We start from the raw sequence: 72,089 nt of genomic DNA, 5'->3' as shown, positions 1-72,089 counted from the left end.
GAATTGATGTTGAACATTTTTAAATGCTTTTCCCTCATCTACTGAGATGATCATATGGTTTTCTTCATGATATTAATGTCTATTATTTAGTAGATAGATTCAGTAACTGTAAAAGAATCTCAAGTAAGGATGGCTTAAAGCAGACTAAAGTTTATTTCTTTCTAATTTAATAGACCAGGCATGAAAAGTACAAGTCTGGTATAGAATCTGTTCCAGACTTCTGCCTTTTTGTGCCTACATCCTTCCATTGTTCATAAGGGTGTTGTACTGATATCACCATTTCTGTCAACAGAAGAGGAAAAGGGGGTGAAATCAGGTATGCTCCTTTTTATTTAAGAGAACTGACTGGAAGTTATACACATCACACCATCTCACATCCCCTGGCCAGAATTTAGTCCTACGGCAGCATGCATTTGCAGAGAAGTCTGGGAAATTAGTGTGCTGTTCTGGGAAAACAATTGCCCTCATTAAAAAAAATGTACTTCTGGGAAAGCATATTTCTAGGCAGAAATTGTATTTATATGGAAGAAGGAGAAAATAAATATTGGGACAATAAATAGTCCTGACACATGTGGTGAATTATAAGAATCAATTTTCTAACATGAATCCAAGCTTGCATTTCTGAGATAAATGCAGTTAGCGCATACTGAATCATTACTTCTTTAAGCATTGCTAATTTGCTTTGCTACTATTTGTTTTTAATTTTTTTTTTCATAAGAGAGATTGGCCTATAAGATTCCTTTCTTATTCTATCCTGATCCATTTTAGTATCAAAGTTATGCCAATATCAAAAAAAAAAAAAATTTGGGAGTGAAACCTTTTTTTAAAATTCCTCTTTTGTGTATATATATATATGTGTGTGTGTGTGTGTGTGTGTGTGTGTGTGTGTGTGTGTGTGTTAGCATTATTTCCTTGAACTCCATTCTCTTTATTGCATTAGGCTGTACTACCAACCTAAAATCACTTTAGTTACTTTTTTCTGTACATACAGATACCCTGTATGAACACAGACTGAAGTGAGGGGTGATTGTTTTTCCTCCGCTCCAGATGCCAAGTTTAAGACAGGTTTTATTTGTTTTTTGTTGGTTTTGTCTGGTTTTGCTGTCACTTTCTGCTTAGCAGTTTTATTTTCCTTTTATCCTTATGATGCCAATGAAATCCTTTTCCCAGCTTTATAGAAGTTTCTTATTTTGGGCCCCTTACCCTAGGTTAGACTTTATTTCCTTATTCTCATCCCCATGCAACTATCAGAACAGAAATTCAAGGTATCCAGGTTTTTTCAGTAGTGATTAAGGTGAAAGCACCTTCTGTTGTGTTTACCTTTGCAGAATTTAAAAACCACAGCTAAAATTGGAGTTAGGACAGGCCTGTAGGGTGAGCTCTCACACCCTGCCTCCATCACCAATTGCTCCAAACAGGAAGAGACATAAGGCTGTAACCTCCAACAGGAAGGTGTTGCCTCCTCTGTTATCCAACAGGAAGAAGAAAACTTCTCTCCCACTGAGGACAGCCCAGCTAATCGGAGACTGTAACATACCAACCAATAAAAAGCCTTCATACTTTGGACTCTTAGCTTCCTCCAGTGAACTCTTTGGCTATCACAGCCCCTCCCAACTCCCCTGCTTTTCTCTATAAAAGCAACTTCCCCTTCCTTGTTATCTGGATTTGCCTTTGGTTTTCCGTAGTTTGCATGTCACAAATTGCAATTCCTGTGGCTGTTCCTGGAAAAACTCACTTTTGCTGGTAAAATAACTATTTTACTATTAAAGTTGACACCTTGTTGATCTTCTTCATCTCATTTTTGTTCTCGGTGACACACACACACACACACACACACACACACACACACACACACACACACACACACACACACACACACACACACACACACACACACACACACACACACACACACACACACACACACACACACACACACACACACACACACACACACACACACACACACACACACACACACACACACACACACACCAGCTTTTCAGCTGTTCCAAGTAGCAAAGTCAGTCAACAACTCAGATCTACTTTCCTGCCTGGAAGAGAAGTGGCAGAGGACATCTAGGTCACCTCTCCTCCGTCTTCTTCATTCAAAGTTTCTGTCATTAAATAGAATCAGTTCTTTAACTCTCTTATCACTTATCACATGTCAATATAATTAAAATTTGCACATTATTTTACCAAAACATACAGGTAAACAATGAAATGGTAATTAAGTGTAATTTTCCAGGTAATTGCTTCATTCATTTTTTAAGTGAATGTGTTGCCTAAAGAATATACCAATTCCATGACTCAGTTGTTCATAATCCTTCACTGCTCACCTTTGACTACAGAATGCTGCTCCTACTCCTTAACCAAACCTTAAAAGAATCTCCAGAATGGCCTCGGTTGACCAGTTCTATGGTTTTCTGCAAAAATTTTCTTCAATTCATATTTCTCTGCGTATATCTTGGACTACCGCTAAGAGAGCAGTCCCTATTACTTCATGAAAATTCCCTTCACTTTCTCGGCTTGCTGCCAGTGATACTGAGATACTACCTAGCTGAATTGGTTTTTATTCATAAATTCACCTCTCAAAATCTTACATACCCTTAATAATGAATTCAATGTTACCTCAATCACTTTTCAGATCCACTAGCCGTGAATAATATTGCCATCTATATTGCCAAAATACTTTTTCAAAAACTTTTCAAAATAAAGTAACTTCATGATTCACATTATAATGTTTGCTCTAGGTGTCTATTCGTCTCCCTAAATAATATCATTTCTGAGAACAAAGATCATGCTTCAATCACCTTGGAATCTCTACAGAGACCCAACACTTTACTCATTAATTTGTCAATATACATTTATTGCATTCAATTACATTTACCCCTTTCTATTTCTTTTAAATCACAGCATGATAAACTTTAGATTCCTAAAGTTATCCATGTCAAGTATCAGAGATATTTTCTACTAACACTTAAACTTCAAAATAAAATGAAAAATAAAAATAAAAAATAATAAAATGAAATTTAAAAATAAAGTGAAATAAAAAGCATAGAGGACACTAACAAAACAAGGGGATTTTTATGAGTGGAAGGATTTAACCTAAAAGGCAGAGTCTCTGTGGGCCTCTTGGAAATATGCAGCTGTACTGCTGGCTGCGGTCTGTAGTTCAAGAGATATTTTCTAAGCCTGTTGTTGTTATTAATTTGTGGAGAAGAGGTCTCTGTAGAGGAAAAAAATCCAAGATTTTTTGTTTCCTTTTCCATCACTCACAGTCACTGTAATGTCAACACCATTTAGGTCAAATTTCAGGCATTCAAACTGTGCAGCTTCATCCAGCTGCAACGACTAAAACCCTTCTCGAGCACTGCAGCCTGACCCATAAAATATGTCTAAGGGTGTTAGTAACAATTAACAGGTGTGCACCTTCCCCAGAAAGCTTTCATAAGACATGAAATGCATAAAGTAGTATGCATGAATTTCATAAGAATTACATATAGGCAAATATATATGTTTTTACTAATGGATCTCAAAGAATTGAAATTATTCAACCATGCAAATTAAACCATGTATTTAAATTTATGTTACAAAAGGGCACATCAGCCCTCGTTGGAGTCAGTGTGCTCATTGGATAATGAGCTGTGTTGCCCAAGAGCCTATCCCTGAATCGCCTCTCTTCCATTCCCAGGAGGATTGAAATCCTCTTCAAGTTACTTAATGTATCTAACTTTTGGTTTCCTCATCTATAAAGTAGAGATAATATTTCAACTGATGGATGGTGTTATTGTGAGAATTCAACATAGTAACACAGGTATCAGTGTTAGCCCAAGATGAGCAATCACTAAATGTTAGCAATCATTTTTTTTTACAAATTATTTTATTACTTTTAAACCACAGACAGACTCTTATCCTTCCACCTTGTATCTCCTTGTCTTCTGTCTCCTTCTTCATCATGCTCTTTAGCATGTTTCTAGTCACTCCTCTTCTTGGCTATGAACCACACCCTTTCTCTCCACTCTGCCAAAACCCACAAAATTCATCAGGTCAATAATGCACTTTCAAACTGCCGAAGTCTCCCTACTCTTTGTTCTTCTGCTATTTCCATTTACCAATCCCCACATTTCAATAACCCCCCTTGCCCAGTTTCTCTTCCCATGTTCATAAACTGAAGCAAGTCACTAAACAATAGTGACCAAGTCAACTGACCTCAGCTGGGCTCTCATTGTATCTCAGCAATTCTTTTATTTATCACTTGTTGACTCCCCACTGCATTCCTTACTGCAGCTGTTCCAAATATTTCCGCTCTGCTCAAGTCCCTAATCCCAGCCCTCCTCCCTCCCCTCTTAGCACTTAACCTCACCTCCTACTGAGAAAATTGAAACCATCCCAATGTAAGTTTACACCATTGCCCTCCTTTTCTACTTAAAAAAAAATCTGTGAATCTCTCCCTCGTTGCTTTTGGATTTACTTGAGGAAGTGGTTTCCTTTGCAGGGAAACAGCATTATGTTCTGGTGGACAGATTTGGGTTTGGAGTCAGACAGACCAAGTTAGATACTCTGTGTTGACACAGTAAGATGTTGACAAATGTTTCAATTTCACAGCCTCAGTATCATCATCTCTAAAATGGAGGTAATAATTTCCACCTCATAGGGTAGTAAAGAATAATGAACAGACTTTTTGCAGATAGTAAACATTTAACAAACTACAGCTATTATTGTTGTTTGAAAAGTCGAAACTCTTAACCTGCATTCTTTGAGCCTATAGATAGGGTTGACCCTAATAATTATGGTGGTAATAATAATGATGATGATGATGATGATGATGATAAAGTTAAATAATAATCTCCATGCCTTTTCTATTAAGTTAGTTACTCAATTATCTATTTTTTCTTAATTCTTTAACTCAATCCACTTCATTGGTCAAGTCTTCCTTTTTCTTTAAAAGAAAAATAAACGACTGCCTTCTTTTTAAGCTAAAATCCCATTGTCCCAACTTTTGACCAGTATCTTTGAGAAGATTGTTACCCTACCTGCTTTTTCCAAATAGTTCTTAAAACCCTTTAAATATAACTTTTTCACCCTATTTAACCTGTTCCTTAAAAAGCACCATTGGATATATGCTCATCCAGCATCATTTTCTCAGTCTCCAGCCTCAAGCTTTTGTAGCTCTTGTTCTGACTCATCCACTCCCTTCTCTGATTTCTATAACTTTATACAAACCACATCCTCCTCTTCTTTCTCCATATTCTTTACTTGCTATTGATATTTCTTCTATCACCAAAATTTAGCCATTCTTTCACATTTAGTCCTTGGCTTTCTTCCTGTATTTTCCCTGAGCAAACTCACTAATTCTCACAGTTTTAATGATTAGATCCTCACAGTGGCTGCTCATACTCAGGAAATTTTATATTCTCTGCAACAAGTTTTTTGTTTCTTACCAATATAAGAGTACCTATAAGTATTTTCAGTTTGGTATTCACCTTAATGTCTTTTTTCTTTCTACTTTTTAAGCTGCATAATTCTAATTGCCTCTAAATATCTACACCTAAAAGACCTACCTAAATTAAAATTGAGCATAAAAACATAAATTTAGTCTTATGAGAAATAGCTCTTCCTTTGAGTTCCTTATTTCTATTCAATAATTATTTCATATTCCAAGTCACCCAAACTTGAAATAGTAGATATCAAATCGGCAACAAGTATTCATTGATCCCTACTCCGTAACAGATCTGGGTACAAGCAGTGAGCAGAAAAGAAGTGGTTCCTGAATTCTTAGAGATTAAAATCTAATATGAAGCACACATAGAGCAACTAATACAAGTGTTATCAATATCAAAAAGGGAGAGTACAAGATGCAATAAAAATTTTATACACCAATGAGACTTAGTCTGTAGAGCTAGTGAAAAGGTGTCACTGAAATTTACCTGAAGGAAGAGTTATGCATGGTAGGGAAGCAGAGGAAGATGAAGAATACAGGCAGAAAGAAGAGTATGTGTGAATGTCCTGTTATAAGAACAAGAGTAGGGAACTGAATAACTAGTGGAGAGTGGGTTTAGAAGGAAGTAGCAGAAATTTGACCTTACAGAGTTTCTAAAAGGCAAGGGAAGTCATTTGAGACTTTTAAGTGAAGGACTAAAAAGACCCCATTTGTATTTTTTATTTTTTTTTCTTTTCAGCTTTATTAAAATACAATTAACATATAACATTAAGTTTAAGGTGTACAATGTGCTGATACTATACACATATATTTGCAATATGATTACAACCATAATATTAGCTAACACCTCAATCACATCACATGATTACCATTTCTTTTTTTGTGATGAGAATATTTAAGATCTACTCTCTTAGAAATTTTCAGGTATACAATATAGTACTGTTAACTATAATCACTATGCTGTATGTACATTAAATCCCCCCAGAATGTACTTGTTTTATAACCAGAAGTTTGTATCCTTTGACCAACATCTCTCCTTTTCCCCCAACGTCCAGCCCCTAGTAACCACTATTCTACTCTCTATTGCTATGAATTTGTCATTTTTGAACTCCACATATAAGTGATTTCATATAGTATTTGTCTTTCTCTGACTTATTTCACTTAGTATAATGCCCTTAAGGTCTATTCATGTTGTCAAAAAAGGCAGAATTTCCTTCTTTCTTATGGATGAATAATAATTCATTATATATACACACCACATCATCTTTATCCATTTATCCATTGATGGACTTTTAGGTTGTTTTCATGTCTTGGCTATTGTGAATAATGCTTCAATAAATATGGGAGTACAGATATCTCTTCAATATCTTGTTTTCATTTCCTTTGAATATATACTCAGAAGTGAGGTTGATGGATCATATGGTAGTTTTATTTTTAATTTTTGTGAGGAAACTCCATACTGTTTTCCATAGTGACTGCACCAGTTTACATTGCCACCAACACAGCCCAAGGGTACCCTTTTCCCCACATGCTCACCAGCACTTGTCATCTCTTGTCTTTTTGATGATAGCCAATCTAAGAGTTGTGAGATGATATCTCATTGTGGTTTTGATTGGCATTTCCTTGACAATTAGTGAGCACCTTTTCAAGTACCTATTGGCCATTTGTATATCTTCTTTGGAAAAATATCTATTCAGTTTCTCTGCTCATTTTTCAATTGGGATTGGCTGTTGTTATTAGTGAGTTGTATGAGTTCTTTATATATTTTAACTATTAACCCCTTATTAGATATATGATTTGTAAATATTTTCTCCCATTCCATAGGTTGCCTTTTCATTTTTGTTGATTGCTTCCCTCACTGTGCAGAAGATTTTAGTTTGATGAAGTTGCACTTATTTATTTTTGCCTTTATTGCTTGTACTTTTGATGTCAAGTCCAAAGGAAAAAAAAATTGCCAAGACCAATGTCAAGGAGATTTCCCCCCATGTCTTCTTCTCTGAGTTTTATGGCCTTAGGTCTTATGTTTAAGTCTTTAATCCATTTCGAGTTAATTTTTGTGAGTGGTATAAGATAGGGGTCCAATTTTATTTTTAATGCATGTGGTATCCAGTTTTCTTAACATTATTTATTGAAGAAACTATCCTTTCCCTGTTGAGTATTCATAACTCCCTTATTAAAAATATTAGTAGACTGTGTACACATGGGTTTATTTTTGGACTCTCTATTCTGTTCTATTTGTCTATATGTCTATTTTTATGCCAGTACTACCATACTCTTTTAATTAATATAGCTTTATAGTATAATTTGAAATCAGAAAGTGTGACTTCCTTAGGTTTGTTCTTTCTCAGTATTGCTTTGGCTATTCAGGGTCCTTTATGGTTCCATACAAATTTTAGAACTTTGTTTTTTCTATTTCCGTGAAAAGTGTCATTGGAATTTTGATTGATATTGCATTGAATTTATAAATTGCTTTGGGTAATGTGGACGTTTTAACATATACTTCCAATCCATGAGCATTGAATATCTTTCCATTTTTTTGTGTCTTCTTCACTTTCCCAGCTATAATGCTTCATCTTTTTGAAAGACTAGTATATTTATATATTAATTATATGATTTTAAATTTATTTATATATGTATATTTTTAAGATTTTAAAAATATATTTTTAAAAGATTATGAAAATTTGCCTTAAATTTTGAAAAATTACCTTAAAATTAAGAGATCTAGACTCCTGTCTTAAATAATATCTTGCCACCATAGCAAATATTCCAGATTACTATTGTCTTTTTATACGTACCAAGAGATACAGATTTATGTTTCAATTAAACTATGCCTTTTCTATAGGTAATAATAAACTGGCATATGGGACCCTATTATCATTTAAGATTTTCATCATTAGAGCATAGATAACAAATTGATGTTTATTAAAGGAGTTGAATCCTGAGATATCATGGAATAATAAAAACATCAAGATATCAGTACATCTTTTAAAATGGCAAAATCCATGAATAGGCAGGAAAATATTAGGTAGAGAATAGAGAGAGAATAATTAGTCTTAGCTAGGCAGAGCCACAACATAGTGTTTTTCCTGGTTGAAACAACCTTGGTGCAATACTCGTTTAAAACCGAGTGACATCATCAATTGCTTAAGCTTCCTGTACTCAGTTCCCTCACAAATAAAATTAAAGAATGATAATAAAGCATAGGTTTTATGTGAGAAGCTAATGAGAAAAAATCTTAGAACTCTGACAATCACATTGAGTAAGAGTTTGATGAAGTTGGCTGATTGTTTTTTTTATAATGTGATCCTATAGGAACTGTTGGGAATATATAAAAATAAGTTATAGGTGGAAGGAAGTTGAGGGAGAGCCCAAATAATGACTTCCAAAGCCTTTGTGACCTCAGCAAAGGTTATGTGTTATCTGGGAAGAAGAGGGAGGGGTATAGGTTGTGGAGTAGAATTTTGAGGATAGAGAAGATACAAAATATCACCCTGGAGAACAGGAGAGAAAGCTGATGAGAAAAGGAATACTTTTTATTGGGAAAACCATAAATTGTAGAATTACGAGTGTGTGTTTGTTTCTGTGTGTGTGTGTGTGTGTGTGTGTGTGTGTGATTATTGATTATTTTTCCTACCAGCACTCAATAGCCATGGCGTAGATTCAGAGAAGGCAGGGAAAGATTTCTCCAGATCTGTTTTGCTGTTGTTAACTGGATTCAATAGAAAAGGGAGATGGGACAGTATGAAGACAAGTGCAGTGATGAACACATAAGTTGAGAGAAAAAAGGAAAGAAGCATTTAGAAATATAACTGGATTAAAAAATGTGCAGATGAGAATAGAATTTTACTGGAAAGAAGGAGAGTAATGGGCTGGAAGAGATTTGGAGATTATGAAGGATACTTACTACAATTCCCAATTCTGACGTATATGAAAGATGACATAGTAAGCAGTCTCCAGTGTAGAAAAATAGTAATATCAGGAAAGATCCAAATTAATTTAAGGCAAATGGATGGATGAACTATTCAGAGAAGAATATAATAAAACTTCTTTATCCTCTGATGTCTGAATTGGTATAGAGCAGAACTGAGAAAATTAAGAAGTTATCAAATTCAAATCAAGCACAAGTAATTGACATAATAATTTTTAGAAATTGGTCTGTGATTATTTTTAATTGTGATTATTTTTAATTGGAGTAGAATAAGAACTTATTGTAATATTATGCCTTTAAACACTAGTAAGAAAATGAGACAAAAATCAGGAAACTTCTGATCTCGATGCTTCTATTCTTAAAGGGTTTTGAATAAGATTTTGATAAACCTACAAACAAGCACATGTTTACCTTGATAGGGTTGAAAATTATGAATTCTCTTCAAGATGATTTCACGTTCAAAAATTTCAAAAAAATTCAATCACAGGAAACTGATGAAGATGTATAATAGAACACAATTACTGAGTTACATATTTACAGGTAGAAAAATGCCAAAATGCTAAAAAAAAAAAAAGTCAAGAAGAATAAAATTATTACTCACTATGTCATTAAACTCTGAAGAACAATAAAATACAATTTTAGAATAATATTTAATAATATTATTCTTATAAATCCTGCCTTGCATATGTCAAATGCTCTTTAGATATACATTGAAAAAATAAATTAATAGTTATCATTTACAAAAACACATTATACAGTGATATGAAATATATGATGTTTGAAAATGTTTAAAGTGGCTAGCTCTAATTTGTACTTTATTGGAACACAATGGCTCCAGGTCTATTGTTGCAATTTGTATTAACATAAATTAGGTGTTTTCATTATACCTGGACTCACCCCAGAGTTCAAATCATTATCGGCTCTTTGTCAGGTTACTTTGGCAAAAACTAGTAGGAGCTAATTAGGGGGACTGTATTTCATAATATATCCATATTAACACTGACAGAGAGGACATATAGGGGCTCAATTAAGTTTGCCTATAGTGTTGTTGTTGTTGTTTTCTATAAAATGACATCAGTTCTTATTTCTAATGGAGTCAAAACATAGAATTGGAAATCAGATGACTTGAAATTACTCTCCTTTGTGATGAGCGTTAGTCAACTATAAAGTATCCTCTGTTAGGAAGCAGCTTTAGTGAGTGACTGTAGTGAAAAGCACATTACCTGTGTCATCAAAACCTAGATTTTAGTCCACTTCTGCCATTTCTTATCTGACCTTGGACAAGTCATTACCATTTCTAGATTTCAGCTTCTTTAATCTATAAAATGAAGACTCCATTAGACAGTATAAAAATGGAGAAGAAATTTTATAATTTATCTAATGATACCATGATACTAATTTTTTCTATCATAAATATAAGAAAGAGTAAATAAACAAGCAAACATCTCTGACTATTCACATACTTCTGGGGAGAGAGGGAATAAAATACGTTTATCTTAATTGAGACCACACTTTGGCAGTACTCAAGTACACTGAATTCCAGAAATCCTAAGAACAAGATGCAAACCAGTAGATGGCATATACTATGCAAACAGCATTCCCCACAATGGACTTCCTGAAGCATTGCATAGGACTGTCTCCAATTAGGGCAGGAGCTCGATGTGGTGAAATGAATTGGACAGATCAGCTACATCTGGATAGCCAGCCTTCCACTTACTACCTTTGGCTTTGTGCTTAGGCAGCACCACACACCGGCTCTCCTTTTCTTCCCAAGGAGAGTGAAGTCATCTATGGGTTGCACTAGTTCTGTGTTCCTTTTTGCAAGTCTACTCCCAAAACTCATAAAAAGTCCAAAGTGATAGATCATGTGGTGACCTTTGCAAGAGTAAATGAATTACACTGACTGGAGGTTATACTTTGATTCACTTGATTTATGTAAACATGCTATTGAATAAAATATTTATTTCACACCCAAGCGAATGCAAACTAAACTATAAAGGCATGAACACTATTATAGGAAGAAGTGATTTTAATTCTGAATTCCTGGGCTAGTAAAATACTCTTGTCTGATTTTAGTAAAGCCTGAAATGGCCTTTCACTTATTAATAATAAATGCTTACCTAGGTGGGATAGGGAGGGTGGGAGGGAGATGCAAGAAGGAGGAGAAATGGGGATATATGTATATGTATAGCTGATTCACTTTGTTATAAAGCAGAAACTAACATACCATTGTAAAGCAATTATACTCCAATAAAGATGTTAAAAAAAATGCTTACCTAGGATCTGCTCTCTGAATTATTCAAAGCAGTTTGTATACACCAACTTATTAAATCTTCATAAAAACCCTATGATGACATGGCCTGCTGTGATCAACAGAATCTCAATTCCATCTCTGCCACTGTGAATAAACTCTAAATCTTCCTATGCCTTTGCACCACTCTCAAATTTCCAAGTCCCATTTGGAACATATGATTGACTGAGCCTAAATTATGTGTCTAAAAGCTTAGTTGCAGGGTCTGAGAGAGCAATGATTATCTGCTCCCCATTCACCAAAACCTGTATAATAAAGGGTTTTCCCTAAATAGAAAGGTAGTTTAGAACTAAGCTGGCCAAAATAATTACAGATATCCAACATAGCTCACCCTTTTGATTACTCAACAGTTATATGACCCTTGCTTTTATAATTACTTTACCATAAGGAAAGACTGTCACATAATATAATACTTTCAAATTTCAGACAACTGAAAATATGCTCTCACCCTCTCAAAAGCAAAGCAACACAAAGTCCAATCACGTATCATCCCCGGCTCAAAATACAGATTCTCTAGGTGATAACCAATCCTTCTCTATTTCTGTCATGATCCCATATTCTATAATTTATGGACTAAGTTAAGAATATAAGCATGATAAATAAACCCTATTTACATATGGAGGGACAGGCAAAGCACACTGACTGTAGGGGCAATATTGAATATTCCTGAGTACCAATCATCTTTGAATAATTTGCTTGTGTTAAAAAAAATCATCACATTATTAGTCATCTTCCACTCTGTAGAACTAACATTTTGAACTCCAGACTTGAGGAATGGTAGCAGTAGCGAGATTATATTTCTCATGCAGAGGTGGCATCAGTACTGGTAGTAACAATAAAGACACTGCAGTTAAGTTGATTTGGGGTTTTTTTTTGGCATTTAGTTTTGAGAGAAAGCTCCAGAATGGGTTTCTAGGAGGTAACTTTTGCAGCATGGGTTTAGATATACATCTACAAGTTGGTTTTATTTTTACTCTGATCATCCCACTGATCCTGTTAAATATCTAATATTTAAGAAAATTTCCTTTTTCTTAAATTTGCCAGCACATTTCCAGGTTTTGCAACTACAAAAATAACCAAAAGGATAATGGCATTGGAAATGATTGCAGGCGGTAGACATTCAATAATCATTATCTAGGATTGGTCATTCAATATGCATAGATCTGGATACAGTAAGAATACAGCTACAGTTTAAAAAAACAAAAACAGGATTCCAACAGTCCCTGACGGGCAGCAGCAAAAAGGTGCATTGTTAGTATCTGTGCTCTCCTGTGCCCGTTATGTACAAGTCTTGATTAAGTAGCTGCTACTATTGAATAAAATGTTGATCATGACCTAGGGGTGTAGTGATGGCTTCCTTTTTTTGTAATTGACTTGTAAGCCTAAAGAATGAGACAAACAATCAAAGTCCTAATTCTTCTTTTTTATTGAAGTATAGTTGATTTACAATGCTGTGTTAATTTCTGGTGAACAACAAAGTGATTTAGTTATAGATAGATAGACAGATAGATACACAGAGAGATAGATACATTCTTTTTAAAATTCTTTTCCATTCCGGTTTATCACAGGATATTGAATATAGTTCCCTGTGCTATACAATAGGACCTTGTTTTAATTCTTTAAGATACCATTCAATAATAGTCTTTACCAATTGCAGCAGAAGGACTAAAGAAGCAAAATGATTGGCAAAATAAAATATTAATAATATTTACAAATATAATGGCTGACCTTAGGAAACGGGGTTGGGGGTAGTGGGGAGAATAGGTAAACTGAGAATTAGAATAAAGTCATAGGATTAGGTTACTATAAAACTGATCACTTTGAACCACTAAATCCTACTGAGCTTCTCAAGCCAACAGAAGTAGGTAGTTTGTCCTTGCCTTGTTTGAAGTCCCTGTAATGACCATGCCTAAAGCATTTACCTTGTAAGGACAAGGCAATTCTGCTTGTGTCCCACTTTTACCACCCTCATTATTTCTAGACATAAAAACTAGAATCCAACTCCAACCTTTTCCTGGAGCGAAGTACAATTAAAACCCTAGAAGAGATGGTTTATATGCCAAAAGTCTGCAGAAATGAGGTTAATTCCCTGCTATTCCTATTTTGATGAGACTTTGTTTTTCTTTAAACCAGGAATATGTGTTTGATATTGTCAAATGCTTTTTCTCTACCAATTGAGATAATCATATGGTGTTACATTTTTTAGTATGTTAATATGGTGAATAATAGTTCTTGGTTATTGAATGGTAAATGGTCCATGCATTCCTGGGATGAACTTCACTTTGTATATTTATGGATTTGATCAGTGAAATTTTGTTAGGAAGTTTTGTATCCATGTTTATAAGGGATATTAGTTTCAGTTTCTATTTCTTGCTTTGTCTTTGGTTTTGTTAGCAAAATAATGTTGGTCCCATAAAATGAGTTAGGAAATATTCTTTCCCCTACAATTTACTGGAGAAGTTTTTGTAGAATTGGTATTACATCATCCTTAATTTTTTGTCTTAAATCACCAGGAAACCCATTCAGTTCTGGAGTTTTCTTTTTTCATAATGTTTTAACTACAGATTGAATTTCCTCAAGAGGTATCAGGCTACTCAAGATATATACTTCTTCTTCGTCTCCAAAATTTTTTTCATTTCATCTTTTTGTCAAATTTCTTTGCATAAAGTTGTTTATAATATTCCTCATTGTGCTTTTAATATTCATGGAATCTGTAGTGATGTCATTTATCTCATTTTTGATATTGGTACTTTTTTTCCCTCTTTTTTTCTGGCTGCTCTAGCTAGAATTTATTTTTATTTTTAAAATTTTTAAAAAGAACTATCTTTCTTTTTTTTATTTTTTCTGTATTTTAAGTTTGTTTTCTATTATATTGATTTACACTCCAATCTTTATTATTTCCTTTCTTCTGTTTACATTAGCTGTCATTTGCACTTTGTTTTCTAGACTCTTAATGTGGAAGGTGTGGTCATTAATTTGAGACTTTTTTTAAAAAATAATACATGCATTTAGTGCTTCCAATTTTAAGTACTGAATAAACAACATCCCACAATTTTTGAGTTTTTAAAAATTCTATTCAGTTTCAAATAGATTTGAAACATGGCTTATTTAGAAGTGTGTTATATAATTTCCAAACATCTGAGATTTTCCAGAGATCTTTCTGTTAATGATTTCTAATTTCATTTTAATCAGAAACTATACTGTATTTAACTTGAATTTTTTGAAATTTATTGAGACTTGTTTTATAGTCCAGGATATAGATTATCTTATAAACTTTCCATGAGGACTTAAAAAGAATGAGTATTTTTTGTTCTTGGATAGAGTATTTTATCTTGTCAGTTAAGCTAATCTGTTTAATATTGTTGCTCAAGTTCAATATATGATCACTGATTTTCTATCTCCTTGTTAATTTTGAGATAAGCATGTTAAAATCTCTGACTGTAATTACAGATTTTTCTATTTCTCCTTGACATTCTATCAATTTTACTTTCATGTATTTTAAATCTCTATTATTAGGTACATAAACATTTAGGTTTGGTACATCATCCCTTTATCACTATGAAATGAATGTCTTTAATCCCTGATAATATTCTTTTCTCTGAAATATACTGTATCTGTTATTAATACAGCCACTCCAACTTTTCCTTTGATTAACGTTAGCATGGCATATAATTTTTTGTCCTTTTACTATTAACATATGTGTGTCTTATTATTTAACACAGATTTCTTTTAGGCACGTATAATTGGGTCTTGCTTTTTTATCCAATCTGGCAATATCTGTTATTTTTATCCCATTTGCAATTTTTTTCTTTTTTTTCAGTTTTCTTTATTTTTTAATTTTTTTTTAAAATTAATTAATTTATTTATTTTTGGCTGTGTTGGGTCTTCGTTTCTGTGCGAGGGCTTTCTCTAGCTGCGGCGAGCGGGGGCCACTCTTCATCGCAGTGTGCGGGCCTCTCACTATCGCGGCCTCTCTTGTTGCGGAGCACAGGCTCCAGACGCGCAGGCTCAGTAGTCGTGGCTCACGGGCCCAGTTGCTCCGCGGCATGTGGGATCCTCCCAGACCAGGGCTCGAACCCATGTCCCCTGCATTGGCAGGCAGATTCTCAACCACTGCGCCACCAGGGAAGCCCTTTTTTTCAGTTTTATTGAGAAATAATTGACATACATCACTGTATAAGTTTAAGGCATACGGCACGATGGTTTGACTTAAATATATTGTGAAATAATTACAATAGGTTCAACTAACATCTGTCTTCTCATACAGATACAATAAAAAGAAAAAAAGAAAAAGAGAAAAAAAGTCTCCTTATGATGAGAACTCTGAATTTACTCTCTTAACAATTTCCTGTATATCATACAGGAGTGTTACCCATAGTCATCAGGTACATTACTTCCCTAGTACTTATTTATCTTATAACTGGAAGTTTGTACCTTTTGACCACCTTCCTCCAATTCCCCCTCCCCTGACCCACTGCCTCGGGTAACCACAAGTCTGATCTCTTTTTCTAGGAGTCTGGTCTTGGTTTTTGTTTTGCTTTTGCTCTTCTTCACATGTAAGTGAAGTCATACAGTGTTTGTCTTTCTCTGTCTGACTTATTTCACTGAGCATAATGCCTTCAAGTTCCATCCATCTTGTCACAAATGGTAGGATTTTCACATTTTTGATGGCTGAATACCCATTTACATTAACTTAGTGTTTATATGGTTAGATTTAAATCTAAAATTTTCCCGTTCATTTTCTGTTTGTCCCATCTGTTCCTTGTTCCATTTTTCCTCCTCTTTTAGCCTCTCTTACCATTTTTTTTACTTCCTTCTTTTAGTTTAATTTCATATTTTTCATGGGTTCGTTTTATTTTATTTCTTTTATTTACTATAAATGTTGTGTTACTGTAGTCATCCTTTTAGAGTTTACAAGTCTTTTAACTTCACCATCTGACTTCATGCAACCCTATGCCATTTCACATATGGTATAAGAAACTTACAGCAATTTACTTCCATTTCTTCCCTCCTGGTCCTTGCGCTATTGTTGTTATACATTTACTTCTACAATTTTCATAACCTCCACAATACATTGTTATTGTGTTTGTTTTAATCATTCAGTATTTTTAAAATGAACTTAAATAAGAAGAAAATTTCTCATCTTCCTGAGGTACTTCTTTAACATTTCTTGTAATTCAGGCCTGCTGATGACAAATTCTTTAAACTTTTTTTTGCCTTTATTGTCTATTTGGCTTTATTCTTAAAGATATTTTTGCTAGGTATGTAATTCTAGACTGATAAGTTGAGGTTTTTCCAGTCCTTTAAAGATGTTACTCAACTATTTTATTGCTAACATTGATTCCAGCAAGAAATTATCTTTGTTCTCCTAAATGAAATGTATGTTTCCTGCTGGCTATCTATATGATTTTCTCTTTCTCACTGGTTTGGGCCAATTTAATTATGATCTACCTTGATAAAATAATATATATATGCATATATATATATATATATATATATACACACACACGTGTGTGTGTGTGTGTGTGCATTTTTTCATTTTGCTTGTGCTTGGAGTTCGTTGAGATTTTTGGAACTGTGGGTTTACAGTTTAATCAATTTGGTAATTTTCATATCATTATTTCTTCAAATATCTTTTCTACTACTCCTTTTCCCCCATCTCAGCCAAACTTCATGCCTCCAACTGCAATTATGATTAGAATTTTGAAATTATCCCAAAATTTACTAATGTCTTGTTCATTTTTTAAATTATACATTTTTTTCCTTGTGTGTTTCATTTTGCATAATTTCTGTTGCTATATCTTCAAGTTCACTAATTATTTCTTCTGCAATGCATAGTCTGCTGTTAATAATATCCAATGCATTTTTCATCTCAGCCATTGTAGTTTTCACCTCTAGAAGTTGGACTATATTTTGATATCTTTTCTCTCACTACTTAACATACTCAACTTTTCCTCTAGCTTTTAGAACATATGGAATACAGTTGTAATAACTGTTTTAGTGTCCTTGTCTGCCAATTCCAACATCGGGATCGGTTTCAGTCGACTTATTCTTCTCATTATGAGTTGCATTTTCCTGCATGTTTTCATGCCTGATAATTTTTTACTGGACACTAGACATTGTTAATTTTACATTGTTGGGTGCTAGACATTTTTGTAATACTATATTCCCAACCTCTGTTCTGGGACACATTTATGCTACTGAGAAATAGTTTGAGATTTTTTGAGCCTTACATTTAAGATTTGATAGGTGGGTCTGGAGTAGTGCTCAGTCCACGGCTAATTATTTCCCACCACTGGGGTAAGAGTCTCCTGAATACACTACCAAATGTTCAGTGAATTACGAGGGTTTCCAGTCTGACTGGTGGAAATAGGGTTTTATTCCCAAAGTTTGGCAAGCTGAAGTTACTCTGTTGTAATCCTTTTAGGTGGTTCATTTCCAAGCCTCAGGTAGTTTTTCACATCCTTTCATTGATCAGTACTCTGATGAACACTTGTGGGATCCCTCTACAGATCTCTAGAGTTCATTCTCTGTGCAGCTCTATTATCTCAACACTCTGTCTTATGAACTCAAGCTACCTTGTTCTCCCTGGACTATTAGGTCTGTCTCCTCTACTCAGGAAACCTGCCAAGCTCTACCCGGGTTTCTCCTTCTTGCTCTGTGACCTGGAAACTCCCTCAAGACAGTAAACTTAGGCAATTTTAGAGCTCACCTCATTTGGGTTTTTTTTGTTTTTTCTTTCTCAAGAGTCACTATCCTCCGTTGCCTAAAGTCCAATGTTTTGAAAAACATTGTTCCATTTATTTTGTCCAGTTATTTGTTTCTCTTAGGAGGCTAAATCCAGCCTTTGTTACATATTGGCCATACTTTCTGGCCAGAAACAAAACTTCTCTGAAACAGATATTTTTAAAACTGGCACAGTCCCCATGTTGCCTTTCCAATTCATGGAGTGAGAGCAATTTTGACCACTGAAAGTGCTTGGAATTCACCGTACCTTTCAAAATTATAAGCTAAAAGCATTATTATACTCTTGGGGGAACCAATAATTAATGCGATCACCAAAACTTTAAAAGATGCAAGCGTTGGGATTCCTATTGCATACTCATTTAAATTGCCTACTGGCTGATACAGGTGATGATCATTCTTAGTATATGCAAGTGAGTTATTAGAAGCTTGCTCAGCTGTTTACTCCAATTACAAATTAACACAGATCTCAGGACGTATTATTCATTTATGGATCTTTCAAACACTAAAGAAATAAAATTATTCTAATATAACCTGGCAACTCAGAATAATCAGCTATCATGGATGACTTTGCACATCATATTTTTGAATAAAAAGATAAATCCTGGAACCTGATACTTCTGTAAAATTATTAGTTTTCCAGTAGTTCAGACATGTAGGTTAGTTACTTTAAGGTGAAAAAAAAATCACGGCATTTGAAGACTCTACCCTAGGCATACCACTTTGGATATACTGTTCAGAACAGACCCATTTACCACGTTGAGTCTAAAATCTGCCAATTTTGAGTGAAACCCAAAGGAAGATAAGGCTCTCCAGCTGGTCCAGGCTTCAGTGTTCTGTCACTTGGACCTTTTAAAGTCCAATAGCATCTTTTTTTTTTTTTCTTTGCATGTAGGAAAAGCTTTACTAAGTCATGGAACTGTTATAATCTTTTTAAACTGCGATGTGGAATACTCAAACACTTTTAAATGATTTAGGAAACATTTGGCATATATTTCGTAAGCAAGTTCCACTTTCAGAATTTTCTCTGCTCCCGCCCTCAGTGCTCAGCTATAGAACATTCATTTATTGATCATGTTTAGTATCTCTGTCTCACAATCATCTGTCAAAGCTTTTGTTGCAAAAACATGTTTCTTAACAATTAAATACACAATGGGAAGATATGATTAAACATTTACCAGACTTGAAATGTTTAAGAATAATACACAATAATAGGATTACAAGAAGGGCAGTGGCATCTTTCAATTCATTTTGCTGTTTCATTCTTTTTCAGACGTTAAGTGCATCATCATGAGAAGCTGCCAATAGCATCTTCTATATGTATAAAAAGGAGGCACTTCAGGTTGTATTTGTATTTTGAAAAAGAAGTCATGTAATCGAGCAATTAAAGCATAAGTTTAAAAAAACATGGCTCAAAGAAAAGGAAAGGAGAGAAACGCGGGGTGGGGGTGGGGGGCGGAAAGCACACAAAAAACAAGGTTAGGGAGTGAATCAGGAAAATGAAAACTAGAGGAACAGTGTATTTTTCGGATGCACATTTCAACCTAAGTCATGCTCCAAACCCAAACTCCATCTGTCCACCTTAGTTTTCTGGAACAAACTCCCACTTATTCAGACCCACCCATCCCCCACAAACAATTCCTTTCCCCGGATATTCTTATTCCCACACTTAGAACAGCATCACATATCACTTGGAATTTGTAATGCTTTTTATTTTGCACATCACTAAAACATTTGCCTCTTAAGCAACAGGATAATCACTTCTCTCTCTGCCAAATTATGTACTTCTATTTCTCATCCTGAAGGAAATAAAATCCAGAATAGGAAACTTGACAGCACTTGCATCATCTCCAGGCAGCACATCCAAAATATGTATGTGTGGACTCTTAAGGGAAGGACAATATAATTGGGAGTTTTTATTGGAAATTGAGAAATAAAAAGTTCGAACGTAAGATCCATTTACTTTTTAATGATACCATACTAGAACTATTTGGGGGGTTGGGGAGGCTTATCTGCATCACAGGGGTGATTTTTGGAAAAATTGAATCTTAAAGGAATCTCAGATCTCTTTTTTTAATATGTGTTAAATGCATACGTAGTAAATATACCTAACCCTTCGGGTATAAACAAACACAAAACTTTGTAATTACTTCCTCTATAGCGTGTTTAAAATTTAAATTATTTACTGTTTTTTTAACTTAAAATCATCACTCAATAGGCTGTAATATTGATACTATTCTCATTTTTAACTTTAAATCGTAATGCCTTTCCATACAACATAATGAAATTTTGGTCTCACAGTCTTGTTATTTAGTGTTAACACTTTTAATATTACATGAATAAAAACATAAAATATAATCTCTTTTTATTCATGGGATTAAAAATTTCAATAAAGTCGACATACACCCACTCTTCTGAAAAAGCAGTTAAATGAGTATTTATCAAGTAAGCTATCCATTCCCTTTGTCATTAAATGTCATAGAAGGAGAACATATTTGCAGATATCTAGAATTCTTTTGTGCGGCCTGAGACCTGAAATTATTGCTATATGATTTTTTTCGGACTAAGATTTTTTTTCAGACTTCTATTCATCAATTTTTTCAAAAGTATATAATTCTCATAAACTTACACTAGAGAATTGGGCAGATCTGGGTTTGAGTCCTAGCGTCTCTCTTTTTATCTTTTGATTAGAGCAAATCACATAAACGGTTTTGCATATGGCAAAGGGAGTAATTTAGTGCCTACTTCAGAGATTATATAACATGCTTGGCTTTGAACCTGGCTCACAATAACCAATCAATAAACAAAAATTCTTACATTGTGCTCCTCTTTTCTTTTTTTTCACCATCATTATCCTTTTCTTCTTCCTCCCTCTCTTTCTACCCCTTTTGCAATCATCATCATCATCATCATCATCATCATCATCGTTATCCTCAACATATTCATCATGCTCTGTGTCATTCCTTATTTCTTTGGAATATTGTGAAAATAAACAACATAATGACAAATGCATCAACCTATACTTTTTATACATAAGGTGTATAAATTGAGGTCTTTAGTAATCCTGTTGGAACTATGCATGAGAAGAAGCAAGAACCATTTCAAAATGCCTGATATTTCTGAGGGATGGAAGGGGACAGGTGGAAATGCAGTGGCCCCTTGGGGAGCACTGAGGGCTCTTTATCCATATTAAACACTGAATTGATAATGGGCACTGATCAGAAACCATTTTGTAAGAAACACGCTAATCTGCTTCTCTATATTCAGATATCTGTACATGATTAAATTGCCCAAGAAGTTAACTACAGTTAAATAACTCTCTTTAATAAAGACCTTTTGGGGTTTTTGATAATTTGTAAAGAGGTTAAGCTAATCATGAGGAAACCATTACTTAGAACTAATGTAGGTATAGAGAAACTAAATGATACATTAGGATTTTACAGAATAGTTCTATTGTTAACTAACGTTTCACTAATGGACTTGAGAAAAAAAATTATATGCACAATCAGGAAAAGCAAAAGTAATCATTTTTATTTGGAGTAATCCAGATTCTCTTTTGCTATTTTCTGGATTCTCCTGTATGGCAACTCGGACCCTTGAGGCTCTTTGAGTGTATTATTGGCACAAAGTAAACACTCTGTAAGTGTTGATGCTTGCTGTTATTTTAACTGCTATATTTATTGCTGATACATTTAAAATTTTTCTGTGCTTGATAAAAATTAATTTTTAAATACAAAAATGCAGTAAATCTCCTAATTATTCTAACTTTAGCCCATGTACATTCTAGAAATCCAGGAGATACAACTGCTGTAATGCAGCTGACTTCTAGGAAGTACTTTCTTAGGACTGTGCTGAAAATTGTTCTTTAAAAATTCTCCTGGTTTTGATGAAAATGAGATTATCTTCTACATTCGGTATTTGATCAGTGGTTTCCCAAATTTGGCTAGGCATCAAAGTTGTTGGAGTAGTATTTTAAAACACAAATCCTGAGTCTCAACTTCAGAAATATTGATTCTGTAAGTCCTGGGTAGAGCCCATATTCACTGAATTTTTTAAAACTCTGTTTAATTTTACTACATATTAGGAGCCAAGTGCCAAAAATACCAGTCTAAAAGACAATTACCTTTTACAAATAAACTCTTTCCTACATGATTGCTTCTGATGCCCCACATTCAATTGACTCCTTATTCCAAAAATTGTCTGTTTGCCATTTGATGGTGCTTGGTTATTTCACACATTTGTGTTCAGGTAACAGCGGATTTGACCTGAAATCTGATTTCTTAACAGGTGTCCTATTTCTACCTGCATGGCTATGGATTTACTAGGAACTGTTTCCTTGAGAAAGGGCATAGATAGCATAGCTAATGCTTTCTCAGATGGACTGGGAAGGATTTACATATCACAGAAGTAAACACAGAAGTGGCTTAACTTCATCCCAAGAAAATGATTTTTCTCTAAGCTAGGCAAAGCTAGTCAAGTGATCTATAACATTAAGTATGATTTTAAGAAGAAAAAGATTGTTCGCAACAACAAGAACAAAAATGTTTTTAAGTTTGATTTACCTAGAGTTATATTCTAGTAAACCACAAATACAGTACCTAAAGAAGCAAGGCATGCCTTCACTTAGCCTTCTTCATGGAACTTCAGTGTTTGGGAAGGGCTGGGATATCAGTCTGACAAGGTCTTAACATCAGGGATCAGGCTTGGGGTTACCTACAGGGCCTCTGTCCCTGCCCGAAGACACTGCCAGTTTTCACTGGGTGGGTAGATAAGGAGACAGATGAGGCCCACAGGTAGACTTGCACTAGTGACACAGACAGACAGCAGTAAAGAACTCCTGATCACAGGTCCGTGTTGTTGAAACCCTGAGAGAAGCTTATTTCTTTGACAACAGCCTTGGACTGAAGCAAAAAAAAAAAAAAAAAAACAACAACATTTTTTTATTTGAAAATAGCGTGGCTCTCCCTATTGCATTAGCTCTTTCCCTAAAACTGAGGGTTCTGGAGGACAGAGTCCATCTGGCTCCAGTGAGGACACATTTCATCAAGGGGCAATGTGTTGAAGACCCCTCTGGGTAATCCTTATCCCCACACCTTGAAATCTCTGGGGTAGTTTCCGAGACTTCTTGAGATTCACTAATCCTGTATTATCACCTAGGATGACGGTCAGAGGATTTGCTCAAACATTAGGTAGGAGGCCTCTAGCCTATGCCTTGACATAAAGATAGGCCTAGAAAAAGCATAAGACTGCCAGTTCAGTCACTCTGAAGTATGATGATTCAACTGAATGTATATTGTTTAACATGATCATTGCTTCTACTCCCACCACAGGGCTTTATGTGTGCTCTGGATGTGAGTACCTAAAGGTGGATCATAGCAAGTGGTTGGTTGATGCCACAAGGGCAGTAAACTTCCCACATCACGTTCTCCAAAACTACAAATATTTATTGTAACAGAAGCCAAAAGAAATATTGCAAAGGATCTTAATATACAAAGAAGTACTTTCACTATTCAGCCCAATCCCCATGATGGCATCTTAAGAACAACCATAGAAGCCCTAGGACTAGGAAAAGCATGACTCTGGAAGTAAGAGAAGTGTACTTCCTACCTCTGTTTCTCTACCATATTTGACTATTCTTTCTCTCAGAATTTGCCTGTCTCAAGTGGATGGATTATTACTTTCTCTTTAGAGTGTGTATATATTCATATAATATATATATTCATATACATATATATATACATACACATACACACACACCTATATATACATATGTATATATGTATAGTATCCATATATAATTAGCTATTTTTCACATTATCTGATATTTAAAAAGAGAAATCACATTAATTCCTATATGGCACTGAAAAGGGCATCATTCATCATTTCCAAAGCTTTACACTTATAAATAATTTCCAAATTATGGCTTCTCTCATATGTGTTAGCATACAGAATATCGCTTTCACTTGATGGGAAATTAATATTCATTTATTGGCATGAGGCCGTGGTTGAAACAAACCTAGATATAAAGTAGATTTTCTTTCTTTTTTTTTTTTTTAAATGTTTTTTTTTTGAATTTTATTTTATTATTTTTTTATACAGCAAGTTATTCTTTCATTTCATCTCCTGTGGTACTGATTTTGATTGTGGAACAGAAGGTATGAATTTATAATGTGATGTGTGATTGAATAATAGCTGTCAGTAACTGGATTCAGCAAAGATTGTAAAGAAACCTCAAGTCATGAAAAACTTACCTGATTTCTGTTTCACTACAAAGACCCCAAAATCAGTCTATTTAGGTTATTGAAACAGCTGGCTCAACTTTTGAGTTTTTGCCGCCTTGAAAACCCTACCTCAAATAGTTGTTTCTATAAGGGTAGACCAATGGATTTTTTTGTTCCTGAATTTGTGGATTAGAGTTGCCTTTCTCCAAAGTGATAGAATGTTATGTTAATATGTTTTATATTGAGGTATTTGCACTTCTCTGAAATATAGATCCAGATGATTAATTTTTTTTCCAAGAATGAGTCTGTGTGAATGAAATGGCACATGAATTTTCAAGGGTTTTAAATATATATATTAGACAGGACTTCTGTATTGTTAAAGCTATTGCAATTAAGTTTCAAAATCATCTTTTCTCCAGGGAAATAGGATCTTACTTAATGGTTTAAAACCTGTTAAAACTTGCCCAAATAAGAGATTAATTTTAAGGTGTATAATTAAATGAAAAGTCAAGACAGCCAAATTCTTCATGAATGCCTAGACAACACTTTTTTATGTTTCTGCTTCATTTCTCCTTTTTAAAAAAGGAAGATTACTATTATGAGAGAATCAGAGGTATCAAAACACTACAAAGCTTTCTGAAATCAGGTAAATATTATTGCCCCCAGTTTAGAGATTTAAAGTCCCAGAGTAAGGAAATAAAGAGAATATTAAAACCCAGGTTTCCAAACTATTAAAGAACATAATAGAATCACTGAGCATCAAATGAAACAAGTATAGCAACCTTACATTTTGTTAAAACCCATTGTTACATTCCTTAACTGATTCACTGCAATAACTCATTTCATAAGCAACTAAACATACGTATTCCACATGGACTATCTTTTGGTTTCTGGAACAAGAACATCCCAACAATTATTTTTATGTTGAGGATAGCATTCAGATGTGCTTTCACAATTTAACAGAGGCTTTCCATCTCAGCATTGGAATTACCAGGATAGCAGAAGCTTGGTTCAGATAAAGACATAGATCCACAAAGGAACTTTTATAAGTGATATTAAAATAATTGTCAATAAGTCATCCATATGTAAACAGATTCTCTTGTCTCATGTGCCAGGAAAAACAAGTTTCTGGGCTTTCAAAGAAAGGTTCAGAACTGCTGTCTGAAGAGGGTCCTAAAGTCAGAGGAAATGGAGATAGGCGGCTGGCAAAAGGTTATGCACACAAAGTATGACTTAAATTTAATACAGTCAGATATAGTTCTTTATCCTCAACAGCTATAATTTTACAGTTGACCAACTCTCAGTGAAACCTATTTCATATAACAGTAAAAACAGTACATTGGATAAGAACAAGTTTAACTGTCATGCAGTGCTGTCTCATTTAGCTGTGAACTCATGAATTAGTACATTATTAGTAAGATAAAGAAAGTCAACCTTAAGCTACTTGATAAAGATAATAGCAGTTTCTCTTTTATATGGTCTAGCTTATCATTAAATAATTCAAACATACTGAGAAGTGTAAAGAAAAATATTATAAACTTTATTTTATAAACCCACCCAGGTTCAGGATACCTTAACATTTTGCCCTAGTTGTTTTGAATCTATTTTCATCTTTTGTTTATCCCTCCCTGATTTTACTTCCCTCCATCTGTCCTCTGAGGTATTCAGTAATCTGAATTTGGTGATTTTCATTCTGATGAAGATTTTTTATACTTTTACTATACTACATTTATATAGCCATAAACAATACTGTGTTTTATTTTGAATATTTTTAAACTTATAGAATAGTATATTGTATAAATTGTTATTCATTTTGCTTTTTGGCACTAAAAATTATACCTCTAAAATTTGTCCATGTTCATATACATACTGCTAGTTCATTCATTTAAATTATTTTACATTGTGTTATATTAATACATTGCACATCAGTTATCTTTTCTGCTGTTGATGGACATCTAGATGATTACAATTTTTCACTATTAAAACCAAACTGAGATTTTACTGAATAATCATGTACCTGGCTTTTTTTTTTTTTTTGCACATATGCTAGAGCCTTGGGATCTAGGTTTTATATCTAAAAGTAGAAAGCTAAAAGCTACAATGTAAACAACCTCTAAATTTACAAGATACTGACAATCACTCAACCAACAATTCATAGAAGTTATTATTGCTTTACATACATGCCAGATATTTTTTGTTTTACCTATCAAATGAATATGATAAAGTATCACATTACTTTAATTTGTATTACCTGTTTACCAGTAGTATGAGATATTTTATCCTGTGTTTATTGGTCTTATTTTCTATATTTTTTTTTTTACAAATGATGCCTGTTGGTGTCATTTTCCCAACTTTGTACTGAGTTTTCTTTTTGCTTTTTTCCTGTTGATTTGTATGCAGTTATGTGTGTGTGTGTAACTATACCTACTCTAGATGTTAAAAATATTTTAATTGTTTTCTTGCCTTTTACCTCTTATGGTGTCTTTTCATATGTAAATGGTTCTTTTTCCTGAAATATCTATTTTGTTCCATAAATATGGAAAAATACATCTTTTCAAATAAAAACTTTCATTCAGTGATTATGTCACTTTATTTCCATTTCTTTGGCTACCTTTAATATTTATTTTTTCATTTTTTCAGTGTATTGTTTTTGAAAAAATTTAATTTTCAACTGTTCCTCAGTAATATATAGTAATTCAAGTCAATTTTATATATTAACTTGTTTTCTGTGGCTTTGCTACATTAGCTTTTTAGTTCTGTAAACAAATTATTTAGGATTTCTACATAAATGATGTCGTCTATTAAAAGTATATGATTTTTTTTTCTTTTTTTCTTTCTTGTAGTTTTGCACTGACTAGGGTCCAATGCAGTGGTGATTAGATGTGGTGAGAGGGAGCATCCTGGCCTTGTTCTTGATCTTGGGGTTTAAAAAAATCAATATTTTACCAACAAGTATAACAATGGCTGCAGGTTTTTAGTAGATATATTTCTCGTTAGCTAGAAGTTTTGTTTTGAGTGGGTGTTAACATCATCAGATACTTTCTTTGTATCTGTAGAGATGATTGTTTTAGTTGCTATTGTTGTTGCGTTTAGTCTGTAAACATTCCTGGCATGCATCCTACTTGAATATAATAAAAATCCGTATTATTTCTCTAAACAAATTCCACAAATTCACTGGCTTAAAACAATGCAAATTATTATCCTATAGCCTGTAGGTTAGAAGTTTGACACAGGGCTTACTGGGCTAAAATCAAGGTGTTGGCAGAGCTGTGTACCTTTCTGGAGGCTTTGAGGGAGAATCTGTTTCCTTACCTTGTCCAGCTTTGAGAGGCCATCCACATTTCTTAGCTTGTGTCCCCCATCCTCCATCTTCAAAGCCAGCAACTTTGCATTTCTCTGATCATCCCTATGTAGTCACATCTTCCCCCTCTCTCTTCTGTCTCCCTCTTTCCCTGTTAAGGTCCCATGTGGTTACATTGGGCATACCTGGATAAGCCAAGATCGTTTCCCCACTTTAAGATTCTTAATTTACAAAGTTTCTTTTGCTATGTAAAGTAACATGTTAATAGTTTCCAGAGATTGGGACATGGACATTTGGGGGAGCCATCATTCTGCCTTTCACAATATCCTTTTATTTATCTGTAGATTTGATTTCCTGAAATGTTTTTAAGGACTTTGTGTTTATATTCATGAAAGATATTAAATTGAAATTTTTCTTTTTCAAGAATGATTTTGTCTGGTTTTGGTGTCAGAGTAATGCTGGCCTCATAAAATGCATTGCAAAGTGTTCCCATCTTTTCTGCTTTCTGGAAGATTTTGTGTAGAATTAGTATCAATTAATCTTTAAATATTTGAAAGAATTTACGAGTGAAGCTACCTGATCCTGGAGTATTTTTAATCAGAAGGATTTAATTAATTTAAATAGATCCGAAGCTGTACTAATTTGCTAGGACTGCGTAGTCATAACAGAATACCACACTGGGTGGCTTAAACAACAGAAAGTTTATCTTCTCATGGCCTGGAGGCTGGAAGTCCAAGATCAAGGTGTTTGCAGGTTTGGTTTCCTTTGAGGCCTCTCTCCTTGGCTTGCAGATGGTCACGTTCTCACTGTGTCCTCACAGGGTCTTTTCTCTGTGTGTCCAAGCACCTGGTGTCTCTTTGTATGTCCAAATTTCCTTTTCTTATAACAACCCCAGTCAGATTGGATTATGGCCCACCCTCACAACCTTATTTTAACATAATGACCTCCTTAAAGGCCCTGTCTCCAAATGCAGTCACTTTCTGAGTACTGGGGGTTACAGCTTCAACATATAAATTTGGAGGGGAGGTTGGATGACAACACAATTTAGCCTGTAATAGAGGACATTCATATTTTTGCATTCTTGAGTGACATTTGATAGTTCACTTCTTTCAAAGGATTTATCCAGTTGCAAAATTTATTGGCTTAAAATTGTTTATAATGTTCCCTTAGTTTTTTCTTTTTATTGATATCTATAGAGTTTCTAGCTACGTGACCTCTTTCACTCTTGACATTGATAATGTGTGTCTCCTGTTTTCGTGATCATTAGGAGTACATATTTTATCAATTGTATTGATTTATTCAGAGAACCGGAGTTAAGAACTACTAGTTCTTCTCTAATGTCTTTCAGTTTTTTTTTTCACTGATCTCTGCTCTTATCTTTATTTTTTCCTGATTTCTGTGACATCATGGTTCATTTACTCTTATTTACCTTGTCTCTTACCCAAATAGTTACCTTTCCTGGAGGGCCTTAATACTTTTTTGTAGCTCCATATTTTTATGTGGTATAATTTTATTTCTGCCTGTCAAATGTGTGTATATATATGTATATAACAATAGGCCTGCTGGTGAAGGACTTTCTCCCTTTTGGTGGTCTGGAAATCTTTATTTCACTTTCAGTTTTGAAGGACATTTTTACTAAGTGTGTAATTCTAGGTTGACAGTTTTTTCCCCCTTTCAGTATTTCAAAGGTATTATTTGATTGCCTTCTGGTTTGCATAGATTTTTCATGAGCAGGTCAGGTGATACATTTCTGAGGCCTCTACCTTATACCCAAATGTTATGAAGGGAATTGTTTGCGCTACTGTTTTATACATTTGGGTTGCCCTCCACCCCACCCTTTGGCCTTGAATAGTTCTCTCTCTCTCACATTTGTAGATCAGTACTTGCCCCAGAATTCAAGAGGCCCTTTCTGAAGATCTTCAGTGCCTTGTTGATGTAGTTCCTTTTTCTCTGTTATGCTGCCCCCAAATTCGAGCTAGTTGATCTACGCAAACTCTGATCTTTACCTCCGTGAGACAACCAGGCTCTGTTTGATTTTCCCCTGCCTTCATTGCATTCTGAAAACTGTCCTATGCTGGGACACTTGTAGTGGTCACCTATGTCGGTTACTTTCCTTTCTTCAAGGATCACTCTCTTTTGCTATTTATTATCCAGTGTCTGGAAACCAGAGTGTCATATTTTTTATCTCTTCTCTTATTCTTAAAAGAGAAGATGTAAATCCAGCACCCATTACTACCTCAAGGTCAGAAGTATAAATCCTCTGAACATATTTATTTTAAACCTTCCCCCACCACCCAGTTTGTTCTACATTTTTAAATTCGTCCAACTGATTGACAGTTTCCTTATGGTCATATTTTTTCACGTGTTGTTGAAACTTGTTTTGCACCTCATTAGGAGTGGTAAAGAATTTTTGTTCTTTTTTATCTTACTTTGTTTTATTTTTTGTTTCTGCTCATTTTTTTGTCTTGAAGTTATGCAGCCACCTCCACCCGGCCCCCAGGGCTTCTTGCCCGGAAGCAACTCTCAAAACATGCATTTAGGGTAATGTTGGTGACACTACAGGTTCAGTCAAGGGGGCAGTGGGAGAATTAAGTCACTCCTAATCACAAGTTTGTACCTGTGACCTCTGACCTTCTTGGGTCAGAAGCTTTTTATAAGGCAGAGCACATTTTTTTCTACTGACTTTTTACAAATTGTGGTAAAATATAAATACCATAATATTTACCATTTTAACCATTTTAAGTATATAATTCAGTATGATTAAGTACATTCAAAATGTTGTACAACCATCTTCACTGTTTATTTCCAGAACTTTTTCATCTTCCCAAACAGAAGCTCTGTACCCATTAAACTATAACTCAACTATAACTCTCCATATCCCTTCCCCAGCCCCCAATAACATCTATTCTACTTTGTGTCTCTATGAATTTGCCTACTCTAGGGACCTCATACAAATGGAGTCATACAATATTTCACAAAAGTTAGTCTCTCTCTTTTCAAAGTTTATCAATTGTTATTTGTTGTTTGAAACAGAGGAATATAGCTAATCTTTGCATTTTACTGTTTTGACTTATATCAGTAGGAATTTTAGTAGGCTGAATAACAACCCCCAGAGATATTAGGTCCTAATCCCTGGGATCTTATGGATTTGAGATGGGGATATTATTGTGGATTATTGGGTGGGTCCTAAATGCAATCACAAGTGTCCTTATAAGAGAGAGGCAAGATGATATTTCACAGACAAAAGAAGAAGGTGATGTGAAAGTAGAACAGAGAGAGATGAGAAGATGGTGGCTTTAAAGATTGGAATGAGGTGGCCACAAGCCAAGAAATGACAGCAGCCACAAGAAACTGGAAGAGGCAATGAACAGACCCTTACCTGGATCCTCCAGAGGGAGCATGGCCCCGCCAATACCTTGATTTCAGTCCAACGGTACTGATTTTAGAATTTTGGACTCCAGAATTGTTAAGATAATAACTTTCTATGGTTTTAAGTTACTAAGTTTGTGGTAGTTTGTTATAGCAGTCACAGGCATCTAGAACACTGTTCTTAATTTTTGCGCTCAAAGCCACATGAATACATACATATTTAAATATTGAATATTATTTACAATCCCACCTATGGCATACAGAAAATATTCAATAATTCTTGTCAATGACGTTTCTCTCTATTCTTAAGGAAGAATTAATTTGGGAAATACAGGGTTTATTCATATCTTCTCCTTCTTCCTCACCACCCACATTACCAAGCAGTTATGAGTTTATACTTTAAGGATCTCTCAAATATATAGTCAACTTCTATACAAGTCTGCTCTCATTATAAACCACCACATTAACCCAGAAATCCATACGTTATTTTTTTTCAAACCATGCAACAATGTCTTTTATTATATATGGGTTTTTAAAATTATTTCTGCAATCTCTCCATACACAGGCAAAAATAGGTATTGTTTTGCATATTGGAACTTGCAGGCCTGATCACTGCATAGAGAAGGGAAAATTATCCCTACAACATGCTTAACCAGGAGGCCAATTCATCTGCCAACCTCCAAGAACATGGAGATGAACATGATAGACAGACTGTCCCCCATCTGAACCTTCATTCACCACCATTCGATACCCCTTCTTCAGGTCCAGATCAGCAGCACATTTCTTGCCAACAATCATTAAATATCCAAGACGACTTTCATCGTCATCTTCTGCTGCAGAAATCTGGGATATATGTCTCTTGGGTATCACCAGAAAATGTGTTGGGGCTTGAGGGGAAATGTCATGGAAAGCAAGACACTGGTCATCCTCATAAATAATTTTGGCTGGGATTTCCTTGCGAAGCATCTTCCTGAAGATCGTGTCGCCACCGGGCCAGACGGCCTGAGCCTTAGCGATCTCATCTACCTTCACCTTCACGGCCTCAAGGTCGGGAGGAGGGAGGAGCCGGGGAGCGGGCTGAGGGCCGGCAGTGGGGAAGGGGACATACTTTATTATTTACCTAGAACAACAACGTGCTAACTGGCCTCCAACCTCCAACCTCATCATTCTCATGTCTACCCTCTACCCCCAAGTGGGAGTAACCTTTCTAAAAGTGCTTATCTGATCACACGTTACTTCCAATTAAAATTCTTTACTGCCTCCTTCGGCTTTCTAGTCAAAATTCAAGTGCTTTCATTTAACTCCCAAGGCCATCTGTGATCAAGACTGTGCCTAACACTCTAGTTTAATATCCTGTTACTCTCCTATCTGAGCTATTCTAATTTTACTTTAATACATGATTTAACTGCCTCTGTTCTGTGCTCACCTCGTATCCTGTAAATGCCTTTAACCTAGCTATTACCACACTTTATTGTAAAAATGAATTCTCCTAACTGTCTTATCTAGTTTAATAAGAAAGTTTCCTTAGGATAGGAATCACATGATTATTGGTTCAAGTATGCTCATAAAAAGTGTAGTGCTTGCTTCACAGTTACGTCTATTTAATGAAAGTTTTTGTATGAAAAAAAATCTGTATTAAAGCCAAAATTTCCCAAAATGTGCAGACACTTGCTAAGTGAAGAAAAAGTTTTCGGTGCAATTAAGAATTAAAGCAAACACTGGCTAAACTTATGACTTTGAATAGAATAAGAGTAAGCATTAAAAATTATTTTAAAATGAGAGGACAAATGTTTAGTTACTGTTTTCCATCTCTGTCTTTAAAGGGGGCCTATAACTGCTTCTATAAAATGAATGTGTATAAAATTCACCTAGATTTATATAAAATGAATGTAAACCTCTAAGCATGTGTTTGATTTGTACATTCCTTAATAATAACCTATTTCCCTTCCAAAATGGAGTGGTTAGTTTAGATTCTTTCGGAAAAGATAAAGCACTTACATTTTTTCCCCTTTTACTTTTCTTTTGTTCCCAGCTCATTTCTCCTTTTTTTTCCTACTAATATTGTAGATACATTGCCAAGATTGTTATGGCAGCTAATAAAGTTTGAAATATAAGACCTTCAAACCAATGTTAATAAATAATTTAAGAATTAAATGCCTCTCACGACAGGGTTATCTTTATTTTATTCAAAAATAGTTTGTTTTATGGATGTTTTATTTCCTCACATGAGAAAACACTGGTTGAAAAAACATGATACGTTCTAGGAACTAATTTTTTCCAAGTTGTACTTCAGTGCTTTAAAAGAAATATATACAGGAACAGATGTTTCTGCTATTTCAGGATACTAAAATAGCCGACCCGCTTGGTCCTAATTATTGATAGTTTACCGCAGCACCAGCCTTGGCTTCTACAAAAGCGTTAGCAGAAGTGACAGGAGGAACACACAGGATTTATTCATTAAGAACGAGCTATAGCTTCCTGCATTTTCAGCTCCAGGCATCACGCTGAACAGTGCCCTGTCATTCAGCAAGAACTAGTCTGAGACAGGAAGCACTTTAGCGTGTTTACAGAAATATCTTTTAAAACGGGCTTAACTATCAGACAGCCCCCTTGTAAAGCTTTCGCTCTAAGAAACTCGGGTAAAAGATTATCACTCCACACTCAGAAAAATCAATTTTGGAGACTGACAGTTGTTCCAGACTGATGCTGGATTTCCTTTCTTCATTGAATTGAATTTCCTGTAGACTGTGAATATACTAACGTTCACCAGGTGCTTTTTCCTGATTTTTTTTTTTAAATCGTTAAATAGCCCCCTTATTTTTTATCAAGTATTCTGTGTATACAGTGGAGAAGACTGTGACTGATAGTTGTTTAAGAAACCAACAACTGGTGAAAAGGCAAGCCTGCCAATTTTTGTACATAAGCTAATAATGATAACATTCATAATAATATGAAGTAACACTTGTTGAGGACATAGTAAATGTCAGGCATCTGCTCACCCCTTTACATCCATTATCCCACTTAATCCTCAACTGAAGCTCTGAAATAATTTTTATCTCCATGTTACCAGTGTTCCTGCTGAGCCTAAGATATTTTGAGTGTCCTGTCCAAAATGACACAGAAATTACTGGAGCAGTAATTTGGCAGCAAGCTATCAGAGTCCGAGACCTGAGTTCTCAGTCACAGTGTTAAAGTGCATTTTGATTTTTAGCATTCCTCCCATTCCAGGAGTAAATAATACATGAATCCATCACCTGAACAACAGAGATCATTTCGATGTGAATGATTTCCAAATTTGTCTCCAAATTTTAGCACCTTCCTAAGCTGCTTGAACTGTATTTCCCAACGCCTAAAAATGCTCTGACGGCATTCACACCCTTTTATTCTAATACTGCCACCACCTTCATTTACGCTCACGAGCTTCAACTTTTCTTTAAACAAACTTAGACTCCAAACAAAACCTATAATTGATTTTCCTCAAACCTCGAATTTAATTTTTTCCTTTATCTGAGCAGCCCTCGTCTAGAGAATAGAGGAGAGGTAGCTGTCAGAAGCGGCTGAATACGGCTTTGGCAGTTACAACGGAAGCAACGTCATGGGGCCTCCCGTTCACTTGCTCTGCTCTCATTCACTTTTGTACTTACTCCCAATTCCCAACACACACATGGGTGCTTTGCTCTGGTGTATCATGCTCTCTTCCTTTCTTCATTGTAAACATATGCTCTTGGGAAAAGATGTAAAAACAAACAAGTAAATGAACAAAAACCAGTACAGATACCTATTAACATTTACCTGTAATCATTTCCTTCTGTATTTGAATCCTAAGAAAGGACTAAAGCTACAGATCTAATGATAGAATTTTATTTATCACAATGCCAGCTGGTAGAGGTTTCACTGAGCAAAAGGACCTTTGCTTATCTTATTTTACATTCATAACATATTGATCAATATTTTTCATTAGCATATTCTCAATAGAAGACTGAAGCAAGAATAGGGAAGAGATCTAGATGTGAGAGTTCTCCAAGAGGTGGTGTACACAGTGATGATGGATATCAGTTGAACAATAACTGAAAGAGCCCCTGGCGTGTTAAAAATGATGTTCCTTTGAGAACCTCCAAGTGGATGAATGGATTTTAAGTGGTTAGAGAAGAAGCAAATGAAAAAAAAAAAAAATTGGATTTCTAATTTATGTTAACCACAAAAACAACAAAAATCATAAATGTACATATTTATTTATTAGCCTACTAATCTTAGAAGTTTACTACTATAATGCCACAGCTCCTTAGTACTTCTTGAGAAATTCTCCCAAGTAAATAGATTTGTCTGACAGTAAATGTATGGTTGTCAACTCACCTGGGGATTTAATGCTTCTCAATAATCTTTTATTTACTTTAAGCAGTTTTCTTTCCTACTTCCTCAAAAGTTATTTCAAATGTTAAAATTTTCCCACAAGTCTCCTATTCAAATACCTTTCTCTACTCTATTCAAAGAAAATTGTCTTGGAGAAAACATAGATGATCAAGATTTGAACTATTTCAAACTTCCACCCCAACCTTACAAATGTATCTACACTTCTGTGTATGTTTTCTTTTACAGTCTTAGAGAAGGAGTTATCCTTTTTCTTGTTTAAAACTAAGCTGTTCACCTGTGTAATTCATCTTACACTTTCCCATCTGCTGCATTATTTGGCTTCATCACTTTTCTCCCATCACTGCTACAACTGCAACCTACTCTTGCTCTCCTTCTCTGAAGTTTTTAAATATAATAAAATCTCCCTCATCCTAAAAAAAATCCCCCCTGATACTTTATGTGTCTTTCGCTTTAACTTCATCTCAAACAAGCCTCTAGAAGGTGTGGGCCATGTTTGATATCTCCATCTCAGCAACCCCCTTTTGGAGGTGACCTCCTATGTCTTAATTATTGGTTCCCTTGTATCTCTATTTGTTATGGACTAGATGTTTGTGTCCCCCCCCCCCCAATTTATATGTTGAAGTCCTAGCCCCCAGTGTGATGGTACTTGGAGATGGGGTCTTTGGGACATAATTATATTTAGATTAGTTCATGAGTATGGGTCGCTCATGATGGGATTGGTGACTCTATAAGAAGAGGAAGGGAAGAGGATCTCCTTTTCTCTCTCCCTCTCCCCACCCCACACCGTGTGCATTGAGAAAAGGCCGTGTAAGGACACAGTAAGAAGGTGGCCATTTACAAGCCAGGAAGAGCGCTCTCACCAGAAGTAAACCATGCTAGCACCCTGATCTTGAACTTTTATCCTCCAGAAAATAAACGTCTGCTGTTTAAGTCACCCAGTCGATGGTATTTTGTTATGATAGCCCAAGCTGACTAAGACACTATTTCACTAGATAGAGAATTCCCTGAGGGAAGGGATTCAGACTTTGTTTCCTAGCATCTAGCAAGGGTCCTGGCACATAGCAGGTGGCAGACACTCGTCTGCAGAAAGGGTAGATGAATACATGAATAACGGATGAATACAAGGTGCCAAGTAATTTTTGTAGGGTTAATTGAACAAATAAATTTCATACAGAGAGCATTTAGCTTTACACTGAGTCATTAAGTGGAGTCTTACAGTAAGCCGTGATTTTGTTTTATTTGAATAAATGTAGTATTTCCATCCTACTTCAGGGAGTCTATATGTAACAGTCCCCAGAAGGAACTAAATAAGTGAATGACAATGACACCAAGATCTTGATGTCATAGACATATGCAGTAGAAATAACATTTATAAGAATAATATTTATAGACATCTTATTATGTGCCTGGTACTTTGCTGACACTTTAAATTAGTTCTCATTTAATCCTCACAGGAACTGAAAATTAGTTTAGTAGGAACTGTGTTTTCTTGTTCCCTGTTCTCTCTCTCTGCAGAATTTAACAAAGTGCCTGCACAGAATAGACACACAATGCGTATTTGTTTTTTACTGTGATTACCCTCCTTGCACAGGATAAGGAAGTGGAATAGATAGAAAAGTTCAGTTACTTGCTCAAGATTACTCATCAAGTAAGTGGAATTACTGGGATTTCAACCCTGATACATTTAACTCTGTAAATGGAACCTTTAACCACTATATTATAAATGGAATAAAACCTGGTAAATCTCTCAGTTCTCAGTAGTATACAATAAGTTCCCCTCCCCTCCAGCACTGCTTAATAATCTTCCTATTGAATGTTACTAAATCACTCAAGAATTAGTACACCCATGACATATAATGTGTTTCCTTCAGAGTACTGGGTCCTAAGTGAGAAATACCAACCCAAACTAGTCACCTTGCTATTACTGGGTGGAGAGCAAGGAAAGAGCTAGAATAAAAAATATATTGCCCCACTTTGGTATATGGCTGATAGTGATACCATTCATGCAAATAACAAACAAAAAGAAGAAGTACAAATTAGAGTGGTTCTGTGTGGGAAATCCATGTGAAGTTATCCATTTGAGAGAAGAGTGGCCTAAGCTATAGATTAAGACTGAATCTAGTAGACAAAATGGTGGTTACAGATTCATCTGTTTAACAAATATTTATGTAATGGCTACTATGTGCCAGGAACTGGAAAAATAGTAGTGAACAGACGGAATCTTTCCCCTCATATTTGAAAGCCCTTCATGCATTCTCCTCAGGTTTCTATTAGCTTTGTTCTTCTTCTCTTCACTATTTCAATCCTTTAAATGTGAATGGATAGTCTGATTGTCTGGGGAGATAGTCACTGGGCCAGGATATATACTATCTACAGTATCTTCATCTTAAAGACTGAGAACTTTTTTTTTTCCTTTCCAATCCCATGCTCAGGAGATCCTTCTGCCTTTCCTGGTTCCAAATAATTAACTAACGTGGTAGACCTAGGCAGAGTCTGGTAGACCAGGTATGACCATGGTCCCTGGTCAGGTAGTACTCATTTTCTCTCTATTTCTGTTCTGGCAAGTTAGACTGCTGCCAGTTGATCCACAAATTTACTCAGTTTTATAAGTTGAATTGTGGTTCCCCCCCCCGCAAATATATTGAAATTCTAACCCCCAGCCCCTCAGAATATCACCTTATTTAGAAATAGGGTCATTGAAGATATAATTAATTAAGTTAAAATGAGGTTATTCTGGAGTAGGCTGGTCCTCTAATCCAGTATGACTGGTGATATTATAAGAAGATGGTCATGTAAGGACAGACTCACATGGAGTATGTCGTGTGATAACAGAAGCCGAGAATGAGGTTATGCAGCTACAAACCAAGGAATGCCAGAAACTGTAGGCCACAACCGGAAGCTGGGAAGATGCAGGGAGGATTCCCCTGCAGGTCTGAGGGGGAGCATGGTGCTAACAACACCTTGGTTTCATACTTCTAGCTTCTAAAACTGTGAGGCAATAAATTTCTGTAGTTTTAAACTATCCAATTTGTGGTACTTGGTTACGGCAGGCCTAGGAAAACGATACCAGCTGTACAGAACATCCTAGATCTGAATTGATTGATGAGACAAATAGGAGATCTGAATTGAGGGGGAAGTTTTTCCAGACCTTGCCCAGCTGTAATAAAATCCCACTACATTATCAGTTCTTACATTTATACTCCCTCCATGGGAACTGCAGGGAAAGAGCTAGGAGGGGAATTACTCGGGAGGAAAAGAGAATATGGCGAGCCCTGTATGAGTCAGGATTCTCCAAAGAAACAAACCAACAGAATGAAAGAAAAAAAAAAAATATATATATATATACACACACACACACATATAAGTATATCATATGTATTTACTGTATCATATATGCATGTTACTAACACAATAAGGTTTAATAAAGTGATTAGTGAAAGGGTGGGTGGTAGAATCTTGGTTATATCACTCACCAGCTTTGAGATCTCAGGTGAGTGAGTTACTCTCCTGCAACCTCAGTTTCCTGGAGCATATGATAATTCCTGCACTCCCAACTCAGAGTGTTGTTGTGAGAATTAACTAAGATGAGGTACGTAGTGCTACCTTGTGAGTTCTAAGCACGATGCAAGTTATGAGCTCATTGAACCTACAAGGTCTCAAAGTCGTCTGCAGCCAGGCATTACTTGGAGGGCTGCTGAAGAAAACAAGATGGTGACACCATGGTCTCTGACCTCTAGGGATTCAGAAATGTAAATGAAGAAATAAGTGTATTCAGTTAGGAGCTTCCAATAGTTCAGTGTGTGTAGAACTCAACGTGTACCTGGAAGTGTGGTAAAAAGTTAAATTATAATTATAGTTAGGGTCCAATTTGAGAAGAATCTCACACATCCTGAGTGGGAGTTTGGAGTTTCATACTAAAGGGAGCTATTAAAGGATTTGCAACATGGAACTGACACGATCAGTTTTATGTTTTCAGACACTCCCTTTGGCAGCAAGATAAGATATTACCCTGCAGAAGACTTCAAGCTCAATGGATTAGGGAATGTTAACTCATGCCTCTAACATATTGTTGATTCTGGACATATATCTAATATAAACAAAAATAGTAATAAAACTATTGAGCCAAAGTTTCAAAACCTATGGTAGTAGCTTAATATCCTATCTTCACACTTGTCTTCACATCTGTGCATTTCTTTTGATGCCCTTTACAAGCAACTGTTCTTATCTCTAGTCAACAAGTAAAGAAACTAAAGCACAAAGAGTTAATGACCTAATATGAGATAGCTGCTAGCCCTTTTCAGAGGCAGAAATAAAATACAGTATAATTCCTTTCCAATAATCAGTGCTGTCTCAAAAGCCAGGTAACAGCAGAATACCTGCTCTGCCTATAGACAAGTACAAAATTCTTGCCGGCATCTGGCTTTGGTTGTCTGATGTGGCATGCTACCTCCTGGTCCTGCTTCACCCCTGACCCAAGAAAGAGAAAGAAATGTATCTGAACAGATCTCTGAACTTTGCTTTGGCCTCAGGGACCTACCGCAACTTCATGTGTATCTCTTCTGTGGGAAAGAAGCATATCTAAGTACTGGTATAAATGGTCACAGAGGCTAGTTGAGTCTGATTCTTGCTAATGCAAGACTTTCTGTCCTTGTAGCTCTTGAAAGTATGTTGTCATAGCTTTGCAGTGTTGAGAGGGAGAAGTTGAGGTGCTTACATGCGACGTACATAGTAAATGCTCAGTAATAATAGGCTATGTTCTAATCATTAGTCCTATCCTAGCTATGCCTTAAGAGAAATACGTGCATAAACAATTAAAAAACAAAGGCTGTAGTCTTCAAGTGAAAATGAAAGAGATGGAAGAAGACATGAAAGACTTTTTCAAAGACAGAGAACATGATACTTCACAAAGTATAAGTATATATTATATAGAATCTGATTGAGAAGTAATAAAAATCATTTTGTTTCCCTAAGACCAGTAATACCAAAAACATGGAAAGAATTATAGTCCATTTGTTACCTTGGATGACTCTCAAAGGAGAATATGTAAATGAACAGGAATTAAGCTTATTTATGTCTTACCCAGAAAATTAATTAGGCATAAAAACACACCATTCCCATCCTTTGCAGTATCAGAATACTCCACAATATGCACACTGCTGTTTGAATTTATATTCTTTTTAAAAAAAAAAGCAATTTGGCATAGTGCTAAGACTGAAAATGAAAGGACTTGATAACATTTGACTTAACTCTAGTACTCATTTACTAAGAAATCTTAGATAACTGTTTAATCTTCCTAAATATCACTTTTCATCATCTTCTTTCCACAAAATTTTTACAACTGGCAACCCGTTACGCAGAGTTTAGTCTGATGATTTACTATCAGGTATTATTCTCTGCCTATTTGCTCTGCATAAAACTTGACCCTTCAACGAGATTGCAAATTTTTATGTTTCTTAAAGTAGTTAGCATAGCACTAAACACATGGATGACTGACTTAAGAAATCTGCTTTTATCTTGCTTTTTATTCTTTCATTTGTTAGTTGATAATCCAGTATGCAACAATAACTCTTCTGGTTAGATTTATGAGGGTAGTACTTCGAAAATACAACCAAACTCTTTGCATAAGTTGAAGGAGTCACCCTCTGTGTTTTAAGACTTCAATGCTATATACGAACTGCTCTTTTTAAAACATAATATTAACTACTTGGATTATTGACTGCATTGTATGCATATATTATTACAAAATGAAGATACAAAAAGTTAAATGCTTCCTATGTTTAATTTCTACAATTCCAAGGAAAATTTCCTCTAAAGAATGATACTTTTCCTGTAACTAGTTATAGCATGTCACAAATTATAATGAAGTACTAAAACAGAAGGGATAACCGTATATTTATACTCTACAGGCACTGTGAGAAATATATTAAATACAAATTCCTAATTTCAGGGTGAAAATGTCTTTTTAGTGCACTCTACCACGGGAGACGTGTTCTGCTTAAACTCCTTAACAAGGAGTTGATCAAGAGGCCTCTGGGCTTTCCATGCCATTTCACTGGAGACATTGGATGTATCTTAAATGAGAAATAAAATGGCAGATGGAACACAAAATTTGGAAACAAGGTTCGGATACTCTGCACCTGATTTTCAGAAATGTTGTAAAGTATACAAATTTATACTATAAAAAAGAACAGAGCCTAAAAAGCACATGATATATGACAAGATAGTTTGAAAGCTCTTCCTGATGAGGTATTATTTTGGCTGGATTATAGGATAGATGATAGCAATCTTTTAAATTTATGGGAACAATATGTTGTCATTTGTACACTCTGTTATTTTCTTCCCAATCCAATGAATGAAACTGAGCCTGCTGTATTAGAAGGAAGAAATGTAGCATCCAGTCAAAGTGTGGATATAGTCATTTTGGCTGTGTAGTGGCTCTAAAAGGCACAATGAAAAATAGCAAGCAGCTATGGAGATTCTGCATAAGCCCAACTACCTTGAAGGATGTAAATAAAAACAGGAGAGAAAGCTACCCTTTTTTCTTCATGCAGGCACACTTAATTTACATTTTACAGGGACGTATTTTGTAAATACAATCTAAATAATGAAGTTGAATAATAAAAATTATGCTTTTCAATAAATACCACTAAAATAGATTTTTAGGTAATTGTTGTATTTAATAAATCAATAAAAATGTATAAAATAGATTCACTTCAAATTAAAAACAGTAAATTATCTTCTTTTATAATCTTAATTTAATTTCAAAGCCTAGAAAAAGAATTTAAATGTAAACATGTAGTTCATGATCAATACATGAGGAGTATAAAATTCTGAAGCATAATAAAAAGTGCACAGTAGATTTATATGTTCATTATTGTGATTTATGGACAGTTTATTATCTTCTTTATACTAACCTCAAAAGAAAACAGTGTCTTTAAGAAACATCAACTTTTTATATTAAATCAGAACAATAAACAACTCAGGGAGATAAAGATAACTTCATTAATGACGATAGGAAGCTGGCTCGGATATAAGTAATTTCCTACTCTTATCTTTTGTTTTTAGTCTCAACTTCAAAGAGTAATGAAAATCAGCTTTTCCTTCTCCTGTTCCTCTCAAAGCTCTTTGTAAATGTATACGGGAAGTTTAAGGCTTTATGTAATGTTAAGATGACATTTGGGAAAGAAATACATAACTACGTTTTTAAACAGTATTCATTTCCACTATGTCCTATCAACAGTACTAAATAATTACTGGTAAAGAAAAGAAAGCCATGACCTGAATCACTGTTCAGCAATTAAAACTAAGAGTACAGGTTTGTGATCTTCAGTTGCTGTAATCCATGCTTTAACCATAAAAATTAAGGGTACAAATACCTAGGACTCCATTTATTAACTGTTTAGTATTACATGTGAAATGATGATGGTTTCACAATGTTGAATGTGAAATGATTTGTATGTGTTTCAGGATATAACCTGGTAACCAAGTGTAATAAAGTTAGCTGGTTTTATTATTAACAGAAAAATAATTTTGCTGAAATGTAGTTAATGTAGAATAAAATTGTAAAGATGAGTTCTATTAGAGGACTAAGCTTACTTTTTTCTTCTTCTTTTCCTTTCTCCTTCTTCGTCATCTCCTCTCTTCAATTTCTGAGACACTTTCCAACTCTAAAGATCTAGGAACCATCCATGAGTTAAAAAATAGCAACCCCCATCCTTCATCCAGATTCTAGTTCACAGTCCCATTTACTCTCATTATAAACTCTTCCCCGGCTCCTGGCAACCCATGCCTCTTCTGCTTGCATCCTTTGCCCTAGCCTATGACACCTCACACCCAGCACGCTTGCACCCCTTTTCCTCTACTTATCAATGTCCATCTCTTCTTCAAGAGTCTTTTTAAACATCACTTCCTTCATTGTCTCCAGATTCTCCAAAGTAATATGGTTACTTCAGGAAATAAAAAGATCTATGTCTTGATATTTAAGGTATTTAAGATGATGTTAAGGCTAGAGATGTAAGAAGGAACCATGTCAAAAACAATTTGGAGGGATAAGCCAACAAATTTGAACTTTATCATGAAAGTCATGGAGTACGTGAAGGACTTCAAGTAAGAATATGTTACATATCCTTATTTGTATTTTAGAAAAATTCCTGTAACTGAAAATAAAGGGTAGATTGGAAGTGAGGAAGATTGGAGCCAGGGGAAACATTTTCTCTTTCAATAATTACGTATGTACACAAAATAGACTACAGGTTTTTTAATGGTAGACTGCATCTTATACATAAGTATTTTATTATCAAGTGACACTGTCCAAAATTTATACTTGGAAGGATACTAAACTTTGATGGTCTATGTAAATTTGGTGACATTTTAAAGTGGAAAAGAACCAAAATATTGTGAATTTTTCACCAATTAATTCAATACCTTTCCTTCTTACACACCCACACACACACACACACACACACACACACTGAAATTGGTAAAGGTACATTTTTGTTAATCAAACTTTAAAAGGACAAATAAATGTATTAAGTGAGTATGTAACCATAATCATAACTGTTTATGGCCTGGGAGGCAACAGGTTCTGTTATAAACTTTGAATAGAGAAAATTTTTTAACATTTCTTTGGTTCCAAGATTATGGTTGGCAAGTTATTTTCCCCCAGTATTCTTCATTAGTACATTTAGGTTCTCAAAGACCTTGGTCTTATTTGTTTACAGGGAACATGGCTCAATGCTTATTGCAAATAAATCTCACCTAAATTTTATGAAACAATTCATGAAAAATTCTAAGGATGAGAAAAAAATAATAAGCAAATGCCTTTTCCTAACCAAATATTAACAAAATAAAGGTCATTTAACAGGTGAAAATTCAGATTCTTTTTAACTACCAAAATTAGCATAAAGAATTAAATAAATGAGAGAAACAGAGAGTGACAAGTATTAAAAGAATAAATTGTCTTTTATCTGAAAATCAGTGGGTGATTATACCACACACTTATATATGCACACATAAACCTTACATGGCTGAGTACTTTGTGTGTATATATTGGAATTATTTCATATGTAACAATTGTGGAATCTGAGACAAATATCTAAACAAAACCAATGGCAGTTTTATATTCCAGTTTTCTATAAACTTGACCAAGTTTTTTTGGATTGGATGTAGTCTGATAAAATTCATTGGCAGTTATCAGTACCAAATGAGATGCACTGGAACCTAGAGAGATTAAGATCAGACCCAGCAGTTGGTGCATGTCCACAAAAACGCCCACAAAACTAGAACAGAGAAAAAGAAAATTGGGCTTTTTTATTTATTTTTTTGAAGTATAGTTGATTTACAATGTTGTGTTAGTTTCTGGTGTACTGCACAGTGATTCAGTTATATATATTATTTTTCATATTCTTTTCCATTATAGTTTATTACAAGATATTGAATATAGTTCCTTGTGCTATACAGTAGGGCCTTGTTGTTTATCTATTTTATATATAGTAGTTTATATCTGCTGATCCCAAACTCCTAATTTATCCCTCCCCCCCTCCCTTTCCCCTTTGGTAACCATAAGTTTGTTTTCTATGTATGTAAGTCTGTTTCTGTTTCATAAATAAGTTCATTTGTGCCATATTTTAGGTTCCACATATAAGTGATATCATAATGGTATTTGTCATTCTCTTTCTGACTTACTTCACTTAGCGTCATGATCTCTAGGTCCATCCATGTTGCTGCAAGTGGCATTATTTCATTCTCTTTTATGGCTGAATAATATTCCATTGTATATTTGTACCACATCTTCTTTATCCATTCATCAGTTGATGAACATTTAGGTTGCTTGCATGTCTTGGCTATTGTAAATAGTGCTGCTGTGAACATTGGGGGTGCATGTATCTTTTCAAATTATAGATTCCTCTGGATATATGCCAAGGAGTGGGATTGCAGAATCATATGGCAACTCTTATTTTTAGTTTTTTAAGGAAACTCCATAATGTTTTTCATAGTGGCTGCACCAATTTACATTCCCACCATAGTGGCTGCACCAATTTACATTCCCAGTGTAGCCAGGCTCCCTTTTCTCTACACCCTCTCCAGCATTTATTATTTGTAGACTTTTTAATGATGGCCATTCTGACCAGTGTGAGGTGGTACCTCATTGTAGTTTTGATTTGCATTTCTCTCATAATTAGCTATGTTGAGCATCTTTTCATGTGCCTGTTGGCCATCTGTATGTCTTCTTCTGAGAAATGTCTACTTAGGTCTTCTGCCTCCCAAGAATTAGGCTTTTTTAATCAGGCACATTCAGGTTTAAATTCCACTTTGACCACGTAGCATTGGCTGACCTTGAGCAAGTGTCTCAGCCTTTTTTGAATTCTGTTTTCCTATTTGTAAATGAAGATAATAATATTAACCTCAAAAACTTGCTGTAGAGATAGTATGAGGGAACATATGTATTACACCTAGTGCAGAGTCTAAAGGCAGTGTAGGTGCAATAAAATGTAGCTGTCATGTAGTTGCAAACAGAATTGTCAAAAAGAAAAGAATGCCATTCACAGCACAAAATAGTTAAAATGTGATTATTTCCAGAGGGAAGGATATTAATGAAATAAGGAAGATTTAGAAAGATTAATAAGAGTGTCCTCTGTAGGTTGAATTTTAATATGCAAAATCGATGGAAAAGGGAATTTCAGACACAGAGAACATAGGAAAAAGTGTCAGAATATTTGGATGTTTTAATATGAGTAAGCGGTACTGTTTGACTGGAGTGAATTTGGGTGTAGTCATGAAGAGTCTTGAAAACCATGCCAGGATATAATTCAATTCTTGAAGAGCAATTGACATGTTTTGAACAAGTAAATATCATTACATAACATTTTTCCCTTTACCAAGATTATTTCTCCGCATTTTGATTTTTAAAGCCAATGATCCTATTAAGAATACCTAACAAGTCATTTTTCTCCTCAAATGTGTAAATTAAGAAAGTATATATATATCAACATTTATTACAAATCCTATAATATATTTTTAAATGTTTGGGAAAATTATTTTTATACCCTTAGCAATGCTATTTTAACAATTTTGTCTCAAATATTCTGATAAGGAGAGCTAGCAGTCATGTATAAAACATTTCTTAGAATGCTTTATGAAGAAATGTATTTCCTAATTTGAGGATGTGATTTTATCAGAGCCCCCCCGCCCCCAAATTTGTCTGAACCCATGATGAACCATTCTTCCTCTCTACTCCTTGGAAAGACCTTGTAGTTTCTTTTGGAGCAGACAAAATTTCCCCGCTACTGCGTAAGAAACACTGGCTGATCCCCCATCCAGTAAACATTCAACGGAAAGAAAACAGCTGGTGTATGAACGAGAAGCTTACTCACACGTTTCAAGATAACTTCAGATTAGATTCATCCTTAGATTATTCCAACCCACAATGTTTCTGGCTTGAATAAAAAAACATATTGAGTATTTCAGGAAGGAGTGTTTGTTTCTGAATGCCAGGCTCTGTGTTCAGCCTAGCAGAAAGGCCTCTTATCTCTTTGGGCTCCCACAGGCTTGTGGAATAAAAGTGAGTTGTGCATCGTTGGTTTGCCCTGGGCTCCAAAACCATATCCAGCTGCCTGTGTCATGCTCTTCATTCAACAGATGGAAAATATTGCGTTGCAGTTCAGTGCCAGGAAGGGAGGCTCATTGGGAGAGGTGAATCGGGGCCCACAGAGGCGCCCAGGCCTTGTGCATTCCAGTTAGGGGTTAACGGTCAAGGAAAGTCGGAGTTCACTGAGGCAAGACAGAGAGAAATGGCCAAGCTGCTTCTGTGATTGATGATCAGTGGAATGCAAAGGAAGAAGAGAGAGTAAGCACAAAAAGACATTTTAGTGTGGAACACAAGCATTGGTAATGACTGTTACGACTGCCTCGGATGATGATTTATAGTGTTTAGTGGTTCTGAGGCACATCCATTCACCTCGGGTTGCTAATAATATGCAAACCAAGGGAAAACGCTCAAAAATAACAGAGTTCATCACAACCCCTAAAGCTCTTTTAAAATTTTGCTTCTTCTTTTAGTATTTTATGTCCTCTCACAATATCTAAAGTCATCCACCTAGAAACAATTGCACAGCACCTGAGTGGAATTGCAGTTCATCACAATCCCCAGAATCATCTGCCCACCTCTCACTAACTTCAGAGTTTATTGGGCTTATATCTTTCTTAAGCTACACTTTAATGTGGATGCTTTTGTATTTTCTGACTTTACTTTCCTCCCTTAGTATCGTAGGCCGTATCAGCCCTCCTCAAAACGATAATGACGAGTGCAGACCTAAAGAGACAATCTTACAGATCCAGGTGATGGTACTCATTAAACATATTCCACTCCATTGAGGAGAAAACTACAGGCTTCACACAGGGAGAGGAAACCGTAATTTACTCAGTTCATGAAGACACGTTCCTATTCCTGAGTGGCCTTCACAGCAAGACATGCAGAGACCCGTTTTAGGGCAAAGTACAGGACAGGTAACATCAAATCCAGGTGGCTGCCCAAAATTCCTGATGACCCTGGTAACTCCCAGTAAGACATACATGTTTTCTTTTGCTAGAATCTCTTTTTTTTTTTTTTTTAAACATCTTTATTGAAGTATAATTGCTTCACAGTGGTGTGTTCACCACTTTATAACAAAGTGAATCAGCTACACATATACACACGTTCCCATATCTCCTCCCTCCCGCATCTCCCTCCCTCCCACCCTCCCCATCCCACCCCCCCAGGCGGTCACAAAGCGCCGAGCTGATCTCCCTGTGCTATGCGGCTGCTTCCCACTAGCTATCTATTTTACATTTTGCTAGAATCTCTTTATCCACATTGAATGCCTTTTGTAACAATGTAGAAAGTAGACAAATGATCAATAGATAATAGATGATTGATAGATAGACAGAATATCTTTCCCTCCTAATACTGTAAGTTGCCACTTTATGTGCTTACTATGTATCAGATACTTTACATTTATGTTTACCTCTCTTGATCCCTATGTAACTCTACAAAGCAGGCTCCTTTCCTGGCTACAGGTTTTTTGATATGGACCTGAAGTCACAGTCTGAAAGTCACACAGTCACTACCTGGCAGAGCCGGTGGACCCATTCAAGCAGAGGCCCAAAGCCCATACTCTTAACTGCTCTGCCAGGCAGCTTTCGTTGGATGAAAAGACTCAAAGAATAAACCTAAATTCAAGAACCGTACTCCCTTCTGACTTGAAGAATTCGTACTGTTGCCTCCCTGCTGTGCTCAGGAGCTCGATAGACTTACATCAAGGAGCTGTGGCACTGAGACTGAGACAGAAGAGAATGGGACCTTGAAGTTAGCGTGGTTCAGCCACGCTCTCGGGGCTTAAGTCACCCTACTCTGGGTTTACATGCCCCATGCACTAACTACCCTCTTTAATCTTTCCCCTTTCCACTTTGCCCTTTCCCCTTCCCCTTCCCCTTAACGGTCTTCTACTTTCTTTGTGGTTTATTTTTTGCTCACTTACAATAATCCAGCTCATCGCAGTCAGTGTAAACAATTTCATCTTTAACAAAAGATATTTCAATCAAGCTCTGAAAAGTTCCTGTAGACCCATAGGAGAATACTCGTAGGACTGATCCAGTGTTGTAGTCAGTAATTATTTTACTTTAAATTTGAACACAATTTAAAGTGTATTCATCTAGAATTTTTTTAAAGATCTGGATTTGTCATTGGTACACTAAGCAATTAGTATATTCCACCACGTGAACTTAAGTACTGACACCTTTTTCACAGCAACCACTAGTGACAAAATCAATGAATGCTGCCAAAGTTATGGTTGCAAAGGGGAGTCTCCATTATGTTTCTTCAAGTAATGGATGATTTTGCATCAGAACTGGCATGGATAGAAGGAAAACAGGAATCACCAACATGGAACCAGGTCTCACCGAAACCCAAACCTGTAGAACCATAACACATGAGAAGAACAAAGTAGAGGATTAAATCAGGATTTAAGGTGTTTTCACTTCGCTGAGAAATTTTCCTGCTGCCCAAACCAGGGATTTGCTGATGTCGACTGTTCTACCAAAGGCAGGTTCTCTCCGCTTTGATCTTGTTTCTGCTTCTGTACCTGAATGTCTCACTACAGCTCAAGTGCAAATTCCTTTCCTTTTTCGGTATATCTATCTAACTCCAGGTTATTTTCATATTTTGTAAGTAGACAATATCGTTGGCTTTATGTTATAGGTAAAAAACATAAGTATTATAAACTCATATCTTCCTGAAATAAACTAGATCTTGCTTTTCTGACAAGCAACAGGAGAGAACTGGCTTTCTTAAATGCATTTAGGATATAAATCACCTGGAAATAGGCAACTGCAGGGCAGGTTAGCACAAAGTTTTGCCCACATCTTGGCCCTTGCTTGGTGTCACTGTAATCCTTAGTTTTTCTCAACTGTTCAAAGCATGTGTTCTTTCACTGCAACCCATAAAATAGAAAAAAAGAGAAAAGGTAACTACAGAGTTAGGTATTCAAACCTCAGTGAGCAATATTTCAGAATATTACATAGGAACAACAATAATCAATATGCCTCCTTTTTGGTAGATTTTATTTTCTTGGCTTAATTTTGAAAAATAGAATTCCATGTTTGGAGAGCTGATTTGTGAAAGGCAACGAATTCCAATCTCTTTTACTCGTTCAAAGGAAAATTCCTTGTTAGAAAATACTGTATCGAGTCATATGTTGGATAAAAATGATTTCCTACTTTGTCTGAGAAATATTTAACCTGAAAACCATTACTGTATTTTTAAATCAGTTTTAATATTAACTTTCAAACTTAGAAAAAGTACTCCATCCGCTTAGATGTCTGGAAGCCAGAGGTGGGTGAAGCAAGAGAGAAATTCCATGGCATGAATACAGCCAAATGTTCCATTTATTAACATTATTCCTTATACCTATTTTGGGGGCTGATGGCATCTAGATATCTGATATCAAACTCTATTTACAACCCCTTTAGAGAATACAATTGTTAGATTGAAATGGGACAATAATTCAGTTGGTCAAAATTTGTTACCTAGATCCTATATACTGGATTTGATGATTTTTCCAAAGAAAAGAAATCAGGCTTTATAGTCTAATGGAGGAAGAGACCCAAGAAGCATTAAGGAAATAAACCATAATATGAACCACGGGGCATATTACAGTTAAGCATCAATATGTAAACATCAATACATATTATTTATAAAAAATAATCGTATGTTTTCAGGGTGGGGCTTACCATGAGCCTGAGGTTCTCTCACAAGCAATCCTTTCCTGATTTGCTCTCAAAGGGATTCACCACACGCTCACTCAGACACACACACACACACAACACACACATCTTTGTGCATAACTACCATTTTCCTCTCTCTGCTCACTTATGTCTTGAATTGCTTCACTTAGAAAGAGAACTTTCCCAATACACTAAGTTTAAAATAGAAATCATTTGCGGGAGGAAATTAATAAATAAATTCGCAGTCCTGGTAGTGGTGAAGATGAAGTTAAAAGATTTTTGGAAAAATTATTTTTAATTTTAAAGAAATGTCAGTTGATTCTTTTACAGTCTGTTATAAATTATAGCAGGACTTTTCCTACAATTTTTGGTAGACTGGATGGGATCCTGAATGAGAGGAGGAAAGTGAAACTAAGCTATATACCCTGTGAGCGTATCCTTCTGTAGAATTAGTCGGATTTTCAGGAGAAAATAAGCAAAAGAACAAACCTAAATGTTTTTGCCATTGTTTGTTTTGCTCTTATAACTTCTCATACTTACACCTCTGCCCTACATAATGCTTTCTCTGTATTGTCTCTGTTATCTCTACCCCTTGGGGACACACACACACACACACACACACAATATATGTGTACATTATATGTTTATACATATAATACATGCATATATATAATATATGTATATAATTAGGCTAAAAATAAAAATCAGTTTGAAAATCTAAAAACAGATGTCACATCTGTGTTTCCAAGAGGTTGTTAAATAGCAAAGTGAACCACAATGTATTATTAGCATGTGTTTTTACATTGACCATATCCCTTTACTTGCCTGCTACTAATCCTTTCCTATTTCTTTTTTTAAGACTGAAAACCCTGTGTGTGGTATTTGCGTGTGTGCATAAATAGAAATCTTAAAGAAGTTTCACATTAGTATCCAGTGCATGAATAATTATTAAAATGATTATTGAAATAATAGCTAATAACTAAAACTTAGCATCGACAATAACGTATCCTGAGAATTAGAATTAGAACTAATCACTATCAGTTAGAAAATAATGGGAACCAAGACTATTACTTATGTTCCTCTATCTCTTGATCTAAAAAAAAATCAATAGAGAAATCGCCTCAAAGAAAACTACATAATTAGAGGGAGATTAAAGGATAAAATTCTACACTAGCAAACCAATAGCAATACTCACTGCAGCGTTTTGATGTGATGCTAAGGGCTAAGTGGTTTGTTCAAATCCTGTATCCCTAGGTCCCCATCTTCTTTCTGCAAATCTCTTTGTCTAGAACAACATGAATAAGTTCTGGAATTGAAAGTCTGATATTGACAATAGACTCAAAACATCTCACCTCTGCTAAAGTGAATATGAAAGATTTTGGCACTGTTTCTCTAAGACTTTTCATACTATGTGTTAAAACTAGAGTAACCTGGGATTACTGTAAATAGGTATAAAATCTATGTGACAAAGGCATTGCCTTCTGGGGGAAAAAAAAGCTGACAATAACCAATATAAAATGAAGGTATTAGAGGCAGAGGTGGCTCTTACCACTTCTGATGAAAAAGAAGTTACGTGTAGAAAATCCTGGAAACAATAATTAATCTGTAAGAGTACAAGCAGACAACCATTGTTTAATTTAGGAAATGAATGACTTGAGTTTTCACTCATAGTCTTACCAGCACAAACATAATCAGCATTACCTCGGATATCAAAGAACAGTAACAACGATCTTGATAGCAAATTTCGCAGGATTCAGGAGAATTAATAAAAATTCTTTTAAAATAGTTTTCAGATCGCCTGAGGGTCACTGTTAAAGAAAACAATGTTGTTATAACGGCATGTTGTTTAGATCAGTGGATCCTAAGTGTGATCTTTGCACCAGCAGCATCTGCATTTTTGGGGCATCTGTTAGAAATGCCAGTTCTTGGACCCCACTACTGAATAAAAAGTTCTGTGGAATCTAAAAGAAAACAAAACAAATGAGCAAACAAATAGAAGCAGACTCATAGATACAGAGAACAAACAGGTGGTTGCCAGAAGGGAGGGGGATGGAGGAATGAAAAGGAGAAAAAAAGAAGGTAGCTAAGTGAGGTAATGAATACACCTTACATATACACAGTTTTTGTCAATTATACCTTAATAAAGCTGAAAATTTTTTTTAATTAAAAAAAAAATTTAATTCTGGGGTAGGGCCCAGCAATCTGTGTTGTAACAATCCCTCTGGGTGATTCTGACTTACGGTAACTTAAACCATTGGTTTACATAAAGCCACCAAGAAAACTAAATTATTCTTTTCAAATTGTAAAAGAACAGCAAAAGAGGGAGAGGCGTATAACAACACAAACTAACTTTGTGAGCATACTATCACAAGAGTTCAAGTAAGAATAAAGAGATACTGTGTTAAATCATAATACTGCCTTAATTTCAGAGCATTTTACAAAATGTATAAAGCACTTTTCCACACAATGCCATACATTATTGTCCTTATAACATCCATGGATTATTTGTCAAGCATATCCTTGTATCAGATCAACTTTCTAGGGATAGTGAACTATAAAAAGTGCTGAATATCAGCAAAATAATTTACACAGATTAGTGATAATATAACACTGTATCCAAGAAAAAAAATATTTGGCAAAATATGAAAGAATCCTAAAAAGGTAATGCTGCATTTCAGAGAAGGACATGTCTGGGTATAACTGCTGCTTTTTTTTACTCTTTTCTTTTTTATTTTTCTAGTCTTCATATTGGGTGACCTGCAATTACACTCAGGGATATTGTCCAGAGTACAATTTTTCAGCAACGGGAAAAAATTTTTGTAACCATATTACTAATCCTTGTGACCTGCATCCTTCATAAGGAGAATTCTGAATGAAGCTTTAATGCTTATGAATACTTTTAGCTCCATGGCCTATTTGTTATCCCTAGGAGGTGGGTATTTAATCTGTCAAACATTTGTAAAACACCAAAAGCAGTATGGCCTTTGACCTGGGTCACTAAAATTGTACCCCATTCTAGTGACTTTGTGATTTCACCCAGCAGGTCCCATACATTTGTACCGTGCCTTATGAAGCATTCAGGCAGAGTATGATCTTTGACTTCTGGCCACCTGTGTCCCATACTTTTTGTGTGAAAGAAATAAATGACAGGCTTGGAGATTAAGTCTAGCTCTCCCTTTTTATTCAGGTGTATTGCCAGCTGAGTTGAATGACCCATGGGTGCTTTAATTTATAATGTTTTTTTTACTGTTATAACTTGTAGCAATGCATGTGTTACCGACAAATTATCTTCACATTCTGTGTCACAAATACATTCTATTCTTTGAAGTAGGTATATCAAGCCAATAAAAAAAACTAACACAGTGCATGCACACATACATATATATCCTTAATTACCGCATGTGTTTTCCATATTAATGTCATCATCATTGTTTTTAAACCAAGGATCTTTGACATTTTGGAATGCTTTTCATGGGTCTACAAGAAAGTTTTCTATATTACTATTCCAGAACCTATCCTGGGGATAACATTTGGAGATTCTATTGTGAGCAAGTTTCATTTTATCAGTTTTGAAAAGTTCTATGAAAATCTACAACAAAAGGACCTCACTTAATAAAGCATAAAATCTAACTCTTCAGTTGCCTGTCACTTTAACTCACTCATTCTAGGGATGATTATTGATCTCTAGAATGTACCAAGAACTATTCCAGGCACTGTGGAAAATATATAGAAGGGTTTCTTCCCTTTAAGAGTCTGATAAAGGAGCTAAGACAGATGCACAAATAACTATAGCATAGGGTCAGATTGCCCACGTTCCAAACCAGAGGTGTAAGTGATGGTTTATGAGGACTTGGCTAAGAAAGATGGAAAGAGGCTTCATGGAAGAGGTGACGTTTATCCTAAGGTTTGGATGATATATAGGACTTCAACAAATATAAGTAGAGAAAAGTAAGAATGAATAGAGTGACATTAAACAAGAGAAAGAAAACAACTGGGCCTTTTAAGCAAATGTCAAGTGATCCATACTGAATTGATAATAAAACAAGTGAAGGAAAGTTGGGAGACTTAAGTAGAAAAACATGGAGCGAACTGGATTGAGGAGAATATTGAATGCCATGCTAAGGAATTGCAACTTTCTAGGAATGTGGAATTGAGAGTCATCAGATTTTTTTTAGATCAAGGGAATAAATTTTAACTAGAGGTTTTCAAAATAAAATTGTACCAATAGAAAAAAAGTCACGATTGGGAATTCCCTGGCGGTCCAGTGGTTCGGACTTGGCGCTTTCACTGCCGTGGGCCCAAGGGTTCAATCCTTTGGTCTGGGAACTATGATTCCACAAGCCGAGTGTGGCAAGTCTAAAAAAAAAAAAATCACCATTGTCAGAGTCATGTCGAGCTGCTTTCTACTTCCAAATCTTAAACTTGTTAGTAATATGAATAAGTCTGTTTCTTCTTCTTCTTGTGCCTCAGTTTTCTCACATGGAAAAATTAGGGATAATTACTTTTCTATCAGGGTCCCTGTGAGAATTTATTCAGGTAATACATGCAATGCATCCGAACAAATACATTCTTTCTTTATTTTTCTCCAAAATGTTAATGAATGGGGAATTGAAGACTGGAAGTAGAAGGATAAAATATAAATGTGAAATTAGGTAGTAATAGAATATTAATATTTTATTTTAACATAATTTTGTATAAAATATAATGTCTTCAATATAGACTACATGTTTATAAGATATAGATGCAGTAGAATATTTAGCTGGTCTTGTTTACCCTACCTCATTTCAAAATCATGGATGAAAATTGAAAATTATACTTTAGTAGTGTGATGAATTGGGCAATTGGGATTGACATGTATACACTGATGTGTATCAAATTGATGACTAATAAGGACCTGCTGTATAAAAAAATAAATACAATTAAATTAAAAAAAAGAAAATTATACTTTAGTTTCAAGTCATAAACCTTAACCACATATATAATATGCTCCAATATTTGTTTACACAAGTTGAATGAGTCTCTTTATTAAGTATTGATACTTAGTGTTGTCTCAACTTAGACAACAGCCTATTCTACTTTGGCAGATTTCAGAACAGCTTTAACCCTTTAAAAAAATATATATTCCCCCCTCACACACATACATATATCTAAGGTTGTATTTTATATGATCTTTACATACGCTGCATATGAAATAGCATAAGCAGGTCAATCAATTTGTGAACTTGTTGTTAAATGTTAACACAGTTCCCAACTCCGATATGAGCAGTTTGAAGCATGTATTACATTAAGTTCATTTTTTTCTACTTTTCAATTCAAGGAGTGCATTAAAAAAATCAAAATGGTCACTGTGAATGACTAAATGTCTCCTGTCACAGTACCTGATTCAGCATCCCATTTATAGCATCCCCCACCAAAAATCCTCTTTATTGAATTGCACTGCCTTTTTGAAGATTAGGTCATTAATAAATAATGTGGCTTCAGATTTTACCGATTTGGCTGTGTTTGCAGAGGCCACCAACTCTGTCAGAGGATGTCATCTGGAGATTGTTATAGGAAGGACGAGTGGTGTTGAGATAAAAACATATGTAAATAAATAAGATTAATGAAATCTAAAACAAGTATGTCCTGAACATTGCCAAATCTGATTCTCAAATTTTGTCTTCTCAAACCTCTCCCCTACCCATAACCCTCTCCACCACACCCAAATCTTCTATTGGGAACGTCCAAGATTGTGAACTGAAGCTGTTGAGGGTCTGAGACCAGAAGCCTGAGCAACAAAGGATAACAGAGCAGGGAGTGGCAAGGGCATGGGACATGGCTGAGGGACTGCAGGGCTGCAGAGAACATCTACACATAGGGGACGCCTTTCCTATCTGGAGAAGCATGACCTCACCTGTGCCCTCAAAGTAATGGCTCTCACATGTGAGTTCTGTGTACACATTCCTGCATCCTGCAGAGTCTCAGGAATACCTGGTGGGTCTCTGCTTGTCCTGAACAAGACTTATTTCCAAACTTAGAGATTTGAGTTTGGAATCATTCCTACATTTTTAAAACATTTACTCACTTTATGGCGGTATAACTGACATACAAAAAGTTGTACATGTTTAATGTATACAGCTTGATTGGTTTGGAGATTAACATACGCCTGTGAAACCATCACCACAGTGTATGTCATAAACATATCCATTACCTCCAAAAATTTCCTCCTGCCATCTTTATTTATTATTATCACTTTGGGGGGGTGATAAGAACACTTAATGTAAGATTTAGCCTCTTAGCAAATTTTCAAGTATACAATGTTGTTTACTATAGTCACCATGCTGTACAGTAGACCTCATCTTGTATAACTGAAACTTTGTACCCTTTGACTACTCCCTCCCCTTACCCCTCCCCCAAGCCCCTGGCAACCGCCATTCCAATCTGTGCCTCCTCCATCACGTTCACTAAACCAAGGATATCTCTATAAATGTGGTGGGGTTTGTACTCACATATGCTGAAGGCTGGGATGGATTTTTGCCTAAGAAAGTAAGACGTTTCATTCATTTCTGAGTGGCCAAGCTCCCCTTGGAAATCTTCAGTAGTTCTTTTGCTCGAAGAAAATAGGCCATGCATCAACTTTCACCAGGGAAAGTTTATACAATATAAATTCTGCATCTATTCCAGAAATACACAATCCAAATAACTATGTAAATATATTGTGATAGGGTACTGAAAATAGATGGACAGAGGAAGACAGTGAGGAAGGGGATACATCCAGTCTCGGATTTCTTTCTTTTTACTTCATATCTTCCCTCCCCACTCTTCACACCTCTTCTTTCTTTGTTCTCCTTTTCTAATAATTCCGGGATGGAAATTGCTACAGGTGCAAGATATTTAAAGTGCACAATATGATGATCTGATATACATATATATACATTGTGAAAGAATTCCCACAATGAAGTTAATAGTTTCATCACCTCACATATTTATCTTTTGGGTTCAAGTTCTATGTCTTAGCAAATTTCAGTTATGCAATACAGTGTTATCAACTATAGTCACCATGTTATACATTGGATCCTCAGAATTTATTCATCTTATAACTGAAAGTTTATATCTTTTTGCCCATCACTCCCTATTTCCCCCACCCCCCAGCCCCTGGCAACCGCTTCTCTACTGTCTGTTTCTATGAGTTTGACTTTTCCTACACTCTGTTTATCTCATAATCTTCATTGTTATGGAAGATTTTATGAGAAGCCAATAAGCCTCAGATAAGAAGAAGGCAGGATGACCACTCATGGGCATATGCTGTGACTTTGTATGTTTAATGTTAGCCAATGGAATATTGGGATTCTTCTTTTTTTTTTCTTGGAATATTGGGATTCTAAAAAGATAACAAACATGTTTTCTGTTAAAGGGACAGTCAGAGAAATTGAGATTGGGAAGGCCCATCCAAGCAAGTTGACATGGCTGCAACTTATTATTGAAAATTAATTTATTAGAATTCTATATTATACATCACTCTTGAGTCCTTAGTTCATGGTATAGTATGGTGAAAAATGTATCTTTCACCTGTGCTGGAGGCTTCAGAGCTGACAGCCATACCCTGGACCTTTATAACTTCATTAAGCTGACAAATGTCACCTAATGAGACCTCCTGGGAAGTGATTCTGGTATACATTGTCCACAAGGTATATCTAGACATCAATAATAAGTGTGTTTTGTTTTCATAATTTTATCCAGGTGTATTTTGACTTATATTTATCAGTGGTCAGTGTATGAAAGTATTTTATATTGATACCATTCATTATGTATTTGGCTAAAATATTAAGGCCATAATGATAAAGTAGAATTTATTGATGAAACATTTTATTGCTCACTATAAATATAAAAAAAAAGAACCTGAAAAAAATCTTTGCAAAATACCTTTAAAATTTGTGCTTCTAAATGAAAAGGAACGTTCTAGCAAGAATTTTTACCATCTAACTTATAGTAATAGTATGTACCAAATAAATTTCAGTGTATTTTTTTTTCAATTATATAAGTACTTAGATGCTTCCATGATAAGAGGCACAGTTCTGGGTGCTATGGAGAGTACTTAAAAAAATGAGACAGTCCAGTGTAGGAGGTGGGCCATGATAAAAAGTAATAATTGTCATACCAAAGTTAGGATAAACCACTAGGAAGAAAAAGATTAAATCCAGATGAGCTCAGGAAAAGCTTCTGGATGGAGATGGTGTTTAGACCAACCTTTGAAGGATGGCAGTTCTGTTTTGAGTCACGTTTTTAGATAATCTATATCAAACATCTGATAAACATTTTTCTACTTTGTATTAGTTAATATATCTGAACTGTGCTTTCAGCATTCCTGGCTCTACTTAGTTTAGTCAGCCCTACACAGGTTTGTTTTATGAGCTAAGTGTTTTCAGTTTTACATAGCATACTGTACTATTTTTCTTTCCTAATTTAAAAATTTTATTTTCTGATTCTGCACCTGCCCTTGTTCTTAACCTGAAAATTCTTCTTAAACTTTCACAGTTTTTCTCCTTTTGAAACAGATTCTTATGTTTTCATTCCTTATACATAGGCCTGTTTAAGGAGTTCTTCTGTAACCTCTGTTATATCCTCACTCCCAACATTGTTTTGATTGGAGATCAAAGAAGCAGCAAAGCCAACTTTTCTAAACTCTGATTTCCATCCATCTGGGCATTTTAAATTGGCATATTAACTCATCCTAGTAACTATTAAGACTCAAATATTTTATAACTATTGTAACTATTCTGGCAAAGTAAAAACATTCAGTCCAACAGAAAAAGTGAAAACTCTTCCAAGATATAGAAATAATTTCCTTGTGTCTGTAAGTTTTTCAATGGTATAAATGTTATCTTAACTTGAAAATATACTAACTTAAAATATATCACAGAAAAAGTTATAATAATATTATAGAGGATAGATATTTTGAGTTGACTGACAGACTCATTGGAATGTTTTCAATATTATTGCAATGGAAATTTTACTTATAGTTATGAAGGTACTACCACAAAATGAATAAATAAATACCAAATTCTCTCTGTGCTCCATAAGGATATTTCTTATGATAAAATAATTACTTTGCTTACTTTCATAGTTGGTAAAAATCTTGCTCAATGCAAGTTTTCTAAACAATTCTTCCACTGTATTATTAATAGTAATAGTTCCTGGTTTTCTTTCTTTGATTCACATGAAGCACTAAAAGAAAGGCCACAAACTCAGAAATCACCCTATAACAGGCAGCATGACTTGGGTTCTACAACCTTTTCCGTGAGACAGGAAGCAATTGAATGTCTCCATGGCTTTACTGAAAGTTTTTATAAGTCTAGACAAAAACTTACACAGAAACTGTTTGCAGCCCTGTAACTACAGGATGGATGTGTGCAGAATCACTCTCCGTGGAGAGTCAGTAATTCCAATTAGACTCCTGATCTCTGGGAGTAGACCATTTATTTGTTTGTAACTTAGTTACAATTCCAAATATTTTTAGGCCTTGATTTAAGCTTCACTAAACTGAAGATTTCATAAACTAGTAAAAAAGCCTTGGTGTATTATGACTTCATTTTATACTTTAATCCACTTGTAACACTGTATTATAAATTGACATTTTGATATTTTCATGTTTTGATTTTTTTTAATCTACATGCAAATAGATTTTATTAACATTTAAATAAGATGACTATTACATAGAAATGCATGGTATTTGAAATGCTTTTCATAAGATCAGATTATTTATTTTAAAAAAACCAATCTCTATAAAGATAAGGACAAAGTATTAGGCAATAACCAAGCTGGCTTTGTAAATCATCAGTAGAGTTTTGTAATTAATTGCCCATTCATACATTTGAAATTGCCTCTTAAATAAAAGGAGCAACAAATCAAACCTATTTGACTTTTGGTAAAGTTTGGTTTAATCCTGTGTGCTGTATCTGTCATTAAATCAGTATTTTAGACCTAATAACGTTGAAATGGGTTATCAGAAGAATAGAAAGTTATCTTAACTAGGATAAGCGACAGAAAACAATCATGGCTATTTTAGGTAGAAAGTGATAATTCAATATAAGGACACGAAAATTCTCTTGGAATAAGTCAATGCCTCCAAAGTTTCTAGAAACAGAAAATGATAGTTTTCAAACTCTTCATTACCCCTGCATACCTGCTATATGACATCTGCTTAACTGTTTTCACCCCAAGCAAATTAACTTCCTTTGCTTCTGTCATCTGGAGGGTTAGTGGATCATAATCTTCCATGTAATAGGTCCAGACTTGGTCTTAATTCTAAGACCAAGGGAGAGACTATTGTTAGCTGTTTGGTACTTTCTCCTGGCCCAATTATTTTTAAAGAGAGGCCAAGGTCATGTTCTGCCCAAACATAATGGGGCAGTGTGATGTGGGATACAGTGCCTGTCCGTATCAGAGATAGTTTTGGGGAAAAGTCAAATCGTGGTGAACTGGGAAGACACCCAATACAAAACTAAATCATAATTATGATCATTATCAGATTTTATCAGCACATTAATGAAAACACTTTCATAACTATTTTGAAAGGACCTCTCATACAAAGAGCTTTCCTGTCGATAGAGAAACATAAGATTAGGTAGATACGATTCTTACTTTCAAAGTGCTTATAATTGGATGTTTGCAGTACTTGATAATTTCTCTAATTACCTCACTGTCTACTATGAGATCATCATATATTCATGGTACAAAATGAATATTTACTAACTTAAAAAGTAATGAATATTTACTTTTAAGTGTACACCCATGGTTATATGTATATGTTACTAATAATGATTTCAGTAGACCAAGCAAACAGCAATAAGGGGTAAAATATTTAAGATGTCAGGGAATCATTAACTTAGTAAGTAGTGTGATTGCTGTTTTACAGATCCAGGATGTCTGTAAGATACAGAAGAGTTGATTCCATAACTATTCTAAAAGGTCAAGAAAGCCAGCTTTTGGTAGTCCATCAACAATTTTGTTCTAATTGTTTTTTAAAATTGTTAGGAAATAAGATCTATACAAAAGTGTGAAGGTGTAGGGAAAGTCACCTCTGGCGAGGCAGTAGCTCCCTTTCGGTCCCTTACTCTCACCTTGTAAAGCTGACGCCTCAGCCCCAAATCGTCCATGTCTTCACATCTCAGAGTGAAAGACAAAATCCGCCCAATGGTCCCAAGACCCCACAAAATCTGCTCCTTCCTCTTGGCTCTCTGAACTGATCTAGAACTTTCTCCTGCCCATACTGCTCCTGACACACTGCTTTTCTCGCTGTCCTTCATTCTTGGAGCTTTTGCATTTGCTGTTCCATCTACCAGAAGTGCTCTTTTCTCAGATTTTTGCATGGCCCTGGCCCTCATTTTCTTCAGGTCTAAAATAACAACACAGCCACAGCCCAGGCTTTTCTATCCTACCTGCTTTATTTTTCTCTGTATCTGGCATGCAACGTATTCACTCAAACTAAAGCATGAGGGACTTAGTTTAATCTAATTACAATTTTTTTTTGTCATAGAGAGAATTTTAGGTCATTTTATAAAAACATAGAACTTAGTGAAGTTGTGAAATCATGTTGTGAGATCTTTTTTTTTTTTTAACATCTTTATTGGAGTACAATTGCTTCACAATGGTGTGCTAGCTTCTGCCCTACAACAAAGTGAATCAGCTACACATATACATATGTTCCCATATCTCCTCCCTGTTGCGTCTCCCTCCCTCCCACCCTCCCTATCCCACCCCTCTAGGTGGTCACAAAGCACCGAGCTGATGAGATCTTTTAAAAGTGTTAGCTTCTTACCAGTTTGGAAGAGTTTATGAGCGATCTACCCTAAAGTTAGTAAATGAGTTGTGATTACTTCACATGGTCATGATACAGATGGTTGGCAAGTTTGGGGATGACCAAGTGTCATTCAACAGGCAACGGAGTGTATGAGATTTGGAATCAGAAGAACAGTGTTCAAATATTAGTGTTGCCACTTCCTTGCTTGTAATGTTGGGCAAGGTCATAAAATAGTACAGAAGATATTAGTAATGGAAGCTTAAAATATATGAATAAATAAGTGAAAGGACTTTTGTAAACCACTTAAACTTATTTATTAAAGGGATGTAGAACTTATAGTATCTGGCTTACTTTGTTGTAGTGAGGATGAGATAAAATATAAAAATGCTCTATAAAGTGAAAAACAATATATATTATTATTATTACTCTTGGTAATCAGGAAAGTAATAAGGTAAACACATAACTGAAAAAAGTTTATACAACCTTGTGTGGGTAGAGATGCTGGTCAACACATTGACATGCACAAGTCTAATAACAATATAATTATGAAAGTATAATAATGAAAAACTAATAATAGTAATATTTCTCTCAGATGACTATGTGCCAGCCACTGAACTAAGAATTCTACAGCATTATCTCTTTGAGTAATTACTGCAATCCTATGAGGCAAGTGACTATTATTATTCCAACTTTGCAAATGCAGAAAATGAAAGAATAAGCAGCCAGAGCACATAGCTAGTGAATGCTTCAACAGTGGCTGGAGTTGGTCAGTTTATTAATCATTTGGTATTGTACACACTCATATTGATATGTTAATCTAAACCCATAACGATATGTACCCTTCATACAGCCAATTTCCATTTCATTTTTGAAAGTGGAAATATGAAAGGTAAACAAATTAACATTTGTTAGGATTCAAAAACAAATACACAAATTCCTACACACATAAAAAAAAAAGCTGTTGCAATGAGTCAGAAAAGCATGAGGTCAGAAGTGTTTATATAAATTTTTTTTTCTTTATTTTTATTTTTTTAACATCTTTATTGGAGTATAATTGCTTTACAATGGTGTGTTAGTTCCTGCTTTATAACAAAGTGAATCAGCTATACATATACATATATCCCCATATCTCCTCCCTCTTGCGTCTCCCTCCCACCCTCCCTATCTCACCCCTCTAGGTGGTCACAAAGCACCGAGCTGATCTCCCTGTGATAAATTTGAAATAAATATACAATAGGTTACATCCTCAGTGGCACTGGTAAATTTTATTGCAGGATGTGCGTCTTAAGGAATTTGCAAATAAAAGCCCTCAGGAGTTCCGGCCCAGCTGTCCCTTGCAGACCATAATGGCTCTTTGGCCCTGCGTTCCTCCAGAGGTCACTGCACCATCTGCCAGGCAAGGCCCCCAGGTGCTGAGGGCAGACCCTCCCTCCCCCAGTGGTGACCTCTGTGCACACAGTGCCTTCCTGGGTCTTAAGAGAGAATGATCCATCAATATAAGTGAGCTTTCTGCTCCCATAGAATTCATAGAACACGCAAGGAGGTGATTATAATTATCCAGACTCTAGAAATTCCAATATGTCTCTTCTCATGCTTGATTATATGAAAACTAGTAATACAAATTGCTGAAAAACTACTGTGAATGAGGTTGAAACCCGAGGTCTAGAATGTAACAGAATTGCCACTATCTTCGATTTTTTTTTATCGTCTGAAAGATCAGCTCCACCGTGAATAACTTTTAGGGGTTGGCTACTAAGTAGTTTTTTTTCCCCCGTATGATTTTTAACTTCAACGCTGATGGCAAGAAAGAATTAAATGATTTAAGGGGGTGAAAAAAAGTATTTACAGGGGAAATAGCCATGTGATTGTGAAGGAGCTCTTACATATTAAACGGGACAGTTTTGTCTCTCGTCTCATAGCTACAGAAAAAACAGGAAGTATTTGGAAGGGAAAAATGAGGGTTGGGAAGAGGTGAGGGTGGGACGTCTGGTTTGTCTGTGTGAGACTTCTTACTGGCACTATGCCCAGAAATTTTTTCTTACCCCTTTGAAAGACAGAGGCTGTATAAAAAGCTCTAAAGAGATTGATTTTCCTGAGAAAAGATTTGAGACAGGACAGTCAGGGCAAGTCAGGCTGGTACCGGCCGTGAGACCAGACCAGACCAGGTGCGGGATCCTGGTCAGTGCTGTGAAAAAGGCCAGGAGGAACAGCGAGGTGAGATGCCCAGAGAAGGCACTGACCCTGAGGTCCTTGGAGGACATGGGGGTGGGGGCAGATAGAAAAGGCAGCTTTGGGAAGTGGGAGCAGGGGAAACAGTAGAAAGGGAAAACACCTGTTATTTTAAGCCAGTGATTAATGATCACAAGGAATTGGAGACTTGGAGATGAAAAATAAATGTGAGGATTTACCTAACGGAAACAATGAAATATACACAGGTATTTATGTACAGGAGAATTTATTGCAGTATTATTTATAATATTGAAATTTTTAAAGTAATCTGTATGTCTATATACATATATATGATACAGAGAATATATATTGTATACATATATATGATGTATATGTGAGTATGCAAATATCATAGAATACATAGCCATTAAAATTTATTTTCTAATAATATTTTAAGTCTAAATAAGTATATTAAGTTTAAAAATTCATAAAGCAGCATTTACCCTTATATATGTATGATATATATAAATATGTCATACATATACATACATGTATACACATAAGTGAAGAGAGAAGTGAGAGATAATGAAAGAATACATCAAAATGTCAACAATGATTTTCTTTAGATAATGGAATTGCATATGATTTTAATTTACCTTCTCTATGCTTTTTGGTGTTTTTCAGATTTTTTTACAGTACTGGAGTCTGCCTTTATATTTTGTATTTTCTTAATTTGTATCACTTATGAACAGTTTTTTAAAGTTTTCAATAAATACTGGATATTATTTTTTTAATTAGTTTTTATTAATTTTAATTCAGTTTCTTTTTTATTAAATTAAAATTAAAATGCATATCACTTTCAAGTAGCACACTTAGAATAACCCCATTTTTCTTTTTTCTTTTTTAATTGGAGTATAGTGGCTTTACAATGTTGTGTTACTTCCTGCTGTACAGCAAAGTGAATCAGTTATACATATACATATATCCACTCTTTTTTAGATTCCATTCCCATATAGGTCATTACAGAGTATTGAGTAGAGTTCACTGTGCTATTCAGTAGGTTCTTATTAGTTAAGTAAAGCATAAAGTTCCCCTGTTCCAGTTCCTCTCAAGCCCCTGTAATCTTTTGAGTCACATCTCTTGGTGGCCCCATATTTATCCATGTTTGTTTTCAATTCTTGTATTAATTATTATCAGGATTCTAAATAATATGTTTATATTTTATACTAGTTATTCTACATATGCCTCTGATTCTTTCTCTACTCTTTATTGAGCAATCCCACTCCTGGATATGAATCCGGAAAAAAATGAAAACACTGTTTCGAAAAGATACATGCATCCCAGTGTTCGTAGCAGCACTACTTACGTTAGCCAAGATATGGAAGGAACCCAAGTGTCCTCATCAACAGGCAAATGCTATATATATATATATATGCTATATATATATATATATATGTATATACAATGGAGTATTACTCAACCATAAAAAAGAATGAAATTCTGCCATTTGTAGCAAGATGGGTGGACCTAGAGAATATTATGCTCAGTGAAATAAGTCAGACAGAAAAAGACAAATACCATATGATATCACTTGTATGTGGAATCTAAAAAATAAAGCAAACGAATATATAGAGCAAGACAGAAACAGACTGTGGTTGCCAGTGGGGGAGGGAAGGGGGAGGGGCAAGATAGGGGTATGGGATTAAGAGATACAAACTACTATACATAAAATAGAAGAGCAACAAAGATATATTTTACAGCAAAGGGAATTATAGCCATTATTTTGTAATAACTTTTAATAGTCTATAAAACTTTTTATAATCTATAAAAATACTGAATCACTATGCTATACACCTGAAACTAAAATAATGTCATATATCAACTGTACTTCAATTTAAAAAAAGTCAATTTGTGTCATCAGGGTTGTGTTCTTTCTGGAAACCCTAGGGAAAATACATTTCCTTGCCTTCTAGCTTCCAGAGACCACTTATATTTCTGGTACATGGCCACATTCTTCTTGATAACCAGCCAGAAACATCTCAGATCTCTCTTTCTGACTCTGACCTTGACTTTCATGCTTCCCTCTTTCACTTATAAGGACTCTTGTGATTACAGTGGGTCTGTCTGGATAATCCTGAATAATCTCTACATCTCAAGATTATTAACTTAGTCACATCTCTAAAGTCCATTTGGCATGTAAGGTAACAAATTCACAAGTTCTGACCATGAGGTCATGAACATCTCAGGGGTCATTGTTCTGCCTGCCACCATGGCTAAGGATAAAACCCCAAATTTAATTATGTGATTTGCAAAATTACAAGCTAGTTAAATGCCTGACTCTCGAAGTCTTCCATAACAAGGATAGGAACTGGTCAGAAAGGAATGTGATCCTTAGACTTGGAATGGGGATATTTGGGCAGACATAGACAAGCCTGAGAAACACTTCTCCCAACCCCTCCAAGCCACCCTTGCTAGAAGCTGCCACCTCCTCACATGTCTAAGTAAACTGCCTCCCTTTCATTAAAACCTTTCTTCAGTTGTTTGTTACCCGGGGAAGGCCTCTTATCCTTCCTTACTTTTTCTACCACTTCTCAGTGGTTTCACGTTCATAAAAAAATCAGATCTCAGAATGTCCCAGAGGGAGAAAGGATTTGGCACATATACCACTTAGGAAAAAGAGAGTGAATATGCTAAAGAGCTCACAAAACTTTGCTAATATATTTCAATAAAAATCTGGGGAATACAGGCATAAATGATTTCTGATGATGGTGGTCAAATATGATGGGACGTAAGGTTAGACGTGTTTGAATTAAGCCATTGGTGCTCTCATTGTGATTCTAGTTTTTTGGGCTTTTTTTTCTTTTTGGCCGCACAGCATGTGGAATCTTATTAGTTCTCCAACAAACAAGGGATCCAACCCGGGCTCTTGACAGTGAGAGCATGGAGTCCTAACCACTGGACCACCAGGGAATTCCTGTGATTCTAGTTTTAATGTATAAATTTTGAGTAGCAATCAGTGACAGTTTGGTTGGTTCACTGAAGCCCTGTCTCAATAACGACCTCTATTCAGTGTGCCTGAGATGCTGGAACTTCCCTGGCATGCTTTAGAGGAGGAAATTCAGACGCTCAGGGAGATGGGAATCTTGAGGTGGATCAATCATGTGCAACATATTCAGCAACCATCAACCATATCCACGGAGGGGATTCAGAAACTTCCCTCCTGAAGACACTAGGAAACACATGGGTACAGGGAGCTCAGTGGCGGCTGTCCTGTGCAGGCTGGGGATGGCAGTTGGGAGATGGTGCCACAGTACTGAATTCACTGATTGCAGTAGAAACCAGAGAACGCCACAGAGGCAAAGAACAGATAGTAACATCTAACCTTCAGAGAGAAGATGGGAACAATGGGAACAATTACTATAATAGAAAGAAGAAACAGTTTCTGATCTAGAAGGATCCATGGTTGTGACTAGTGTTAATCACTGTGTCCCTAAGAATAAAATATATGAGGAAACATATAAAGTGTATCCTGAGGAATATGATCAAACAAAACAAAACAAAACTCTAGGTCTGGTGAGTGGAAAAGTGACTTGAGTCACTGTAGTGGAAATTCATAACTTCAGACCCAGTTTCTGAACGTAAGCCTGTGCACCTGAAATGAGAGAAAATCTGGGTCCTCTGGCATAAGAACCTGAGATAGGACCACAAATTGTATAATTTTCTTATATTCCTCAGGTAGTTCCTTAGGAGTTCCTTGCATGGCCACGTGCTTTGGTAATGTTTTCTCACTTTAGGATTTCTTTTTGATATTTATGCAGTACCACAGAAGTAATTTTTTTAGAAAGAATACTAGGAAGCATGTCTTACCTTACATATCTGAATATGTCTAATATATGCTTTTACACTTGAAAGCTAGTTTATTAGCTGATTATAAAACTTTGGATCAAAATATTTTCCCTAGAATGTTTCTTCTTCCCTAAGAAATTTTGAAGACACAGGAATTATAGTGTTCTTTAGTTGGATGCAAATCTGATTCTTATTAAATTATGGGTAACATGGCCTTTCTCTCTTCCAGCATTGAGATTTTTAGAGGGCTTAATTGACACACCAAGGCTACCAGCTAAGGAGTTCACCAAGAAGAGAAATTGGCATAAATTTGTATATTATAAGAAATGAAATATTGTAGCATCCTATGACTTGTGGTAAAATTAAGTGGCTTATGAGATTTCAAATTGTTTGTTAATAAAATCTTTCTTTATCTGATACTTAAGAGATTGTGTTATTCCTGTAAGAGTAATCTGTAATCAACTAAGAGTTTGCTAACAGTACATAAATGTACGCTGGCTTCAGCTCCTCTCCCCCTCCCAAAAGTCTAATATAGTAGGTCTGGAGCCTGTGTGTTTGCATTTTTAACATGTATCCCAGGGAATTATGATCTTCAAAGTTTAAAGATCATTTTTGTATATTTGTCCCAGTAAAACGTGCCATGTAAGAGGCACTCAGTGAATATTTTTGAAAGGGAGGATAAATGAATGAGAATGAAGGAATAAAAGCAAATTTAAAGGGAAACCAAAGTCTGAGACCAGTTGCCTCTGTGAGTAATGTTTTATTTCTAAGTCTGCATATCTGGTGAGCCAATAGAATATGATAAATAGTGCAGTGTAGTATTGTAGCAGCAAAGATATTTCTACCTCTCTGAATCTCCATCAACAAAATGGTAGCATTTCTCACAAGGTTCAAATTAGGAACTGCTTTAGCTAATTTCTGTCAATCTCTCAGCACATAATAGGTACTAAATAAATGGTGGCTCTTATTCCAGAAAATACTTCTATCTTATATCTTTGACATAAATTCAATGTCCTTACTTGACACTGTTGAGCAGAATATGTATCTTTTCATTCGAACATGAAGACCAAAGTCATAAAATGAATTCAGATATATGCTAACCTGAGCATATTATTTTCAATGACATTAATTTTTCTCACTATAGCATTGCCCCTTTGGTGCTGGCTGAGCTATAGAAAGCAAGAAATAGGCTTGTGGGAAAAAAGAGACATATCCTAATGAGATTTAGGTCCCTTTTTTCCCCGCATTTTCTATGGTGAGCATTGATTAATTACGATGAGAAAAAGTGTTTCTAAAAAACATAGGAGACTCAGCTCAAATGCAACTGCCACTCAGACTTCACTAGATTTTCCAATTTATACTCAAATGATCCCACATTTTGGGATCAAGACTTGGAGGGATCTTTGATAACAAAGTTCTCTTCAATCTTGTATTTCCCTCAACTCCACAGGGTCGACCCCAGGGCCCAGGATGAAGAGTCCAGTCCAGTCCAGTAAGTGTGCATGCAGATCAGAAATAGTACACTCACCTAGCTTTAAAACACCCAAGATGCTGTGCCCTGAATTTTAAACAATGCATGTGACTTGGTGCATTTTGGTTTCAAGTTCAAAGGCATCAGTTCAGTTCTGTGGGTTAGCAGTGAGCACATCTTTCAAGAGCTGCTTGATCCCCTCAGACATGGAAGTCCTTCATTCCTGGAGATGTGCAACTCTGTCTTTCGTTTTTCTAGCAGCATCTCATACACAGGGATGATCTCAGTCCCCTGTTTAACAGAGGCCCCCAGGAGCTCCCCGGGGGGAATTTTGAGTCGAGTTTCAGAATCTGGGTAAGCAATGGGTGGGCACAAGTGTTGGAAGCAGCTGGATTCTAGTAAATTGACAATAACGATCAGGAAGTAATATCAGAGCAGATGCTTTAGGTAGTAACAATTGGAGAAAGTCAGCCTGAAAGATTTGCCCATCTCCTTAAGTGTATGATCTAGTCATTAGTCATAGTAAGCTATTGGGCAAATAGTCATAGGCTCAGACATGTGGCATCTTGGGGACAAAGAGTTTTCCAGAGTCACATTAAAAACCTGAAGGATGCTATGTAATCTTTTTTTTTTTAATAAATATAATCCTTCCTTTATTTGGGGGGGGGGAATTTTTGAATTTTATTTTATTTATTTATTTTTTATATAGCAGGTTCTTATTAGTTATCTGTTTTATACATATTAGTGTATACATGTCAATCCCAATCTCCCAATTCATCCCACCACCACCACCCTCCCACGACTTACCCCCTTGGTGTCCATAAGTTTGTTCTCTACATCTGTGCCTCTATTTCTGCCTTGCAAACCAGTCCATCTGTACCATTTTTCTAGATTACGTATATATTCATTAATACACGATATTTGATTTTCTCTTTCTGACTTACTTCACTCTGTATGGCAGTCTCTAGATCCATCCACGTGTCTACAAATGACCCAATTTTGTTCCTTTTTATGGCTGAGTAATATTCCATGGTATATATATATATATATATACCACATCTTCTTTATCCATTCATCTGTTGATGGGCATTTAGGTTGCTTCCATGACCTGCCTATTGTAAATAGTGCTGCAATGAACATTGGGGTTCATGTGCCTCTTTGAATTATGGTTTTCTCTAGGTATATGCCCAGTAGTGGGATTGCTGGATCATATGGTAATTCTATTTTTAGTTTTTCAAGGAACTTCCATACTGTTCTCCATAGTGGCTGTATCAATTTACATTCCCACCAACAGTGCAAGAGGGGTCCCTTTTCTGCATAACGTCTCCAGCATTTGTTGTATGTAGATTTTCTGATGATACCCATTCTAACCCGTGTGAGGTGATACCTCATTGTAGTTTTGATTTGCATTTCTCTAATAATTAGTGATGTTGAGCAGCTTTTCATGTGCTTCTTGGCTATCTGTATGTCTTCTTTGGAGAGATGTCTATTTAGGTCTTCGGCCCACTTTTTGAGTGGGTTTTTTTTTTATTATTGAGCTGCATGAGCTGTTAATATATTTTGGAGATTAATCCTTTGTCTGTTGATTCATTTGCAAATATTTTCTCCCATTCTGAGGGTTGGCTTTTCATCTTGTTTGTAGTTTCCTTTGCTGTGCAAAAGCTTTTAAGTTTCATTAGGTCCCGTTTGTTTCTTTTTGTTTCTATTTCCATTATTCTAGGAGGTGGGTCAAAAATGATCTTGGTGTGATTTATGTCAAAGAGTGTTTGTCCTATGTTATCCTCTAACAGTTTTATAGTGTCTAGTCTTACATTAAGGTCTTTAATCCATTTTGAGTTTATTTTTGTGTATGGTGTTAGGGAGTGTCCTAATTTCATT

At 35.4% G+C, this 72,089-nt stretch overlaps 1 protein-coding gene across 1 annotated transcript; it reads right to left on the bottom strand.

Annotated features, from left to right (window-relative positions):
- Positions 1 to 31,960: 31,960 nt before the first annotated feature.
- LOC137751871 (adenosine 5'-monophosphoramidase HINT1-like) lies at positions 31,961 to 57,381 on the bottom strand. Its single transcript, XM_068526524.1, has 4 exons — positions 57,332 to 57,381; positions 55,169 to 55,302; positions 52,624 to 52,754; positions 31,961 to 32,394 (listed from the first exon to the last, which is right to left on the bottom strand). Exons 1-4 carry the CDS (start codon positions 57,379 to 57,381, stop codon positions 31,966 to 31,968), a joined length of 744 nt encoding a protein of 247 aa, XP_068382625.1. The 3' UTR covers positions 31,961 to 31,965.
- Between the last annotated feature and the right edge of the window lie 14,708 nt (positions 57,382 to 72,089).

This window comes from Eschrichtius robustus, chromosome 18, assembly GCF_028021215.1.
Source record: "Eschrichtius robustus isolate mEscRob2 chromosome 18, mEscRob2.pri, whole genome shotgun sequence".
NCBI classification, from domain to species: Eukaryota; Metazoa; Chordata; class Mammalia; order Artiodactyla; family Eschrichtiidae; genus Eschrichtius; species Eschrichtius robustus.
Note: the sequence above shows the minus strand (reverse complement) of the source record. Positions and strands in the feature narration are given on the sequence as shown.

Excerpts from the sequence above, each read along its gene's own strand:
- LOC137751871 (XM_068526524.1), bottom strand. The coding sequence starts at position 57,381 with ATGGAGGAGGCACAGATTGGAATGGCGGTTGCCAGGGGCTTGGGGGAG. Across the intron at positions 52,755-55,168 it reads TCGTGACTTTTTTTCTATTG|TGACCCTCAGGCGATCTGAA; the intron begins GTACAATTTTAT and ends TTTCTTTAACAG. Across the intron at positions 32,395-52,623 it reads TGCTGATTATGTTTGTGCTG|CCCGCTCCCCGGCTCCTCCC; the intron begins GTAAGACTATGA and ends GCCGGCCCTCAG.